General features: G+C 39.1%; 2 protein-coding genes across 4 annotated transcripts in view; both read left to right on the top strand.

The window, feature by feature from the left end:
* The window catches only part of LOC114655950 (epidermal differentiation-specific protein-like), a 324,209-nt gene extending 312,091 nt beyond the window's left edge, over positions 1-12,118 (top strand). For 2 of the 3 annotated variants that reach the window (XM_028807288.2, XM_051931064.1), the window contains exon 2: positions 11,862-12,118. In XM_028807288.2, the coding sequence (XP_028663121.2) occupies positions 11,862-11,947 (86 nt within the window). In that variant the 3' untranslated portion in view covers positions 11,948-12,118. Of the gene's footprint in view, positions 1-11,093 lie in introns of all 3 variants that reach the window. The other variant, XM_028807279.2, reaches the window with a different exon arrangement.
* A 7,979-nt stretch (positions 12,119-20,097) lies between these two features.
* Positions 20,098-71,598, top strand: retreg2 (reticulophagy regulator family member 2). The gene is made up of 9 exons (XM_028807278.2): positions 20,098-20,412; positions 46,479-46,585; positions 47,396-47,426; positions 48,405-48,534; positions 51,115-51,199; positions 63,406-63,543; positions 64,387-64,475; positions 68,064-68,199; positions 70,878-71,598. The coding sequence occupies exons 1-9, from the start codon at positions 20,150-20,152 to the stop codon at positions 71,558-71,560; spliced, it is 1,662 nt and encodes a 553-aa protein (XP_028663111.1). The 5' UTR covers positions 20,098-20,149; the 3' UTR covers positions 71,561-71,598.
* Positions 71,599-72,089: the final 491 nt, after the last annotated feature.

The following is a 72,089-nucleotide window of genomic DNA, read 5'->3' as shown; positions in this document are numbered from 1 at the left end:
AATAAAGCCAGGAAGGAAACCCTGGCCAAAGCATAAATAATCTGTGAATGTTTCCATAAAAGTTTTTTTTTTAAATAAATAAAGATAACACAGAATTCAAATATTTTACAAACTGTATTGGTGTGCATGTCATAATGTTTAAGGCTGCTTCCTCAAATGGATTATTGTCCATTCTTCCATTATCTAAGTAGAATTCCCTCCTAAAACCCTACTGTTGTGATTTTCATGAATATTGTTAGTTGTAAGTTTGGCTTGTGTAAAGGCGATTGTGGGTGTGTTTGTAAGCTGGCCTTGTGATGCGCTTGCACCCTGTCCAAGGCTGTTTCCTGCTTCACTTCCAAAGTTATTGGGATAGGAATTAGGTCCATGCAAACCTTAATTGGAGTATGTATGTTTGGAAATGTATGTGTTTTATTAATTGTACACAGGTAAGCTACAGAGTTTTGAAGGTGAGCCTCTTTACCCACATACTAACAGGTTACACATTACACAATTTCAATTGGAATGCTTTTTGAATGTTACACTCACTCCATCCATTAGGATCAGTGATAGCTTCAAAAGCAGCTACATGATCTCAGACATATCTTTCAAGCACAGGAATTTTAAGATAATTAAATCTTACTAAGGATTAGTAATTTCTCCCACACTAATATAGAAGAAATCTTGTATACTAGACTGAGGGACAAATGTGTATGCATATGGTGCAGACTAGTGTTGATCAGCAAAATACCCCAAGGCATTTTTTGCAGCAAATATGCTGTTCGCCAGTGATGTTATTTGCTTAATCTGCTGTGTAACCAGTGTAGATGATTTTTTTTTCCAGCACCCCACGATGCTGTTTGAGGCCAGCATGACATTACAGAGCTGTAGCAGCCATGCATAGAACTTTCATTCATGCTTACATTAAGTTGTCACACATGTGCGAATGGGAGGCAGCTAATGGGCCTGAATAGTGATAGTTCCACGTCAGACCAGGGGGTGGCGAGGTGCACTGACTTTTTCTCTCAATCCTCTGCAGACCATTCATGGGAAATCCCACTAGATTTTTTCCGGCGGGGCCATGATGGTGTCACTTCCGGTGCCCATAATGATGTCACTTCCGGTCCTGCCACCTGTGAAGATGTCACTTCCAGTTCCAACCTTTAAAGCCGCCATCTTTATGAGTCAGTTCTATTTTGGACTCTGAGCTGAAAACAACTCAACAAATTTACCCATTTGAAGCCAGGGCATAATATATGGGTGGCTGCCCCAAACCTTTGATGTCTTCTGTTCATTCTTGTGACAAAGTATATTCCACCTCACATTTTATGTCACTGCCCAATCTGCTTGTGCAGCATGTCCAGCTGGATTTGCACTTCTCATGTCTTCAAAAAAGAAAAAAGAAACTGCCATATTTTCATTTGAGGAGTACACTAGCTGACCATAATGACAATATCGTACGCATGTTATATTCCTCGCTATGTAGCACACATTGGGTAGTGACAGGCACAGCCTTCCCTCAAGTATGTAATGTTATGCCCATTTGCACTGTTACACATACATTATCTGCTGATACTCCGAAGATCAAACAGGGAGGTGCCAGTACGGAGTAGAGCAAGCTGATCTCTGAGCCCTTGCAGCTGGAGCCCCAGCCCACTTGCTAGTCACAAACCGAGTCTACATAACAGAAGGGGGCGCAAGCAGGATGCATGCGCAGTTAGTCATGTGGCATGGCACTGAGTCATAACAAACCTTTAAGGACCTCTCCACCCCACCTCCCAGAGGTAGAAAACACATTAGATCCTGCAAAATAATAACGATAATGTGACAAGGTGGGCTCAGAATTAACAAATCATTCTGCCCAGAGCAGGCTCCTTTCAAATGAATGAAAGAGCAAAAGGATCAATGGTGTATAAAATACATTTATTTATTCTAGCTGTTTATACCCCCAATGATGATGATTGCAATGGGAAATCTTACAACAAGCAATAGTTCCTGAACAAAAAAAGCCCACACCAATCAAATTATACACTAGAGAGCATATTAAATATAAGTGATATAAAAAATAAACAATATACTGTATATATATATATATATATACAGTGTATATATACAGTATATACAGTGTATATATACAGTATATACAGTGTATATATACAGTGTATATATATATATATATATATATATATATATATATATATATATATAGATATATATATATATATCCATCCATCCATCCATCCATCCTCTTCCGCTTATCCGAGGTCGGGTTGCGGGGGCAGCAGCTTGAGCAGAGATGCCCAGACTTCCCTCTACCCGGCCACTTCTTCTAGCTCTTCTGGGGAAATCCCAAGGCGTTCCCAGGCCAGCCGAGAGACATAGTCCCTCCAGCGTGTCCTGGGTCTTCCCCGGGGCCTCCTCCCGGTTAGATGTGCCCGGAACACCTCACCAGGGAGGCGTCCAGGAGGCATCCTCAACAGATGCCCGAGCCACCTCATCTGACTCCTCTCGATGCGGAGGAGCAGCGGCTCTACTCTGAGCCCCTCCCGGATGACTGAGCTTCTCACCCTATCTTTAAAGGAAATTCCAGACACCCTGCGGAGGAAACTCATTTCAGCCGCATGTATTTGCAATCTCGTTCTTTCGGTCACTACCCATAGCTCATGACCATAGGTGAGGGTAGGAACATAGATTGACTGGTAAATTGAGAACTTTGCCTTGCCGGCTCAGCTCCTTTTTCACCACGACAGACCGATGCAGCGCCCGCATTACTGCGGATGCCGCACCGATCCGCCTGTCGATCTCACGCTCCATTCTTCCCTCACTCGTGAACAAGATTCCGAGGTACTTGAACTCTTCCACTTGGGGCAGGATCTCGCTACCAACCCTGAGAGGGCACTCCACCCTTTTACGGCTGAGGACCATAGTCTCAGATTTGGAGGTGCTGATTCCCATCCCAGCTGCTTCACACTCGGCTGCGAACCGACCCAGAGAGAGCTGAAGATCACGGCCTAATGAAGCAAACAGGACAACATCATCTGCAAAAAGCAGTGACCCAATCCTGAGTCCACCAAACCGGACCCCCTCAACGCCCTGGCTGCGCCTAGAAATTCTGTCCATAAAAGTTATGAACAGAATCGGTGACAAAGGGCAGACCTGGCAGAGTCCAACTCTCACTGGAAACGGGTTCGACTTACTGACGGCAATGCAGACCAAGCTCTGGCACCGATCGTACAGGGACCGAACAGCCCTTATCAGGGGGTCCGATACCCCATACTCTCGGAGTACCCCCCACAGGATTCCCCGAGGAACACGGTCGAATGCCTTTTCCAAGTCCACAAAACACATGTAGACTGGTTGGGCAAACTCCCATGCACCCTCCAGGACTCTGCTAAGGGTGTAGAGCTGGTCCACTGTTCCACGACCAGGACGAAAACCACACTGTTCCTCCTGAATCCGAGTCTCGATTATCCGACGGACCCTCCTCTCCAGGACCCCCGAATAGACTTTTCCAGGGAGGCTGAGGAGTGTGATCCCTCTGTAGTTGGAACACACCCTCTGGTCCCCTTTCTTAAAGAGGGGGACCACCACCCCGGTCTGCCAATCCAGAGGCACTGTCCCTGATGTCCATGTGATGTTGCAGAGGCGTGTCAACCAAGACAGTCCTACAACATCCAGAGCCTTGAGGAACTCCAGGCGTATCTCATCCACCCCTGGGGCCCTGCCACCAAGGAGTTTTTTGACCACCTTGGTGACCTCAGTCCCAGAGATGGGGAGCCCACCTCTGACTCCCCAGGCTCTGCTTCTTCATTGGAAGGCATGTTAGTGGGATTGAGGAGGTCTTTGAAGTATCCCCCCACCAACCCACAACGTCCCGAGTCTAAGTCAGCAGCGCACCATCCCCACCATATACAGTGTTGACACTGCACTGCTTCCCCTTCCTGAGACGCGGGATGGTGGACCAGAATCTCCTAGAAGCCATCTGAAAGTCATTCTCCATGGCCTCCCCAAACTCCTCCCATGCCCGAGTTTTTGCCTCAGCAACCACCAAAGCCGCATTCCGCTTGGTCTGCCGGTACCTATCAGCTGCCTCCAGAGTCCCACAGGACAAAAGGGTCCTGTAGGACTCCTTCTTCAGATTGACGGCATCCCTCACCACCGGTGTCCACCAACGAGTTCAGGGATTGCTGCCACGACAGGCACCGACCACCTTACGGCCACAGCTCTGGTCAGCTGCCTCAACAATAGAGGCACGCAACATGGCCCATTCGGATTCAATGTCCAACACCTACCTCGGGATGTGGTCGAAGTTCTGCCGGAGGTGGGAGTTGAAGCTACTTCTGACAGGGGGATCTGCCAGACTTTACCAACAGACCCTCACAACACGTTTGGGCCTACCAGGACTGACCAGAATCCTCCCCCACCATCAAAGCCAACACACCACCAGGTGGTGATCAGTTGACAGCTCTGCCCCTTTCTTTACCCGAGTGTCCAAGACATGTGGCCTCAAGTCTGATGACATGACCACAAAGTCGATCATCGAACTGAGGCCTAGGGTGTCCTGGTGCCAAGTGCACATATGAACACCCCTATGCTTGAACATGGTGTTCATTATGGACAATCCATGACGAGCACAGAAGTCCAATGACAAAACACCGCTCGGGTTCAGATCGGGGGGGCCATTCCTCCCAATCACGCCCTTCCAGGTCTCACTGTCATTGCCCATGTGAGCATTGAAGTCTCCCAGCAGAATGAGGGAGTCCCCAGAAGGTATGCCCTCTAGCACCCCCTCCAGGGACTCCAAAAAGGGTGGGTATTCCAAACTGCTGTTCGGCACATACGCGCAAACAACAGTTAGGACCCGTCCCCCCATCCGAAGGTGGAGGGAGGCTACCCTCTCGTCCACCGGGGTAATCCCCAATGAACAGGCTCCAAGTCGGGGGGCAATAAGTATACCCACACCCGCTCAGCGCCTCTCACCGGGGGAAACTCCAGAGTGGTAGAGAGTCCAGCCCTTCTCAAGGAGATTGGTTCCAGAGTCCAAGCTGTGTGTCGAGGTGAGTCCGACTATATCTAGCCGGAACCTCTCGACCTCGCGCACTAGCTCAGGCTCCCTCCCCTTCATAGACGTGACATTCCATGTCCCAAGAGCCAGCTTCTGTAGCCGAGGATCAGACCGCCAAGGTCCCCTCCTTCGGCCACCACCCAACTCACACTGCACCCGACCTCCTTGGCCCCTCCCATAGGTGGTGAGCCCATGGGAAGGGGGACCCACGTTACCTCTTCGGGCTGTGCCTGGCCAAGCCCCATGGGTACAGGCCCGGCCAACAGGCGCTCGCCATCGAGCCCCACCTCCAGGCCTGGCTGCAGAAGGGGGCCCTGGTGACCCACGTCCGGGCAAGGGAAAACGCCGTCCAAAATTTTCATTCATCATAGAAGGTTTGTTTAACTGCTCTTTGTCTCATCCCTCACCTAATTATATTTATATATAATGTTATAATTATATATTATATATAATTTATTATATATATAATGTGTGTGTGAAAAATAAAAGAACAAACCAAACAACCAGTTTCCCTAAGCACAATCTTACATTGAGTACACATACAAGGCTGAAATATAACATTACCGTCAGTAAAAATAAATAAGAAAAATAAACTTTAAAAAACTAAGACAAGCAATGGTATAAAAGCAAAACAATACAGCAGCAGTAAAGCAGCAGCTGACAAACTAAAAGAAAACAACACACAAATAGTTACAACATTTATTTATATAGCACATTTTCATACAAAAAGTAGCTCAAAGTGCTTTACATAATGAAGAAAAGAAAAATAAAAGACAAAATAAGAAATTAAAATAAGGCAACATTAGTTAACATGCCAACTGCTTGAAGAAAAATAAAAGACCCTTTTGTAAAACATCTTACCAAACAACCAAGCAACAGACTATCTCACCTCTGCCACCTGCTGGTCTTATACTAGTCCTTAATGCAAGTTAGGTGAAGCTAATTGCTAACAATACATCCAACCTGTTACGGTAATAATAACAATAACAAAAGACTATTTGTACCTATCACAGATGGACTGTACCAAGTTGTCTGACAGATTACAAAAAGGGATAGTAATCATTCCTATTTCTGTTAATTAGTGATTAACAAAATGATTTTCAAGAAATTAGAAATTTGTTCCATTAGCACATACATTTTCATCTGATTTTCAACCCTTTTCTCAATGTGAAAAGCAAACATTGGGAAATTTTATTCTGGCGCAGTGTGTGAAAAGGGGGACTTGGCGAGAGGACACCTACCTGCAAACACTTCACAGGCATTTCTCCACTGCTAAAACCTATTAGTCTAAGAGAATACTTACCTGAATGTACTTTGCAGGCATTTCCCCACTGCTACAATCCATTGGTTTGGGTGCATGGCTGCTGGAAAATCTCCAGAATGAATCCTTGCTTGGATGGGATTACGAAGTTAAAGAATGTTGAGTGCCAATGGTATTACCTTAGATCACACGTGAATTCTGTGAGGCAGTGGAGTGGAGTAAATAGAGTAAAAGTGAAAGATTGGACTGGCACTGAAGGAAGGAGACAACAGTTTTGGCTGCAGAAAAACCTTTAGTGAGTGATATTCCTTGATTTCTAACCTAAACCTAACTTTTAAAAGGCTAATTCTGGTCATTTTTGTGTTTTGCAATTGCAAAATCACATAAACATTAATCTTAAGTGCAATTTCTTGAAACTGTACGAAAAAGTGAACTTGTCTTTTGTTTTCATCACTATTAGAAAATAACTTTGTTCAATCTTAATGGACAGATTAATGAAAGATTTAGGCTTGGGGTCCCATGGTAATGATCAATGTTTCCACATGATGGTTTGAAGAACATTATGTTGTACGTAGAACAAGACCCTCAGATTCCTCTGTCCTGGCAAAGCATAACTTTGAATGCTAAAAAGTGAGACTTGTTGCTGCATTGCTACAGTTTTCTATCAGACTTTCTCAGTAAAATCACTTGTTCAGTGTCCTTTGGTTTCATACCTTCAAAATGTCAGTTAAAGAGGTAGGAGCAAAAGAGTTTAACATAGGCATTCTGTTTTATCTCTAATTAGAAAGACAGAAAGAAACAACATATATTAAGAAAGAAACAACATACAGTATGTGCTTAGTAAGTGACAATACAAGCTAAGTAATGCAAAACCAGTTTATTTGGACTTGCGCAAAACCTCTAGAACAACTGTCGCTGAAAGCAACCTGCTGGGCTGAGGAAGAAAGTTATCACAATCTACATTTAGCAGACATTGGCAGAAGGTGTTATTTACACCAAAAATAGAAAACCTGAATTATAAATTGGGAAAAAGTATAAATATGAAATTGTTCAGTTCCCGAATAAAGTGTTGTAAGTACACAGCAAAAGATAAGGTGATGGTAAAGTGAACATGTGGATAAAGGAATGAATGGCATACAATATAAGAAAAGTTTCCTATTTAGAATAATCTGGACGAGATCAAGCCATTCACCCCAACAAAGCTCACCAGTCTTATCCACTCAATTCTTCTTCAAGTCGAGTTTTGAAAGTCCCTAAAATCCTACTGTCTACCTCACTACTTGGTAGCTTATTCCAAGTGTGTATGGTACTCTGTGTGAAGAAAATCTTCCTAATGTTTGTGTGAAATTTGCCCTTAACAAGTTTCCAACTGTGTCCCCATGTTCTTGCTGAACTCATTTTAAAGTAAAAGTCTTTATCCAAAGTGTTATTTCCCACCATAATTTTAAACACTGCAATCATGTTTCTTCTTAATTTCCTTTTGCTTAAATGCTGGAAATAGGTTGTGTATTGTTGGCACACACTTAATGTATTATTACAGATAATAATTGAAGCAGCAGAATAACTTCTTGTCTACTGTAGATGCCACATGGGCTGGATGGGCATCCCAGCCAGAAGAGGGGATTGTTCCTTAACCGGACAGGAGGCTCCTAACAAACAGATAGGCATTCCGGCTGGGTAGGAGAAAGGGATCAGACCCAGAACGAAGGACCAAAAGGGATGGATGGACAGCCCACTGAAAAGAGAAGATGTTGCTGGGGTTTTTTTACTTCCCCAAAACGCTAGATGGCAGTGGCCCTGGATATCAGTGCCCAGTGGGAAGCCAGCAGGGCATGCCAGGAGATGTAATCTGGTAGAGCAGCCCTGCTGGGGTCACTGGGTGCTGCAAGAGGATGCTGCAGGGAGACAAGCTCCCTGTTATAACTAGGGGGCTCCAACCTTGCTCGCTTCGCTCGCCAACCCCTGGTCTTAAGTAACCTGAAATAGATTTGAAAGAGATTATTGTCGGCGTAACCCGAAATACATTGATGAATGTATGCGATATGTGCCTGCATTGCTTGCGGCATTTCAGACGCGCGCTGTAGGTGCCTGCGTTCATTGATTATATCCAGGCGGGCTTGTGTTTGTATCTCCGTCAGTTGTGGTCTTTCATTTTGAACCCGTGCCTGCTTTGCTTCCGCAGTTTCTGACGCGCATTGTAGGCGTCTGTGTACATTGTATTTGTTCATGCGGAGCTGTTTGGTTTTGGAGCCGAGACAGTTTTGCTTCCGCGGTTTCAGACGCGCGTTGTAGGCGCCTACGTCTATTGTTTTTATCCATGTGGGCTCGCTTTTGTAGCTCCGTTAGTTGAGCTGGATCGTTTTGGAGCTGTGACCATGCCTCCATTAGTTATCCGTTGTCTACCATTAGTAATATGGATAATTGCACTTACTGTTAATACGGAGCATTTTCTGTGGTTGTACCGTTAATAATGCATCACTGTACTGTGATTCACATATGCTATACGGTTTGGATGTGTGAGGATGCCGTACGTTTAATACGGAGAGTTTGTGGCGCGTTGTTGCTTCATGTCCTGTTCAGAAGCACGTTTTGGACGCCTGCGCCTTTCGTACTTTCCCTCGCCTTCCGTACTATCTTTGTGGACCTGTGGGGCCTCCGTAGCCTCTTCTGTTTGACTCTGGGGTGCAGCGCAGAATCCTCTTTTTTGTGTGGCTGTGTCGTTAGTCGTTAGCTATGGGCGCGTTGTTGCTTCATTTCTCATTCACGTTAGTTGAGCTCTTTCGTTTTTGGGCCGTGACTCCTTCGTTCGCAGTGGATAAGACTTCGCTTGCGGTTTATGAGACGCGCGCTGTAGACGCCTGCGCAGTACGTCTGATGGTCCCATCGCCGTGTACCTGCGTCCATATCCGGATTATTCTCGGTTAGTAATATGGATGGACTTTCACATGACCTGGAATCACCCTGGCACCAGAAGTACTCTGGGGTTCATAATAAAAGGGACCACACTCCCTTTTCCAGGCGAGTCGGAGCTGGGAGGATGTAGAGTAACACTTGGTTGGAGGAGGACAGTGTGGTAGTGGTGGTGAGAGAAAGGTAGTGTGGAGTGAGAAAACTTGTGTCTTTGTGCTTTTTGCAACCTTGTGGAAGAAGTGGTTTAATAAACCTTTCATTATTTGAACCCAGGACTCACTATGTGTGTTCGTGTTTGGGGGCTTGGGTCTCGCTGATGCCCCTGGTTCCATCACACTACCCACATACAAAAAAGTGTATCCAGATTTAATAAATCATTCTTCTTCATGTAGTTACACAATAAATCAAAATACATTGCCATCATTTTCCAACAGATGATTTTAATTTTAATTTAAGGTAGAGAAGCTAGAAACGAGAGAAAACAAACAACAACAGAAAATAGTTATTTGGTAAAACATCTCAAAAATAGCATGTGGAAAGTCTACTAATGCCAGTTTATCATCGTCTTGATGTTGTTATTGCTTGCAAAGACGTTTATCCCATTGCTAAAATACTCCTAAAATAAGGAGATGAAAAAGAATATTGTACTAAAAAAGCATAAACACAGAAATACCCAAAAATGAAAGTCCTCACTTTTCTCTCATCTCAAATCCAAATTTTCTGAGAACATATGAAAATGGCACATTGTTCTAGAACTTATGAAGGGCACTGTAAAGACAATAAAGAATGTATTTAGAGGCCTTATGTGTAAACAAAATGTAATGCACAGCAGATGTGCTTCACAGGTGAGCTGCAGCCCACGTAATAGTAGGCAGAAAAGAAAAAAATCAGTATGCAAACTGGACTGTTGGGTGACTTTCCCCTTGAACAGATGACACAGTATAACGTGTAATAAAGCTAGGTAGAAATATGCAAGAAAAACATCATCCTAAACATCAATTAACTTTACTGTAGTAAGATTTCATACGACTTGCTTCTAATTACTTAAATATGCAGTGGAGGTGATATCTGATCAAATTAACATACACAGTATAGCATAGTATAGTGTCACGATTGACACATATACAAATGAAACATCTCTATAAACATACAATATAAGGACAACAGCAATCATCATTTTGCAGCAGACCAGAATAAATCATGTCAACACTTTTTAAACAATACTTGTAAGATCAAGATAGCAAGTTCATGCATCTCACAGCTTGTCAATATGAACTACAGTATTATAAAATCGGGTTGTCCTAGTATCAACTGACCTCAAGATCAAAGGGACAGAATGATGTCTTTGTAACTGTTATTCTTTTTACTTGTACTGAATAAAAAAGCTAAGACCTATCATTATAAAATAATAATCAACACTGTAGAACTTTACAGATAATCAGGAAAACGTGCTTTTATAGAGTCAAAGCAAAAAAAAAAAAATCCAAAATAGAAAACACTTGAAAAACCAGGTGTTTTTCCTGCACATATTAAAATCAAACTCTAAAATTACTGGGTTTGTTACACATTCCCGAGGGGAAAAGATTCTTATCTAGAGGGAGTGTCTTTTTACTTTTGTCTATATAACCAGTGGTTCACAGATGTCAGAGCACACCTGGCAGCACTAGCCATCCAGACAGCACCGACTTCAATAAAACAAAACAGAAATTGTCATCATGAACAAAATCATCGTCTATGAACACGGCGACTTCAGAGGACTCAGCAAAGAGTTCACCAGAGATGTTCCTACTCTGGTCAGTGAAAACTTCAACGACTGCATTTCATCCTTGAAGGTAATTGGCATGTCTTGGGTAGCTTATGAGCATACTGACTACCAAGGTCGTCAGATACTGTATGAGGAAGGCCAGTATCCCAGCGTTGCTATGAACGATACTTTTTCTTCATTGAAAATCATCACTGACAACCTCGATGATCCTTTAATCTCCCTTTATGAAGATATTAATTATGGTGGAAGAAGGAAAGACATCACTACTGAAACGAACCTCTGCTTTGCTGACTTCAATGACAAAGCTTCTTCCCATATTGTGCAGAGAGGAGCCTGGGTTCTGTATGAGGACACAAACCGTGGAGGTCGGCAGATTGTTGCCCGTGCTGGGGAAAGAATGCCAGACTACCGGGCTCTTAACTTCAATGACAAGCTCTCCTCTCTTCGTCCGCTGCAGTTCGGCTCCCCTTCAGTACAAGCCAAGATCCTCTGGGACAAAATGATCAAGGAATCAGAGAAGAATGTGAAGATTGATGAGTTGGTTGGAATAAACCACTCAGACAGTGAGCAGGCATTTTCATCAACTGCCACTAAAGAATATGAAACCTACAGCAGTGAGAGCGTCACCTTCAGCAACTCCACCACGATTACAGTCGGAACTACATTTTCCCTTGCTATTGTGCCCGGTGTAGGGATAGAGACCAGCATGTCAGTTTCTAACACCTTCAATGTGGAAAAAGGAAAAACCGAGTCTAAGACTACAAGAGAGAAGACAGAACTCACCCTACCTGTCAAAATCCCACCACATACAAAACTGACTGTTAATGTCATGAGAAAAGAAATGTCTGTGAGGGTGCCGGTAGAGTTTACTGTTACTCGAGGTAATAACACTAAAATAGAATATGGGGAATACCGGTGCAGCTGTGGGAGCTCAGTGCATGCTGAATATTCATCAGAACGTATATAGTGAAATTGAGAAAGAAACTAATGATGAAATAAGGATAACATAATATTATGCATGTGTTAAATTCTTAAAGCTCTATTAAAATATCAATGTAATGAGCACTCTTTCTATGTTACTCCTGTTAATGAGAAAACTTAAAACATATATGAATAAAATCTGAAGTTAAGGTTTTAATTATTGTGGTGTGTGTTCATTTGAGCTTGTATCCACAGCAACTTTGCAATGCATTCTTAAAAATGTTTCAATAAACTATTACACCTGAAAAGTGATATTGTAAATATTACTATTGTTAAAAACTGCTGAGTTATTTTACCAGCACTCAGTTTCCAACCATCCATTATCCAACCTGTTATATCCTAACTACGGGGTCACGGGGGTCTACTGGAGCCAATCCCAGCCAACACAGGGTGCAAGGCAGGAAACAAACCCCGGGCAGGGCGCCAGCCCACTGCAGAGCACTCAGTTTTCAACGAACAAATCAAACAACATAATAAAATGAGAAGCATGAATACGGTGTGTTTCTAAAAGCACATATGTGGTTTATGGGAGATTTATTGAATTATAAAAGGTTCACAATAAAACAGTATGAAAAGCCATATAATTCAATACAGTACCACAAGAGACTTAAGCCTATTCTGGCAGCATTGGGCACAAAGCAAAAAACAGCCCTCACTGAAAAAAGTATAACATTGATGTTGTTCATTCAATGTAAATTTTCTCTTTCAAGCAACTTATTAGTCATTTAGTGTTGTAGCTTTAAATATTTGGTTTCAGATCTCAATCAAAGTAAAAAAAAAATGTTTGTACCAAAGTAAGTTACGGTGGAAGGAATAAACGTAAAAATCCTATTTAAGTTAACCTAATATTTGAGATTGTCTGTGTGCTGTGTTCGAGGGGCCGTTTGTATATTCTTCCGGTCGAACTTTCCAGCGTGATGGCTTTCCAACTGCCAAAAAAGAAGAACTACTTAAAAAATTGATTTACTTTAGTATAAAACAAGTGAATTGCACCCAATCACTCTTAATGTTTTGCCTCAACTTAAAAATTGTGGGATCGATAAGCTAAAAAGAATTATATTGGTTCAGATTGAAAATATTAAGTGTGAATCATTACCTTAATTATTTTAAGTTGAATGGAGGTTATACTTTTTCATTGCTGCACAGAGTACCAGTGCATTGAATCTACTCACATTGACACCCATACATCCACTGGGTCAGTTAAAGATACCACCTAATCTAAAATGCATGTCTAAAAGCACCTGGAAGGGAATCCACGACAATTGACATTGACAGGGTGAACATGCAAACTCGTCACAGAAGATAACTGTGTGCAGGATTCAAACTCAGAAAGCTGGATCTGTGAAAAAGCAGCTATAACCACTGCACTGCCACGCCATTCAGGTCACACCTGAGTGGGGGATGATTTGACACAGTCGTAAAATACAATTCTATGCATTTTATCACCATAAATGGAATGTGTTTGTGATAGTAAATTGGGCCATTTTCAGATATGTTCTAACATGTACAATTTTCAAAAACAAAGTACAGTACTATGCAAGTGTGTGCTGAGCAACTAACAAAGTTATTCATTCATAAATATGATAAATAGTTCAAAGAAGTTTCTGATTTCTTGAAGTTGTTCCAATAATTGAACTATTAGTTATACATTTTGTGATCATAGTATATTCACATGCTTTGTTTATCTCTTAGTCTTCTATAAATTATCTTCTTAGCTATCATAAACTCAGATTTCCACATCTTATTCACCAAAGGGTGAAATAACAGACTATTATCTATTCATTCATTTTGTGTATCTGCTTATTCCACCTTAGTGTTGCACATTGCATGGTCCTCCCTGTGTGGTAGCGCTTTGAGTAGTAAGAAAAGCACTATATAAATGTAATGAATTATTATTATTATTATTAACAATAAAATATGAAAACCTCCAAAGTGGTAAATACTTTTTAAACGCACTGCACCTTTTCCTACCAAAGTTATTTTTATTTCTTCATTTTCATTTCACATTCTATTTTTATATTGTAACCCCATGGCTGTTGTAAAAAAAGGCACTATATTGCACCTGACCTGACACAGATTGACACGGAGGCACGTGTAAAACAAATAAACTGTTTATTTTTCTTCAGCTGGACGGAACTTCTTCCCCGTAATCCCTCCAGCAACAACACAGTCCCAAGCACAGTATTCAAGCAAATCACCACAAGTCAACACACTTTCTCTTCCTCCACCACTCCTCCCTGGCAACCTTGTCCTCTTCCTCCTGATTCTGGCCACTGAGTGGTGGTCACTGGCTCCTTTTATTGGGTACCCGAAAGTGCTCCAGGTGCTTGATTGCCGACATCCAGTGTGGCGAAACCAACGCCCAAAAGGAGCCAGCAGCTCCTGCTGCAGCACCCCCTGGCGGCGCCTGAGGAACCCAAAAGGACTGCACAGAACTCCAACCCCCATGAAGCCGTGGGGGAGTCCAAGGCACCGCTGCAACACAGGGAGGCTGTCATCTAGTGTCCAGGAGGAGATACTGGGTTTCCCACCCTTTTTCCCCTGGTATATATGGTGCAGGGGTGTCCCGGCCAGGCATGGGCCCCAGCCATCTTTCACACTGTTAATTGCTTATTAAAATGTTCCATGCCTAAATCACTTACATGGAATTCCTGCTTGAAGGCTTTATGTTGTTTGGCAACTTGCAATTCAACTAATTGCCAGTAGATTTTGCTACATTTTAAGACTGGTGATAATGATGCTAGAATTAATTGTGTAGAGTGTAGCTGACTGAGATAACACTGAGTTTGCCTGAATTTGGTAAGAAATGGAATTCAAAGACTTCTCCCATACTCCCAGACTACTGCAGTATTTAATGTTTAAAATAAAGTAGATTTCCCATTTTGCATTGTGTAATTGGGGTGCCCAGCTCCGAACCTGTATGTCTATAGTGACTGCAGGTTTTCATTCTAACCATTTTATTAATTAGTGGCCAGTTATTGCTGCTAAATAATTTTGTCTTATTTTTAATTGACTTGTTATTAAAAATAAAGATATTAATTATTTATGTTTCCTTAATTAGAAGCCAAACAATGAGATACAAAGTGAGCCAACACATTATCAGCTGGGTAGAGTTTTAGACCTCAACATAGCTAACCATCTGTTGGCTCACATTCCATCTCATTTTTCCTTGACTGTCATTTATGGAAAAAAAAGATGCAATTCAGAGGACTGAACGTTAAAAAACAAGGCAATTAAAACAAAGTGAAGTCAATTAACAGCAGAAATTTGTCACTGATTAGGAAAAACAAAGTGGTAGCAAGGAAAACATGTGGCCATTATATCCCTCCAGGATCAGAGTTGGACACCCCTGGGTACATGTTGCTTCTGCACTGCACATACCCCTCTTTCTTTTTGTTGTTGAATTCCTACATAGAGTTCAAGTGACAAATATATGACAGGCACAAGGTGAAATTTATTTAACCTTAAACTTAACCATCCATCCATCCATTTTCCAATCCGCTGAATCCGAACACAGGGTCACGCGGGTCTGCTGGAGCCAATCCCAGCCAACACAGGGCACAAGGCAGGAACCAATCCTGGGCAGGGTGCCAACCCACCGCAGGACGCACACAAACACACCAAGCACACAGTAGGGCCAATTTAGAATCGCCAATCCACCTAACCAGCATGTCTTTGGACTGTGGGAGGAAACTGGAGCGCCCGGAGGAAACCCACGCAGACACGGGGAGAACATGCAAACTCCACGCAGGGAGGACCCGGGAAGCGACCCCAGGTCTCCTTACTGCGAAGCAGCAGCGCTACCCACTGCGCCACCGTGCCGCCCTTAAACATAACATTTCACCAATATATGGATATGCTTGGTGTGTAGTTATGAATTAAAGTAATTTCATGTTTATTTTCCTATTATGCATCTCTTTCAGTTCTATAGTATCAGACTCAGCAGAAGAATGCAAAATTTGTTTTAATATGAACAGGCTCTCAGGATGTAACAGCCTGTCACTTCCTACTCAGTTAATATGTTTCAAAATGAAATTCACTTAATATTTGAAGGTCATCAAGGTTTTCTTTCAAGTGATTTGAAATTACTTGGTGATTGATTACTTATACCCACAATTCTCTGTTTAAAGATATGCTTGAATAATATATGTGTGAAATTTACCTTTACCCATCTGTTAGTTATGCTGACATGTTCTTACTGAATACTTTATTTTAAAATACAGTAATAGATCTTCCAGCTGACTGAGTCTCACCATGTTTCCTTCTGGATTTTATTTTAACATTGCCTTTCTCTTTGCCACTCTCCCACAAAGTAGCAACTGGTGAAGCACCCAAGCAATAGTTGTTGTATGAAAAGTCTTTCCAGTCGTAATCACTGTAACTTGTAACTCAGATTTATTACCGGTCTTTTGGTGGCCTCTCTTACACGTCTTCTCGTTGCAAGATCATTCAATTTTTGTGGAGAGCCTACTCTAGGTAGATTTACAGCTGTGCCATACTCCTTCTGTGTCTTAATGACTGATTTAAATGACCTCCTAGGGATATTCAGTGACTTAGATATTTTCTTATATCCATCCCCTAACTTGTGCTGTTCAATCATCTTTGCACAGAGTTGCTTGGATTGTCCTTGTCTTCATTGTGCTAGATAGGCCACAATACTGACTTACCACAAGTTGAACCTTCCCAATCAGGTGAATTTATACTACAATCAATTGATACCCCTTGATTATAGACTTATAGATTATAGATCTCCATTTGACTGTGTCACTTATTCAACCAATTGGCTGCACCAGTGATCATACTTATGCAATGAAAGTATTTTGTGTTTTATGTTTGTAATTCATTTAAAACACTCTGCAGAGACCTCTTTTCACTTTGACGTTAAAGAGTCTTTTTCTGTTGATCAATGTCAAAAAACCTAACTAAGTGTTTGAATATAGTTGAGAGGAGGGGACTTGAAAAAATTTCTTGAAAAATATCTTGTCTCGTTCCAGGATTTTTTATATAATAGTGAGATATCTCGATGTATATTATGGGATATGGTAGAGAAGTATGGAATTTAAGAAGCCTGTTGTTGTGAAGCAAGACCCATGGTTGAGAGTTAAATCTCGTTTGGATGGGCACCATAGACATCCAAGACTAAGTCTTGTCCCCCTCCTGCATGTGATTTACATGTACAAAATATACAGTCAAAACTGCAAAACTAGAAAAGTATCCAATTTTTAGCTGATCTGGAGGTTAAACCTCTCTGACGTTTGATGGTTCATCAAACAAGGGTGCATTGTACAGTTTCACATCAAATTGTGAAGTGTTAGGTGTGAGAATCAGAACTTCCTTATATGCAATCATGATTCTTGTCAATAAAAAATGGTTTAAAAATAAAGGAGTTTAAAAGCCTTGCTACCACATTCTGAAGTAAAGACACTGATAATTGGGAGACTGACAAACAGCTGGCAATCCTGCATGCATTATACCCAACAGAAATGGAAAACCAAGAGCTATGTCCTCAGGCAAAGCAGACAACTTGCCAATTAATTAATGTCCAACTTCATCAACTGTAAAACTTAACAGCATTGAGTAGAAACTGAAAGAATATGATCATAGGTATCAGCAGCTAAAATTAGTTTTAGCCATAGTATTGTGAAGCTAACCTTCCTGAACAAGGTTAGGTTTCATAAGAGCCACAGAGCAGCAATACTCACATACTGCATCAAGAGAAGCTAGTTGTTAGATTCATCTTTTGATTTTGGTTTTGACTTTTCTGTTTGTTTCCTGATTATGAGTTTAAATTACTCTTGTGTCTGTGTTGTTTGCCCGTTTAGTGTAAACACCTCCTGACTACACTTCTCATTTGCCCTTTAAAAATATCCACCTCTTAAATTTATTTTCATACATCGTTTGCTCTTGTATTTTTAAGAGAAAACAGTCATTACAGCTTCTCAAGAAAAGTTTAATTCTCAATAAAACTCATTGTGCTTAACTATATAATCCTTTACACTAACACTAACACTACAATGTATATAATGAAATTCTGTTATCAACATCACATACTTGTAATGTCAGTCAGTCATTTTCCAACCCGCTATATCCTAATACAGGGTCACGGGAGTCTGCTGGAGCCAATCCCGGCCAACACAGGGTGCAAGGCAGGAACAAACCCCGGGCAGGGCGCCAGCCCACCACAGACTTGTAATGTCACTGTTGAACGAGGGTTGTTCAGTGAGAGGATTTTTATGCTTCTAACTATATACTCATGCTTTGTTAGAAGTAATGTTTCAGTTTATTTTTAAGTCCTAAAAGACTTTTTAGACTTACAGTAATGATTTATATCAGCTTTGTTATTCTGAGTGGTTACAAAAATGTCTTGATGGTCAACTTAGAGTTATTATTAGACTTAGACAAACATGTGTAAGGGTCAGTAAGCAGTAACAAGCATATACAGACAAAGAAATAAATAAAGTCAAATAAGTAAAGCAATAAAAGTACAGGACATGAAATGCAGAGGTTAGAGGAAACACCAGGATATCAGTTTAAAACACAACTAAAAGAAAAAGCATAATGAAAACAATTGGTCTTGTGTATAAATAAGTACTTCAAAAGTACTAATGATCAGTAGAGAGAAGTGGTTTAGGTCAACAATACATTGCAACAGAAACTAATAGCATGTATTGATTATGGAATGCAAATCGATAGCTACTTTGCATAATGCTACCTTATAATGGGCATTGAAGATACTGAAACAAATAGGCAGCAACTGACCACTGACATGGAAGGGCCTCAAGACTGAGCTCAAAACAAGGGTGTGTGCTGATGGACTTGATACCAAAACCAAGTAAACAGATTACACCCTGTGGAGCTTCATCAATGCCAAATTATTGATAAAAGGTAAAATGGGCCACTAAAGGACATTACATTTAAAAAAGAATAGATGTACATTTACATATAAACTAACCAATCAGGTTATTGATTAATATGTTGACATACAGTACTTATAAAAATAATGAATGTCATGCAAACTGGTACATTTTAACATGACTGAGTAAATTTTATGAGATATGGGATGACGCCCATTTACAGAGATATGCTGCAGCTACACAGACAAAGGCAGCTTTGAAAAGATAACAGCCATCAGCCTCCCAACAAGCTAACTTAGGAAGCAGAGGAAAGTGAGAAAGGGTTCAATGCATGTAAATGTCTATTTAACCCTTGAACTTTAAAAAGCTGTGAATATATTTAAGTGATCTTCTTGAGAAGTGTAATATTTTGTTAATGTTTATGAGAATGTCATGGCTACAATAGAGAATCTAAATAAGAAACTTTCTTAGTTTGTAATCTTTTTAGTTAGCCAATAAAAGGTGTCATTTTGCTTGGCTTTTCTCTACATTCATAATGGCTAACACGGTACAACACCCTAGTACTAGTTTGGATAGATAGATAGATAGATAGATAGATAGATAGATAGATAGATAGATAGATAGAACTTTATTTGTCACTGGGATAATCTGCCATTTTACAGTAGCTCCATAAATAAATAATTATTTTATAACAATATAATATATACGTCATATTTTTATAACACGTGACATAAATTACATAGAACGTCTGAATAACAAAAACTCTTATGTTGAGGAGTTTTTACACTAAATGCCAGTGTTGGATGGCGAATTATTAAAACAGCATTAAAAATGGTCCAACTCTTGCACGGACCTCTAAAACAGCTGTCGCAGATGCAAATGTTTTCCGTTTGCTCCTGCTGTAAGTATTTTTATGACAGTTGTATAACTTAATATTTCTCGAACTGACTTGCTTGCGTTATGTTTTTGTATTTTTTGGTCAGACGATTGTCAATACTACGAATATATGAAGATAATTTTTCCAGACCTACGCCTGTTGTAGCCTCAAGTACAAAACTTTATACCGTGCGACTATTTACTGCAAATATATGTTCGTGTTTTTTTTTTTGTTTTTTTTATTATTTCTTTCAGTGTTTTCCCTACCTATCCAAGTCCGAAAGTCCTCTTCCTCGTCAACGTTGCTGTGGCACTGAATGGCAGAACGCACGGCTCGGCTCCTTTAAGCCCAGCACAAGCATATCACATGCCAGGGGTGGCCGGTCACACGGTGGGGGTGCCGCATCTTCCTTCCTGGCAGCGGAGCTCTCGCACAATAACAAGCGTGCCGTGGCAAGATGGCGAGTGAGGAGGAAGCTGGAGCTCCAGCCGAGGTCATCCCGCTTTCTTTCTCCTCCTCCGCTTCTCCCGGTGGTGTCAGTGGCTTGGATGCCTTGTTCCCAGCCGGTGAAGAGAGCCCGGAGTTGCGGCGTCTGCGCGAGAGTCTGCAGGCGCTGCTGGGCCGCTATGAGCCGCTGGTGCTATGGTTGCAGCGACTGCTGGTGTGGGAGAGGCCGCTGCACAGCATCCTCCTGGCTTGCGCTCTCAACGGCGTCTTCTGGTAAAGAACCGTCGATGTCTGATTTGAGTGCCGGGGCCGCAGCCTGGCACGAGTGTGAGTTTTGAAATGAGAGCGTATGACAGCTGTTTCGTGGCACTGCAATAATAGCAAGCAATCGTACCTCGAAGGACGGAAAACAAAAGCTTTGCGGGTGTGGTGATAAGATATAAATGCTGCGAAATGCTCATTGTGGTTATGCCCATCTTAGGCACATGTTGCTTTGGCTTGATCCCCCATGGAGCGCGAGCCCGCGCCCGCTGATCACAGAAATAGCCCGAATTAAGTGTTCGGGCTTGGGGGTCCACCTGAAATGGACTAGAAAGGTGATTTTTCAGGTTGTGCTTCTAGCACTTCTCACACATAGGGCCCAGGATGGCCAGATCCCCATCTACCTGAGGTTTAAAGTGTCCTTGTGGAAAGACAAGCAGATGACAGTTTTTCTGAAGTCACATAGTGTAGTGGTAGTAAATGGTTTCAACAGTAATTCAGTTAGCAGTGAGGCCCATAAGCATGTTTGCCAAACTCATATACTTTTCACTTTCCATTGTTAAAAGAATTGATGTGACATGTTAAAATATTATGGTCTAGGTTTATACCTGGTTTGTATTATCAATCCATCTATCAGTGTACAGTATCTCCTTGATACCCAGGCTGCTGTTCCAAAGTAATAACACACCTTCTGTGATCTCCTTCCTTGATCACAAAACCTGAGCAAGAATTTCTTCATATTCTCCATTTACATTTTGTGTTACTGTATTGCACACCATTAGGAAAACCACTGAAGCAAGTTGCTTCATTTTATTTTTCAAAGCGGATTTGAAACACAATCATTGGGCAGATGCATGAAATAGTAGAAAAGTATAGGCAGCTATCTATTTTGGTTCAGATGTAAAAGATGCAATTCTTAATTTAAAAAAAAGAAGCCACTATTTGCATGTGTCTTCTTTGAATATGTCAACAATTGTGAATATCCATTCCGTAATAAATATTTAATTCAGGGTTGCAAGAACTGTGATCTATTACAACAAGAGCCAATTCTAGAAAGTGTGCCAGTATTTTGCAGGGCATATTAATACACACACATACATACGCCATCAGGTCATTTAAGAGTCAAGAGGCTCCAGCAGCGAGAACATCACTGGGTTTATAAGTACACCACGGAGGCTGATTTGTGTTTTCTGTTAAATAACTTGGAGTTATTTATTTTTAATATCTGTGTAGTATGTTACTGTTACATATTGATTGGACATACTTGAAATAATCAATGTAACAATGTAATGTGAGGAAAATTAAATGTGGACATAGGCAGAGCTTGCACATTCTACACAAGAAATCAGCATTCTAATTTAGGCTCCTGGTGCTGTAAGGTCATAGCACTAACCACTGTACAAGTATGCCTACTAATGCATTTCTCTTGGCTATGCCGCTGTTACACCTTAAAATGAATTAGTTAAAGTTATTTCACAAAATGCTTTTTACTTCTTTATTAAATAATTATAAGAGTAAACTATAAAGTAGCAAGCAGCTTTGATGGAGGACTAGACTTAATGTATACAAAATGATTGGGGAGCTTGTAAACAATTAATATAAAAACAATAATGCACAGAAGCAATTGTTTTAGAGTATATTTTTATAACTTTATACATGAAAACTTACATTGCCAAAAATCTACTGCCATTAATAGTAATGATTCTGTGCCCATTACTGAAATATCTGGCCTTTTCTGTTCAAATTGTGCAGTAATATGTGTTCATCTGAATTACAGTAATCCTTGACAATCCTCAAATATTTATTTGGGTTAAAAACCAAGTAGGTTACAACCAGAGGGTCACAGAAATGACAAGTGATATTTTCAGTCTCCTTGTTCACTTTATGGCAGTGTTACAGTGGTTAGTTAATTATTTTGCAGATCCAGCTTTATGTCTTTCTGACTATGTGGAGGGTGTACGTTTACTGAGTGTCTGTGTTGGATCTTCCTTGTGTACTTTGAATTTCCTCTCACTACCAAAAGACATATAGTGCATGTTACATTAACTGTCAATTCTAAATTGGCTCCATATGCATTAATGACTGAATTGGACAAGTGAGTGTTGGTTTGGTCTTGTGCCCATTGCTGCTGGGACAGGCTCCAACTCTTTGTGAGACAGAATTGGATTAGGTGGGTTTGAAAATGTAATTTTATTTTTAATGTCTAGTTAAATAATCGTAACTAAATAAGTTATTTGAAAGATCACTATAATTTCCACTTATAGTATATTTTTTAAGTTTAAAGTTTTTTTTAAATTTAAAGGAAGCTGTTGCCTGCACCTCTCTGTTTTGAAATCAGTTCTTCAGTTTACAGATAATCATAACAGTAGCTTGTAGCTCTTGAATCATCCATCCATTATCCAACCCGCTATATCCGAACTACAGGGTCACGGGAGCCAATCCCAGCCAACACAGGGCGCAAGGCAGGAAACAAACCCTGGGCAGGGTGCATGCACACACACACCAAGCACACACTAGGGACAATTTAGAATCACCAATGCACCTAACCTGCATGTCTTTGGACTGTGGGAGGAAACCCACGCAGACACGGGGAGAACATGTAAACTCCACGCAGGGTGGACCCGGGAAGCGAACCCTGGTCTCCTAACTTCGAGGCAGCAGCGCTACCACTGCGCCACCGTGCCGCCACTTTTGAATCATCTGACCCTTAATCCATTTAATCTAGTTAAGGAGTATGGTGTCTAATTCTTGATGACTTTCCATGAACCAAGGTAATGTGAACATTTTTATTATTAAAATTTTATAAACGTTAAAGTAATACATTTTGTGAAATGCATTTAACATGCATTCAGAACTTCAAGTAAAGATTTCAATGTCCGCATGCATCTCTTACATCACAGGACAATCGTTAGGACAGAATTAAAATTAAATGAGTAATATACATGACAATGATTATAATTTCTTGCGCATATGTGATTGATATTTGCTGAAAGGAGTTGGTCATGTTGTGTTGCACTTCAGAAAAGCATGAATAGGCCTAACAGGACAAGTACGTTGAAGATGTTGAGATGAGAGTATATGTGCGCAAACAGGATCTTTGTATTAAATATAATGCACTCAGTTTTTTTAACTCCTCTATACCAAGGAACTGTGGTGATCTGTCAAACTACCACTTAAACAACATTTAGTTATATAGTACATTTTCATACAAATAATGTAGCTCAAAGTGCTTTACATGATGAAGAAAAGGAAAAAAATGACAAATTAAGAATTAAAATAAGACAACACTAATTAACATAGAATAAGAGTAAGGTCCGATGGCCAGGGAGGACAGAAAAAACAAAAAAAAAAAAAAACTGCAGACAGCTGGAGAAGAAAAAAAAAATCTGCAGGGGTTCCAGACCATGAGACTGCCCAGCCCCCTCTGGGCATTCTACCTAACATAAATGATCAGTCCTCTTTGTATTTACGGTTCTCATGGAAGGACTTGATGATGATGGTTATGTAGACTTCTGGCTTTTAATCCATTAATGTAGGAACATCATGGTGCTTTGATTAGGTGGTGGTGACACAGGTCGCCACCACAGAAAACCAGGGACAATAAAAAAAACAAGAGACAGGATTAAACTAAAATGAAGTTATGAGAAAGCCATGTTAAAGTAATGTGTTTTTAGCAGTTTGTTAAAGTGCTCCAATGTACAGGTGCTGGTCATAAAATTAGAATATCATGACAAAGTTGATTTATTTCAGTAATTCCATTCAAAAAGTGAAACTTGTATATTAGATTCATTCATTACACTCAGACTGATGTATTTCAAATGTTTATTTCTTTTAATATTGATGATTATAACTGACAACTAATGAAAATCTCAAATTCAGTATCTCGGAAAATTAGAATATCAATTAAGACCAATGCAAAAAAAGAATTTTTACAAATGTTGGCCAACTGAAAGGTATGAACATGAAAAGTATGAGCATGTACAGCACTCAATATTTAGTTGGGGCTCCTTTGGCCTGGAATACTGCAGCAATGCGGCGTGGCATGGAGTCGATCAGTCTGTGGCACTGCTCAGGTGTTATGAGAGCCCATGTTGCTCTGATAGTGGCCTTCAGCTCTTCTGAATTGTTGGGTCTGGCGTATTTCATCTTCCTCTTCACAATACCCCATAGATTTTCTATGGGGTTAAGGTCAGGCGAGTTTGCTGGCCAATCAAGAACAGGGATACCATGGTCCTTAAACCAGGTACTGGTAGCTTTGGCACTGTGTACAGGTGCTAGGTCCTGTTGGAAAATGAAATCTGCATCTCCATAAAGTTCATCAGCAGCAAGAAGCATGAAGTGCTCTAAAACTTCCTGGTAGACGGCTGCGTTGACCTTGGACCTCAGAAAACACAATGGATCAACACCAGCAGATGACATGGCACCCCAAACCATCACTGACTATGGAAACTTTACACTGGACCTCAAGCAATGTGGATTCTGTGCCTCTCCTCTCTTCCTCCAGACTCTGGGACCTTGATTTCCAAAGGAAATGCAAAATTTACTTTCATCAGAGAACATAACTTTGGACCACTCTGCAGCAGTCCAAAGGCGAGACGCTTCTGACGCTGTCTCTTGTTCAAGAGTGGCTTGACACAAGGAATGCGACAGCTGAAACCCATGTCTTGCATACGTCTGTGCGTGGTGGTTCTTGAAGCACTGACTCCAGCTGCAGTCCACTCTTTGTGAATCTCCCCCAGATTTTTGAATGGGTTTTGTTTCACAATCCTCTCCAGGGTGCGGTTATCCCTATTGCTTGTACACTTTTTTCTACCACATCTTGTTCTTCCCTTCGCCTCTCTATTAATGTGCTTGGACACAGAGCTCTGTGAACAGCCAGCCTCTTTAGCAATGACCTTTTGTGTTTTGCCCTCCTTGTGCAAGGTGTCAATGGTCGTCTTTTGGACAACTGTCAAGTCAGCAGTCTTCCCTATGATTGTGTATCCTACAGAACTAGACTGAGAGACCATTTAAAGGCTTTTGCAGGTGTTTTGAGTTAATTAGCTGATTAGAGTGTGGCACCAGGTGTCTACAATATTGAACCTTTTCACAATATTCTAATTTTCCGAGATGCTGAATTTGGGACTTTCATTAGTTGTCAGTTATAATCATCAACATTAAAAGATATAAACATTTGAAATACATCAGTCTGTGTGTAATGAATGAATCTAATATACAAGTTTCACTTTTTGAATGGAATTACTGAAATAAATCAACTTTGTCATGATATTTTAATTTTATGACCAGCACCTGTATTAGCCTGGCGAATTCCTATTGGCAGGCTATTCCAGATTTTAGGTGCATAACAGCAGAAGGCCGCCTCACCACTTCTTTTACGTTTAGCTCTTGGAATTCTAAGCAGACACTCATTTAAAGATCTAAGGCAGTGTTTCTCAGTCTCGGTCCTGGGGACCCCCTGTGGCTGCAGGTTTTTGTTCCAACCAGATTCCTAATCAGTGACAACACCTGATAACACTGAGCTCATTTAATTAGCTGCTTTTTTTTTCGACATTCAGAAAAACATAACAGCATGATTTTTACATTTATAAGACATTTATAAAATTTCTGCTTTTGCTATAGATTTAAATGCTTAACTTTCTTTTGTTGATTTCATTATACTTTGCCCTTTCTCTGTGCAGTTTTTCCCCCTTCGTTGTATCTTAATAATGACAACTTAAAACGAGCAGATCAGACACGCTGGCAAACAACACACTGAATAATCAAAGGCTGTAGCTACTTTAGAGTCAGACCCACTAATTAGTAAATAATGGATTAATTAAACAATTGGAACACCTTGAAAAGCAGAATGAAAATCAAGATGAAAATACTGTTAAAAAGAGAAAAAAATACATTATTCCTACATAACTGCTTGGTACATTTTAATATATATACCAGTAAGCCCACGATTCTTGAAAGAATCGCAAATCCACGAATGGCAATCACTGTCTGTAGTATCTTTTATAGCTGTTCTCTCTGCTGCTTGGACTTCATTCCCTGCTCGAAAACAGACATTTTGCTCGTCTTCCAAATGAACCGGCAACCAACAAATGGTGTGGCTCTGAGCGTGCATTGGAAAGCAAAATATTCTCCACATGGCTTCTGGAGCACTGACGCACCGTGAATCCACATACATCTCACGTCTCATCGTGATTATTTGTTTCAGACACTGAAACATTAGCACAATCATGGCCCTTGTAAACGTATTTGAATAAATACTTAACGCTTTTCACTGTAGCGCGGATTCCAACATTTATATGGCAGTTGTATCGTAAACATAAATAGGGATTGTATGGTACTACCCAGGTATTGTCAATTGTACGACCCGGTACAACTTGCAATTCATTTGTCTTCTCATATACTTAGGATATCCGTTCACGTTTTGGATTTGTATCGCCGCACGGTGTATGGATCATATTTCTGATAACAATTTGAAAGAGACGTGGAGAATTGTGACGGTCTGGAATTTCAGCTTTTACTATTTTATTGATGTCATCATCTGTGCGAATTTTGGAATAATCATCAAGGATTATCAAAATATGGGCGTGCGGCAAACCTCTCTTCTGAAACTCTATAACGTGGATAATTGCTGTAACAGTCCCAAATAGACATTTTTTGTTGATATCCTCCAGCAGGTTATTTAGTTTCAGTCTAAAGACTCTTGCAACTAAATCAGGACGATGTTCCACGTTTTGCCATGGCATAAGATTATTTGTAATTTCTTTCCATTTAGGATTGCAAGTCATAGTGATAAATAGATCAGGTTTGCCAAACTTTCTAACAATAGCCATTGCATCTTGGTAATGCTGCTGCATATTACGTGGGCTGCCTTGAAAGCTAGATGGTAAAATAACCGCTTTTCCAGCAGGGTGATCTACCACGTCTGCATCACGATTTATGTACTCTATCAGTGACTTTTAGTTATCGGCCCTCAGTGCAGGTTGGTTGTTTTTAATCCATTGGAAATCATTTCATTCTGCTCGAACATAAACATCAACTATGTATTGTTGAGATAGCTTTCCTGCATTGATTAATGGATTAAACTCGTTTTTTACTGAGAGTCTGTAGGAAAAATATTCTTTCATTGATACCCGTGATCTTTTCTGTGCTTGATTTTTTTTATATCTGCAAATTCCAGCACTCCATCCTTCCTGGCCAGTTGGAAACAAAATGGGGTATGTCAAAGTATCAAGTTTAGGAAAACAAATGTCCACGCGTTGGAATTTAGGTTGGTTGGTTCCATCAGGACGTAAATGCATGACAATATCGCGGTGAAACGGAGGCTGACCGTCTTTACTTTGAAACACAATTGCCACTTCATTAACGATGGGAACATTGTATCGTCTCAGATCGTGTTCTTTGTCCTTTATTAGCACTAAGGCAATTTTAGTTGGTGCCACACCGTCCGCCTCCGCTTTTGTATTGGCTTCTTTTTGAACCTCATGTAGCATTTATATAGAGTTTGCTAATGGGTGATTGTTTATGACTTCAGCTATGTTTCTGATTATCAGCTCTGTGCATTGCAGGAAGGTTCATTTGTTGATAAACTGCGTCATCTAGATCTAACACGTACATTTGGGCAAATTTGCGGTGGTGATTTGGCTCAGGGTGCACTGTTCCAATCCGATGCAATATTTGTCCACACACGCGAAAGCAGTATGGGCCATTCCCAGGTGGTGGCTTGATATTTACCCGGGTAGATGCAAAAGCAAATGAACTATTATAGGATCTAATGCATTCCATAAAGCTTTTACTTTCGGGTACATTGTTAGTCAAAAGCTTCCGTAAATATTCTGGATATTCATCCAAAGGAGGCAGCTTAACCTGACCTTTTTGACAACAACGTGTAAAGTCATTAGTTGTAATGCCAGTTTTTTCTTCAAGGAAGTTAAGTGAATGACAATGACTGCAAACGCTGCGTTTGACTCTGGGTTGTGGTGTTTGGGCGCCACCCACTGACTCTGGGAGGCCGCTGCATTTGACTCTGGGGCGCCGCGGCGCAGTGCGCATGCGTTTCGGTGCATCCGTGCATAAATTAAACTGTGGTTTAGTAATATAGATATATATTTTTTAGCAAACTTAGTTTTCTAATTAATATATTGTTCCCAAAACACAGAACTTGGGAAATATCAGTTCACTTAATTAGCCCAGGAGTTCAATTAAAAACAGAAGCTGGTTGGAACAAAAACCTGCAGCAACAGGGGTTCACCAGGACCGATGTTGAGAACCCCTGATCTAAGGTTACGATTTGGAATATAAGGTGTCAGACATTCCGATATATAAGATGGAGCGAGATTATTTAAGGCTTTGTAAACCATAAGCAGTATTTTAAAGTCAATTCTGAATGACACAGGTAACCAGTGTAGTGACATCAAAACTGGAGAAATGTGCTCGGATTTTCTTTTCTTAGTTAGGATTCTAGCAGCTGCATTCTGCACTAGTTGCAAACGATTTATGTCTGTTTTGAGTAGTCCTGAGAGGAGTGCATTACAGTAATCTAGTCGACTGAAAACAAAAGCATGAACTAATTTCTCAGCATTTTTCAATGATATAAGAGGTCTAACTTTTGATATATTTCTTAAGTGAAAAAATGCTGGCCTAGTGATCTGATTAATATGCAATTTAAAATTCAGGTCACTGTCAACAGTTGCCCCTAAATTCTTTACCTCCGTCTTGACTTTTAATCCTAATGCATCAAGTTTATTTCTGATAACCTCATTATATCCATTACTGCCAATCACAAAATTTCTGTTTTCTCTTTATTTAGCTTGAGAAAATTACTATTCATCCACTTAAAAACACAAGTAAGACATTGTGTTAGTGAAACAACAGAGTCGGGGTCATCAGGTGCTATTGATAAATACAGCTGCGTGTCGTCAGCATAGCTGTGGTAACTCACGTTATGCCCCGAGATAATCTGACCTAATGGAAGCATGTAGATCGAAAAGAGCAGCGGACCAGCAGACACTACATGTCCTAAAAATAATTATTACTATACTGTTGGCTTTGAACTGTTACATAATTCAATAAAGTTTATCTTCTGTTGCCATGGTTCATAGCCCTGTAATTAAACTATAAGTTAGTGAATCTCAAAAATAATTACAGGGTCATTCTCTTAAAGAGCCATGCACTCTAAAAGCCTTTCTTTTATTTTTATTTATTATTTTTATTGTTGTCCTCCACTTTTAGATGTCATTTATATTTTTAAGATAAGTGGATTTCAAATTGTAAAAGTTTGGGGTACAGTCCTGTTTATACCTATGGACTGATTTTTTTTTTTTTTTTTTTTTTAGTATTTAGTTGTTTGGTATTTTATGTTTTTACTGTCTTATCTTTGTTATACCCACCTGTGTAAACTTGTTAATTCATTTTCAAAATACCCTAGCAGGTACATTTATCTGAATTGGTAGCAAAGGATTCTGACTGAATGGGAAAGAGTGGTTGTTTTAGACTGTTATATTACTGATTATATATTACCAGTAATGGCACACTGCACTATAACGTGTAGTGAAGACACTTGATTTGAGCATTCATAGTTTTCATACTCTTTCTCTGTACGTTTAGCATTCGTCTGCTCAGAGGTTGATGAGCTAGCTGCTTCCTGAGCAGCTCTTCTTTTCTCCACCCTAGCGGCCCGCTTCTTCTCTACATTCGTCGGCATCTTTTTACGTTAAAACTTACTAAGTCGGTGTTTGTGTTGCAATTACTTAGTACATTTTCATTAATCTTTCACTTAAAATGGCATTTAAGTCTTCAATCTGCCTCAAGAATAATTTAAGATATGAAGAGGTAGGGGAAGTGATGGCGAAGGTGGAAGGGATGAGAACGGCGCCCGTACACATGCGCCACGCAGCCGCCCTGCTAGCTGCTTCCGAGAGTTGAGTCTACAATAAAATAAAATAAAAATAAAAAGAGGAATAACCTTGGAGGTCAATCATCACCCCGAAAGCAGATAGTAGACACCACGTAGTATATGAGTACAAAATTTCAGGTCAATAGGTCAAAAGGTTTGCGAGCAACAGGTGATTTAAAAGCCTGGACAGACAAATGAACAGCCACGGTAGCGCATTATATAAGAAGATACTGATTGGAATTTCTCTGGCTTTATATAACTAGGAATAATAATTAGTTTAAAAATAAAGTAATCAATAAACACCCACACTTTTAGCCAACTTGCTGTTTGTTTCAGGACTAGAAAATATGAAATAATAAAACAAAGCTGTGACCAGTCTCTGTATTTCTAGTATTTAATCTGCTGCCCTGTGAGCACTAAATAGAGTTTATTAGAATTATTTTATTATTATTTCCAGAGAACTTAAAAGGAATTTTAGCACTTACTGGTAGGGTAGTATTTCAGCAAGAGCTTTTCTGCTGGAATGAAATGCTAGTTAATCTTCATCCATCTGCTTTTTACCTTAATTTTGTGCTGGGGAAAAATACTGCTTCTATGTAATTTTCACAATTCCATGAATGTCTGTCAGATTTATTAGTCAGTACTGCCCAAATCATACCCACTTAAAGTGATATGATTTTTTTCAGAATTCGAGTGTCTGACATCTCTAGTCCAAGTGGCTCCTTTTAATCTATTATATTATCCGATGCACGCTGTTGATGTTCAAGCCTGATTAAGCTGATGGCTAAACTTTTCTTTCATTCAGACAAAAATTCACATCAAAGCTGCTTGAGGAAGTAGCTTGTTACATTTTTGTATATTTTTCATTTACACACCACATTTATTTTACAGGTTTAAATTGCTTCTATATTTTTAAATGGCATCACCCTTGAACACAGTTTCTTATCTTTCTAGCCTCTTCTGTAAATACTAGCTCTAAGTGGTCCCTCTAAGTGGCCCATTACTGTCTAGTTTCTGTATTGTGTTTCAGAACATTTCTGAGCATCATCTGCTTGTTTTCCTACAGGTATGATTTTTTTGTGAAAATATTAATTATAAAACTCGTGTTAATAATATAAAAAGACACCTGATCATGTATTTGATTCTGAGCTTGCAATATATAGAAACTCATGAATTGTTATGATTATTATTCACATGTATGTTTATGAAACCATCTTTAATGTCACATTTTAAATTCATAACCTGTACAGTAAAATGCTATGGCAATGCATAACCCTTTATATCTGGGTGGCAGTACATGCAAAGCATGAATCAACCTTGGATGGGGCACTTGGATATTGCAGAATGCACACAATCACAACAGGCCAGCTTATAGCTATGCAGTGTCCTTACCTGTATGATTTTGTTATATGGGAGGAAATCAGATCTTGCAGAAACCCACAAAGACATTAATTGAATATGCAAATACTATTCACCCACACCAGAACCCTTAATATAGGGTTAAATTGTAGTTTATATATCAGATTTATTCCTGTATGATGGGTGATAAAAAGTGTTCAGTCTGAACCTAAAAGGAGTATTCTACAGTGCTAATTTTGAAACCGCTCAAGGATTAGCTTGTTTCAGAACCAAATCAACAAAAATTTTGAAACCCACAAAAAATTGATTTTATAACATTAGAAAATATGTAGTCTATCTGAAGCCAAAAGTATAACATATACATGATTTAGCTTAAAACTGGGTGGGAATAATTAGACAAATCACAGAGTGTCACATTTCTAAACTAATCCAACCCTTCATGAAGTCAGTGCTCAAAGTAGAGGCAGAGATTTTAAACTGCAAACAACAATGATGCCTACATTAACCTGGTTTGACAGAAAGCAAGCTTCTGATTATAATGAATTGCCTACAGTTGAAAAGACTTCTAAAAAAAAAAAGAACTATTAAACAAATAAATGTGTGTCACATGTACAGAGAGCACATTGCACATTTTAAAAATAAACAAAACCTGTTGCAAGTGAAAAATCTTTCTGTAACATCATATTATCCATTGACATTTGACATATACTGTGCGTGTTCTCTTATTCAGCATTATAGCAAGGAGTTGATATAAGCTTGAAAGAATTAGCAGCTATGATCATAAAAGTATGAACTGCAAAATATGCATTTGAAATAAATAGTGTGTCACACCCCATCAAAAGGACTACTGTTAAGACAGCAGACAACAAAGAGCCATGGGAGATGCAGATTTCAGTACTCAATAAAGCTGAATCAACAAATCTGCCTAACGACAATAGTTGAAGCATGACAAGGCTACACAGCATTCCCCTTCTGACTGCATGTCTAAATGCGGAACTAAAGGAAGTTAACATTACATTACATTACTGCTTAATTGGAAATGCAGATGTGTCCTGTTAGAATATAGCCTAAGCATTTGTATTATCATGGAAATTTGGCTTAATATATTTGCTTTATATAGCCTCATGTGTACAGTCTTAGCTGCACGTGGACAGCTGCTTTAAGCAAAGAGACTTACTAGCTTAGCATAACCAGACCAAGCGGCTAAGCTACACCTGTGCCAATCACCAAAGCAGGTGCCCATTCACTCTGCTGCTACTATTGCAAAACGTCTTTTCCTCAGCTGCTAACCCTTGTAGGAATATGGCAATCACATATACCAGATGCTTCTATCACTATACCTTGACTATATTATTATAAAGATTCCTGTACTCGTTACTTTGGTTTGTCTACGCTACAGTTACTGTTAACTATATTCTTTATATGAGTGTTAGGTATCTGCTTTATAGTGCCCCATGTGTACTGCCTCACCTGCACGTGGACAGCTGCCTCAAGCAAAGTGACTCACTAGCTCCGTGCAAGCAGACCAAACGGTTGTCTTCAGATCAGAGTTACACCTGTGCCAATCACCAGGTGCCCACGCACCAGACAGCTTTTTATTGAAGACATCTCTTCTCAGCTGCTAACCCAAGTGAGATAATGGCAATCACCCACAGCAGGTGCTCTTACCAATATACCTCGACCCAGTCAAACAGTATTAAATTAATATTATAAAGCAACATTAATTAAACACAGTAAAGCCGATGGTAGCAAAAGTAGCACATATATTCGAAAAGAGTCAAAGGTTAAGCAATATATTTGAAAAGTCTTATTAAAAATATACAGAAAGTTAAGGTGATGGAAGATGAGTCTTTTAAAGACAAGATGCAGAGTTGCTTCGGATTGGTGTTCAGTCCACAGAGGTCCTTGCCAGTTTCTTTGGGCTGTTCTCCTTCTCGGCTGTCCTTGCTTTTATGTCCCCTACTCTGCCTGCCTTCCTTTCCTTCCTGCGCAGCATGCACCCAAACTTAAAGATATAACTTCACATCAAATTAACATTGATTAAAAGAATAATCATTCAGTGTTTGCCTTTCTCAGACTGTTTGTCCATTCCAATCCTAATTAGTACAGGTCTGATAAATTAAATATCTGTTTAAGGTTCTAAAAGAATGATCTAAAAGATACATAGTTCAGGTGAGTACAGATACATAATTTAAGACCAATCTATAGAAGTTGTTTAAAAATATAAACACAGTGTGTTTAACATGGGATAAAAGAGTCCAGAGTTGAAAAGTCCCAGGGGACTCCCCCTGCCAGCCTTCAAATAAGGTGCCGGATTTCTAATTGCTGGCCGTTTACTCAGACTTATTATTATTATTATAATAAGGCTTGTTATTTCCCACAGTTCACATTCTGAGTTCTTTTTTTCAGTCCATTTTTCAGTATTGTGAGTTTTGAAAATTAAAATGGCTTATTTGTATACCAATACAGCATTTTAACACATAGTATATCCATAGACCATAGTGCTTATCTAAACTCTTATTTGTTATGATGAAGTAGTGATGAAGTAATCACAATGACTAAAACATGCATTTGTTTGCTCTTATTTTTCTGAGGCATGGACCCAAGTAACTTTGGTGGTTCTCATGTGTGTGTGTGTGTGCGTGTATGTATGTGTGTGTCTGTTCTTCTCCTCTGTCGCTTCGCTCATTGCAGCGTACAAGTTAATTACTAAACTTCAGTTACCTTGTGCAACTGAGCTCCTGAATAGGTAACAGTAGTTTTAGCTTTTTATTTTCATTTTTTTTGCTGTCACCTTGAAACTCTAGCAGTTTAAAATGCATGTAGGACAGGAGTGTTTGGGGCATGTTTGTAGGAAGTAGCCCCATGGATATAGCCTTTGCAGCAGCAGATTTCGCCTCTGTTTACTATCAGCTTTTTAACGGGTTGTCCCCAGACATGTATTCTCGCTTGAGAGTCACGTCTGGCCCCGCAAGACTAGAGAATATCATGCCCTTGGAGATTCATTTTCACCCAATCAACATATACTAGGATCAGTCCCCTTCACATGCAAAACTCAAGCAATGGTCTGCAGAATTCCATTGTGGCAGGATGTTTCTCAAGAATGATTGAAGGTCTGGTCAAAAACATTAGCACTGCATAAAGCATCTTAATGGAGAATTGAATAGTGACTACACCTGAGATAGTAGGCACTTTAAGAATTAGTTATGGGTTAGTTAAACACGTTTTTCATGAACAGCTGAAAATTGATAGTCTGTGCAAATTGGGTGCCCAGAATGTTGACTTCTGACAGCAAGTACCTACATTCAGTGTTTCTAGGAGAATGCCTAGCTTATTAATTTGGATTGGTGAAAAATTGTATAAACATTCCATAATCAGGGATGGATCTTTGATACACCACTATGACCCACAGTCTAAACAGCAGTCAGAACAATGAAAATATTATAATTTTCTCACACCATAGAAGTTTCAGGTCGAAGCCAGTGCTGCCAAGATCATGTGCAAAATGTTTAATGATATTCTGGGTGTTGTCTTAAAAGTCCTACGTAACCAGTTAGTACACTGCCGATTTCTGTTGTTATTTGTGGTAGTTAGGGTAAAACATCAAAGAAACGGTCAGTTCTCTCCCTTCTGAGTTTAGATATTGCACCTGTTCACTTTGCAGGTGGCAAAAGGTGTTCTCAGACACTGTGGGTTCAAAGAGATGCCCCACCACCCTATTTTCCAGATCAGGCTCCATATGATTATAATTTATTCCTAAAACTAAAGTACTACCTCCATGAGACATGGTGTGCCAAAAGATGCCAATTCAACTACAGAGGAGAGGTTGTATAAGCACAGCAAAACATTTATTTTGAGTGACATATAAAATCTTTGTGAATCTTATACCAAGTTTGGTAGTTTTCATTAGGAAGAATACAATTTGAAGGTTTTTACCCATATTTCATTTGGTAGGTCATGTTCACAACTTTTTGATCACCCCCCCCCCCTTCTGTATATATATATATATATATATATAGTACTTCACATTAAGCAGACTCAGAGAGCTGCACAAATTTGCAGATTTATATTTACAATGCAGTAAGAGCAATATGCAAACTGTTATGAAGTATATACAGTGGTACCTTGAGATACAAGTGCCCCAACGTACGAGTTTTTTGAGATATGAGCTGTCACTAGGTCGATTTTTTTTTTCTTGAGTTACGAGCCAAAATTCGAAACACGAGCCATCAAAGAGCTTGTTCCCGCACATTCCAAGGAATTGACAACAGAGGAGTTGACGGAACTACAGACGCAGCAACATACGGAGGTTCTGCAGGAGATCGGTATTGCGGAGGAGGTTATCTCTTAAAGTGAGATAAAGGAAGTGTTTGCAATGTGGGAAAAAGTTTCAAACTTTAAAGAAAAGAAACACCCTGAAAAAATTACAGCTGATCATACAGCGGCGCTATTTAATGACACTTGCCTAACGCCTGACTTTATTGAAAAGAAACTGAAGTTGCAGCGGCGCTATTTAATGTCACTTGCCTAATGCCTGACTTCATTGAAAAGAAACTGAACGTGCAGCCGCGCTATTTAGTGACACTTGCCTAACTGGTTTCAGAAACATTCTAAAGGGGAGGACTAAACAAAGCTCCTTGGACAGGTTTCTATTGAAACTCCCTGTGAATGAAAGTGATGAAAGTGTGGCAAAAAAGAAAAAAACTAGTGAAGAAGAAAATTAAGTTAAGAAAAAGTGAAGTGAAAGAAAAAAACATTACAATACGCTAATCAGCTTCGCCAATGTCTGTTTATTTCTTTAGATTCTCTTTTATGTATTAGGTTTTATTTTGTTTGTATACAATATTTGTTCATTATAAATACATTTTTCTTATGTTGAAAACATTTAACAAAAAATTGGGGTGGTTTTTTGGGGGCTGGCATGAATTAATCTCATTTCAGTTAATTTCAGTGGTGAAAATTGATTTGAGATACGAGCATTCTGACTTACGAGCTCGGTCACGGAACAAATTAAACTTGTATCTCAAGGTATCACTGTATAGTAATTGTAGCTGTACATCTTTACATATCTAGAAACATTTTAAGCTACTGCTGTTTCTGTTTCTTTACAATTTTAATGTATTAATTATCATTTAGATTCCATTTTTATTCATTTATACCATAACATTTTTTCACTCTTCATTTCAAACCTCTCTCTCTCTCTCTCTCTCTCTCTCTATATATATATATATATATATATATATATATATATCTGCTGTATATCTATCTATATATATATATATATACTGTATGTATATGTGTGTATATATATATATATATATATATATACTATATATTGAAAGAGCTTTTCTTTTTCTAAACTATGGTGTTTTATCTTTTTTCAGTTTCTGTTTGGATGTATTTACTTACATTTGAAGTTAATTTATATTTTAAATTGGGATGTTTATGTTTGTTTGCCCCAAGATGGACTGCCATCATGCCCAAGTTGTTTCCTAGCTTGAACCAGTTTGGAAGATGGGTGTGTTTTAAACTTGCTTTAAACCAACCATGAAAATGGAAGATTGTTGAATTTTTTAAATTTAGCATAAAAATGCATTAAGGAGTGTATGGTATGTGCAGTTTTTCATATCTCAACTGCTTTATACTAGATGTTATATTTGCCTCAATGTAATTTCACCATACGCCGTTAGCAGTTCAAATACTTGTTTGCAGAGATTAATCTTACTAATTTAATGTATTTAACACTTGTGCCAAAAAATAAGAGAATGCCATGCAGCGTGTTTATTGTCAAGCCTATAAGAAAAGTGAGGTTGTGCATGTAATTGGATCCAGCTGGTATTCTTTGAGCTATTATGTTTTAGATTTAAATGTTGCTTTATTAGACATTGTTGTCCAATCTGTTCTGTTAGACAGGTTTGAAAACTGTGTCAGGCTTTCCAACTCTGTCCTTGGGTTGTTTACATAATTATGCTCCTATTGCTGTTAGTTGTGCAGTGTGTATTATAAAAAAGTGTTTCTCAACCTTTTTGATGTCACAACCCACTTTTTCCCATTTAAGTGTGTTTGTGACCCACTCTTTGTTGTGAATCATTAGAGTGGGAAGGGGACCAAGCGCAGTAGTCCGAGATGCAACACACTACCAATATAAACAGTAGCAACTACCACCAGCCATCAGTGGCCTAGTGGTTGAGAAACACTGTGTAAAACACAATACCAGTATTTAACTAATAGAATTTTGACATGTGCTGGTATTTTTAAATAGGCTGAAAGTACAATGGTGAGATGTTTAGCTATGCCACATGAAAATAAGTTTTTTAGTCTGTGGTAATGTGCACAGTATAATTTTTATGTAAAAAACAGAATGAAAAGATTTGCATTTCAATGATTTCTACTTTATATGGGTTCTTTACTTAATCATTTTTATGATACACAAGCCTTGCTAGAAGGCAACATTGTTGTGAAGTGGTTAGTGATAGCTTTAAGAGACTGTGTTAAAATGATGATGCTTGGTTTTTTTGTCTATGTTCCTTCCCATACCCTTAAACCATACATTCTAGGTAGTTTGTTTACCCTAAATTGACCTTGTGGGAATATTACAGACCCAGGATTAATGCTTGTTTGATGTTTCTAGGATATATTCAAACCCTCTGAATTTTAAAATGGAATGGGTGAAGAAATGGAAAGATCTATATATAATTCTTTTTATGGTATATTTTGTCATACAAGGGCAATATGCATTTGAAATATAGAAATGAAATGATTTTTTCATTTGCAATCTGTATATATAATTCACTAAGCCGCCAGCAAGTAAGACACCCATGGCGCATGCAGGACGGAGCCATGCCCACCAACTCTAAGACCATTGGATACAACGACAACTTGCAGAGCCGCGACGACTCACAAAACACAGCGTCATTCATGTTCGTCTGTGCTACAGTCCACATGCACCTCTGAGCCACGTTGACTTTTCATTATTCTTTTCGGTTACGATAACACGACCGCGTCCACCATCGAAAACCATGGGAAAGGAACAACGAAGCCCCGCCCACAAACTCTAACCCTCCTCCCACGTGATAAGGAACGCACTTCAGAGCACCGCCCGCCAACTCGAAAAACGTCCTCCCACGTCCACCCTCGCTCTCGAGGCACGGCTTACTCATGTGCCCGCCCCCAACAGCTCACCAAACACATACTCACTCGCTTTGGTCTGAGCTACAGTCCACATCCAGCTGTGAGCCACGTTGACTGTACATTTGCCCTCCATGGCTACCGCTTCAAATGTATTTCATGGAAACAACACTTCTTTCAATGTTATACAAATTCCTGCATCAGGTAACTGTTTGTTTCTATCAGTCGGGTTTTTCTGGAAAAATGTCATTGATGAAACTGTTGCTCTCAAACTTTGTAACATGGCTGTTGGCTTTGTTTGCCAGCATTGGGATAACTTCGGCGACGTGGTGTCCGTTGTTGTTAGTCACAGAAGCATTGTTATACAGTCTGCTCAACAATAAGCTGACTACATGAATACGTCTGGAGTCTATGGTGGCGAGGCAGAAATTGTGGCAATGTCCCAAATGCTTCCAGCTACTATCACCATTTACTTCCAAGAACGTCCTCATGCCTCTCCTTGAGTTTACAATCCGGCCCAACGTCTCTCCATATCCCTGCTCTTTAGTGGTCCTTTGGATCATGGGCATTACGAGGTTCTCATGCCTCTCAAATACACACGTGATAACCTTCTGGTGACATCTTTTGACACTGTCGGTATGTGCACACAGGGTGCACACCCACTTGCTCGCCACACTAATGTGACGTCACCTGCCCACTCTCCTCTTCCTGAAAAACATTTAAAGACACACTCCCCTGAACAAATGCATTCCACACAGGACTTTCAATGCTCCTTTTGTTCCAAAAGCTTCAGAGTGCAGAGATATCTGAACGCACATTTAAAAAAACACAACACTAACCGAATGATGCAATGTGAACATTGCCAGCAATGCTTCAAAACAACTCGCGCTCTCAAGAAACACTTACAAACTCATTCCACTCTCACCTTCAATTGCACATTTTGTAACGAGGACTTCACAGGTGAGATGGATCTCCACAGCCATATGCAGATCAATTCAACACAAACATTTGTATGCAAAATTTGCGACAAACACTTTCACGTACGCAGATACCTTACTAACCATCTCAAAACACATTCCCTGATGAATTCTTTTCAGTGTCAACACTGCTCCAAAACCTTCGCGCGCCAGAAATATCTCAAAGCACATTTAAACACACACTCCACTGAATAAACGCATTCCAAACAGATCTTTCAATGCACCATTTGTTCAAAAACGTTCTGAGTGCAAAGATATCTCAACATTCATTTAAAAACACACTCCACTGAACGAATTATGCAATGTGAACATTGCCAGCAGTGCTTTGAAACAACTCATTCCAATTCCCTTCAGTGTCAACACAGCACTAAATCGTTCATGCACAAACATCGCATTCAGTTTTCTGCAGCTTTTCAAGAAGATACCACCATTCACATCCAAGAACATAACATTGGCCTACCTACCGCACTATGTGCTTCTTGCAATGCTCTTCATTGGCCAGCAGAGGTCAACACATCCGGACATTACACTAAGTGTTGTCATGCCGGCAAGGTGTCTTTGCCACCACTATCCAAACCTCCTTTTTTTTTTTAGATGACCTCTTGACTGGCAAGAACCCGCTGTCCCAAAGTTACTGTGATCATATCAGGGAATACAACTCTGCTTTAGCTTTCACATCAATGGGCACACACATCGCTCAACCATCTGGACAAGGACCATATGCTTTCAGAATCCACGGTCAAATTTATCACCAGGTCTCTCCTTTATATACCAATCCTGACACGTCACCACGATACAGTCAGCTATATATCTTCGATTCTGCTGAGGCTACCAGTCAACGTTTGCAAAAGGAATGTAATAGCGCTTGCAGTGACATTTTGTTGCTGCAACTAGACAACATGATACAACAGGTTAATCCCTTCGCAAAGTCTTACTTGCAAATGCTTGACATTATCACTCACAGTAACCCTGTTACAGCTGTACGAATGGTGTTCTTTGAAAATCCAAGTCTGGATATGAGAAGGTATAACGCCCCGTCCTGTCAAACTGATGTTGCTGCTATCTTTGTAGGTGAAGATGGGGAACCTCCTGCACAATGCAACATTTGCATATATCCAAGGGGAGATGCTTGCAAGCGTATCTCTGTTCTCAATATGAACTGTGACCCCATGGTTTATCCACTGCTCTTCCCTCCAGGTTGGCACATACAATTGATCCATGTTGAGGAAAAGCGAACCGCGAAAAGAACGCGAGTCACACAGCTCCAATTTTATGCTTTCAGGCTTGCCATGAGATCTTCATTTAGCGTCTTGCATTCCAGTGGCAAACTCTTCCAGCAATACATCGTCGCCGCATATGTCAGAACAGAAGGCACGTGTTTACATTACCTATGGTCCCATCAACAAGATTTGCATGTAGAGCAATACAGGGGACTTATGGCTGTTGTCACTGCAAAAGCACATCACCATGATCTCCGCCCTGGACAATTGATCATTCTTCCCTCTACCTTTCAAGGCAGTCCAAGGTACATGCAACAGAACTACCAAGACGCGATGGCAATTGTCCGCAAATGTGGAAAGTCTGACTTATTCTTAACCTTCACCTGCAATCCTGCTTGGCCGGAAATCTGAAACGCCATTTCCCATCATGAGCAAATAGAACACAGACCTGACATCGTTGCTCGCGTCTTTCATATAAAACTGCGACATTTTCTAACAGATATTCTGGAAAAGAATATTTTCGGCAATGTTTTCGCTTACATCTTCGTCATTGAATTCCAAAAACGAGGATTGCCTCATTGCCATATGTTACTTACACTTGACTCACAATCCAAAATAAGGACCAAGGATGATATAGACAAATATGTCTGCGCTGAGCTTCCAAATCCTGAAATACACCCTCGACTTTTCCAAATTGTCACTAAATGCATGGTGCATGGTCCGTGTGGCACGCTCAACGCCAAATCACCTTGCATGAAAGATGGCACGTGTACCAAAAATTTCCCGAAAGACTTCAACGCGGAGACTCAAGAAAACACACAAGGATACCCCATATACCGCCAAAGACAAGGGAGAACTGTTGTTGTCAAATACGATATTGACAACCGTTGGATAGTCCCTTACAATTTCTCAGAAATTCAATGCTCATATTAAGGTTGAAGTTTGCGTGTCCATTCAATGTATCAAGTATCTTTATAAGTATGTGTACAAAGGACACGGCGCTGCATCCAATGCACTTCACAGGGAGCCAGCCGATGATATTTTTCAACATGACGAAATACAGATTTTCCTTGACGGTAGGTATGTTAGTGCTCCTGAGGCTATGTGGCGTTTGAACGAGTACAGCCTTTCAGAAAAATCTCACGTGATTACACGATTACCAGTTCATTTGCTGGAACAACAAATCATCATCTTTCATGAGGGTCACGAGGAACAAGCACTCCAAAGACACGCCCACAAAAACACTATGCTGTTAGCACGGTTTGATCTCAACAAAACAGATCCTGAAGCTGTAGAGTTACATTACACTGATGTTCCCCAACATTACACATTTCAAAAATCCTCTGGAAAATGGAAAGAGAGAATCAGAGGAGGCACAAAAGTGATCGATAGAATGCCTGTTGTTGCCATTAACGACACAGAACGTTATTACCTCAGACTTCTCCTTACCCATTCCGTGGGTGTCACAAGTTTTCACCATCTACGAACAGTCAACGGCGTTGAATGTGACACTTTCAAAGAAGCTTGCCAACAATTAGGTCTTCTTAAAGACGACAAGATGTGGCATGATACTCTTTCAGAGGCATCCCAGATACGAATGCCACGATTCTTGCGAAAAATATTCGTTTTCATCTGTGTCTTACGGCGAACCACACAACGTTCCACACCTTTGGGACACGCATAAACTCTCCCTTTCTGATGACTTTCTCACAAAATATTCCACAACCACCACTTGCATGTATGCTCTCGCTGACATTAATGACATGCTGCAACCACATGGCCTCAACCTGCACAAATTACACCTACCCCCCACTGACATTCCTCCACTGTGTCATTCATCTCCCACCTTCGACGCTCTGGCTGAACATCTCACACGCTATAGAACACTACGACAAACTCAACACAGAACAGAAACACGCTGTTGATACCGTTTTACACGCTGCATATAGTAATTCCCATCCCCGATGCTTCTTCTTAGATGGTTCTGCAGGAACAGGGAAAACCTTTGTGTACAAAACCCAGATTCATACCATCACAGCTAAGGGAGACATTCCTACAACCGTAGCATCTACAGGAATAGCTGCAACATTATTACCGGGTGGACGAACTGCCCATTCTGTTTTTAAAATACCATTGATTCTGAATAGTACTTCCACATGTAACATTAAACCTACCTCGCCACATGCTCAACATCTTCTACAATCCAAAGTTATTATATGGGACGAGGCGCCAATGACACATGCATACGCATTCCAGGCAGTTGACAGGTTATTACGTGACCTCACAGGTGACACGCAGCCTTTTGGAGGCAAAACAATACTATTGGGTGGAGATTTCCGACAAATACTCCCTGTCATTATGCGTGGCTCCCGCGCGCTTACTGTTGCCAATTGCATTAACAAGCACCCTTTGTGGCGTCACATGCATGTTCTTACACTGACAACAAATATGAGAGCTCTTCCTGAACAACAACATTTCACACAATGGCTCCTCGATGTTGGAGACGGGATAAACGGAACACCTGTGACATTGCCTTCGCATTGTTTTCCTTTAATTTCTGATCCTGTTCAACAACTGTATGGCGACATCGACTTCTCAACTGTCACTCTGTAACAATTCAGCACGTGAGCTATATTAAGCTTCACCAACGAAGACTCGCTATACCTTAATGAACAAGTGCTGAAACTTATCCCTACCGACGAGGTAACTTTCATGAACGTGGACTTTATCGTCACAGATGATCCTGCCGATCAACTTTCATTCCCCGAGGAATTTCTTAATAGTCTTACTCCCACTGACATGCCTCCTCATAAACTCAAAATTAAAATTGGATCTGTCATCATGCTTCTCAGAAACCTCCTGCCTGCAAAAGGTCTTTGTAATGGCACTAGACTGTCTGTTACCAGCATTCACCGCAATGTACTGGAGTGTAAAACTATCACAGCTGCTACCTCGCAAACTGTCCTTATTTCCCGGATATGCCTGACCCCGTCAGATTCATATTTGCCTTTTACTTTTACACGAAGACAATTTCCTGTTAGATTGGCATTTGCGATGACAATTAATAAGGCACAGGGCCAAACTTTCAAAAAGATATGCCTGTATTTGCCAAAACCAGTCTTCAGTTACAGACAATTGTATGTTGCTCTCTCCAGAGTTCCATCATTTCATTCACTTACTGTTGTATCCTCAAACCCACCCCTTTTAGACAACTGTGACTTTCCAGAAGTGTTCAGCCATCAATAAATAATTATGCGGCGTATGTTACGCCGCGGGTTCGCTATTGTGTTGTATGTTGCTCTCTCCAGAGTTCCATCTTTTCATTCACTTACTGTTGTATCCTCAAACCCACCCCTTTTAGACAACTGTGTCTTTCTGGAAGTGTTTAGCCATCAATAAATAATTATGCGTGAGTTTGAGCATTAACAAGTCTGTGATGCCCTTGGATGTCCCGTACTGCACGCGAACTACACTGAATGGATCAACGTGTGTCTACTCGGCGCCGAAAGACGTGGGTTGGCCGTTGAACCCCATTCGTGCTGGAGACTGGGGCATGCAATTGTTCCCCACGAACAAGGAATACCCAGTAAGTGCGGTTCCTACGCTCGCACTGATTACGTCCCTGCCCTTTGTACACACACTCCCCCCCCCCACTACTACCATGGTCGGGTGACTTGGTGGATTATATATAGAAAAGTTCATAAAAAGTTCATTTTTTTTCCCTGTGCTTAAAAATCATTAAAGAAGCAGCGTAAATATTGCGGCGTATGCTATGCCGTGGGTTGGCTAGTACATCAGAAATCAGAAATTTCAGACAAACACCCACTTGCTAAACAAGAACTGTAACATGAGTAATAACTATGAAAATTTGACTTGATGTGGTTTAGAGTGGTAATATAGAGGGTCAGAGTTGCTTTAAAGCATGAAGGATTTTATTTTTTATCAGCAAGCCATAATTTGGAAAATATGCAACTGTGAACCAACAATTTTAGAAGTTAAAAACATCTAATACTAAAGAACAATCCATGAAAATTTCATGCACCTAGAATTAACATCTTAAAATTGTGATTAATGGAATATTGCCTTTTTTAAGTAGCACTCGTTTTTTAGTAAAAGTAGGTGGCTCCGGGTTTGGCTATCCGGATATACAATTTAAAGACATTGTTATTTTCATGGGAATTGTTACATACTCTTTCAGTTCTATGTTGCATCGCTTCTCCGTGATCATAAATATACACCTGAATGAATTGTGGTTTCTTCAAAATTAAACTTGTCGTAGATTTAATTGTTGCAGGACCACAGATTCTCATAGCGTATGGTCCATTATTGTGTAAATCTAAGTTTTGAGCACTGAATGATGCTATCGCGAAAAGTTTATTGTAGACTCGGATATTTTGCCTGTAGTGTTTGTGGATTTCACTTTCACCAAACAACAAATCTTTTAATTCTCATGGATACGCCTCTTCATTGGGAGGCAACACTACTTTTCCCTGATGGCAACACGAATTAGACGATCTACAAGTCTCTGACTTAAACTTTAAAGCTGTACAATATCTACATACTTCTGACATACCACCTATGTCCATATATTCCATCTCTTTGTGCTGTTCTGTTATTTCACCGAGTAATAATTTCTGTTTGTTTGTGCTAATGCGATCTTTACTTTCTTTTTTTTTTTTTTCGAAACTTTCAAATTTTAGTACTTTCATATTCTTTAACTTGCTCTGCATGTGTATTGCGCCAACAACTCCACTTGGTCCAGGCTGATTATTACTTTCCTTATTTTCTGAATTTGCACATAGATTATTATTGTTCTTTTGTGCATTCTTTTTTGCCTTGTTTTCTCTCCAATGCTTTTGTGTCTCTTTTCGACACGCTGCTCTTTCTTCTTTGCTTAGTCGTTGACGTGCCATCTGGAACGTATAAAATTTTTAAGAGCTGGGAGCACATGAAGTGTGTCTGCCAAAAACATTCCAACAACTGAGAGGTTAGATGTCCATGATCTTGTTTTAAATTGTTTGTAAGTAGGGCGTGACGGGCAAAAGTTACCATCTCATGGGTCTTTCTTCCTAAGGTTGTAAAGTCTAGTCTCGCAGGACATCAAAGTGTCTTTCCGAGAAGATCACGTCTCGACCCAAGATTTTTTTATTATAATAGAAAAATTAGACCCACACCCCCTTTTAAAGCTTCCATTTCTCAAGAGACTACTGCAGATACAAGTCTGAAATTACATACTAGTTATTAGATACAATAACATTATTTTCAGCAAGTATGAAGGAAATCAGAGATAGTCAGATGAAAACATTTTGTAAAATCTGTTGATTTGACATCGATAGATTCCTGTCTTAAACAGATAATGAGCACAGGCCTCAAATACATGTTGTTTTTATAGTTCCTGCTTCTATAAATATTTTTTTTCAATAAGATGATAAATATTTTGTTTATATGCCTCTGTCATTTTATTTCAGACAGATCTAATTTGATCCTACTATTTTTTGATCATAGGCTCCTCTCTTCCACTCCTCTCAGGCCTTTCTTCTTACTGAGTTTGTCCATGTTGGGAATAGTATTAATGGAGAGGTGGAAACACAATCTGCTCCCCATCATCATAGGTAAATAGAAATTAAAATGTTATATGAATTAGATATACATTAAAGGATGTCTAGTGGTATTATTTTTTATTTTATTTTTTGTACCTTGACCATAGCATTCTAAGCCTTACAATAAAGCTGGAGCAAGCCTTATAAGACCACATGTCCAAATTTTACCATGGGGAAAATAAACTCTGGTGAGGTCACCTACATAAATATTGGAAAAAATGTATCAGATTATAATTTTATTTTTGAAGCTGTGTCCTCTGTTCACAGTATGGTAATCACAGTATTGTTTTAAATTTCATCTACTTTTACAGAATGGATGAGCTTGTTGGGCTGAATGGCCTGTTCTTGTCACAAATGTTTTAATGTTATAATATGGACACACCTGAATAGGAAATAAATTCTTGATTTTTAAAATATTATTGTCACTGTATTTTTAACAGTAGAAATTTAAGGTTTACCAAACCAGGTAGATATTTTCTTGTTAATGTGCTAATTTCAATCCAAGATGTTGTTAGTTTTGATAATTGTTCATCAATTTTCATTGTCCACAATTAAGATTCAAAATCCCGTAATGTTTCCCATACTGTCATCTCTAAAAGTATTTTATTTCTACAAAAAATATTTGGTTTATTTAAATAGTTAGTTTATGGGCCATAATGTGTTTATTTTAAAAGTGTCATGGGTAAGGCATGGTAGTTTTTGCATAATTAAAATAATTGGTTCTTCTGTTAAACTAGTAAAGCACATGAAGCAGCAGTGATACCATATAAATAATTAATATATCGTGTGTTTCTTCTTATTTGTTTATTTATTTCCCTTTAGCTCAACCTCAAGAAGATTCTGCTCAAGAAAGGTACATAGTTTATTTAAGAAGGGATTATAATTTTTGAGGCAATTAATATTCGTAAAGACCCTTTGTTATCTAAAATAGGTTTTGATCCTTTTCATTTTCATTGAAAACCTCTAATTTCTATTAATGGAAGGTTGTTTTTAACCTGTGGAAATGAAGCTCCAGATTTATATAGAAGTTTTATTGCTTTATTATGTGGCTTGTTAATGGTTTTGTAGGCATTGAAAAAGGTTTCTAATTATATAACAGGGATACATAGGATTCCCTTTTTATTGTTTACATTAGGATTTGTGTGTTTTAGCACATTCTGTTGTTTGTTATTATGTTACATTATGTTTTTATTTCTTTAGTGTCTAAAGGTTAATAATCAAAAGTGTGACAGAATATCAGAGATAGATTTAAAAATATATTAGGAACTACTGATTACAGTATTAAATGTCTAAGGCTTCCACATAAACATTTATATTATAATTTACTAATGTAACAATAATTAACAGTTGTTTATTGCACTAGAGGACTGGATTCCATGCATCTTAGTGTCAGATTGTTTTGATCAGCTTTGAAGTTGAAGCTGAAACATTACATTTAAATGGAAGTAAAGTATTTTTGTAAACACTTCTAACAATTGTCTCTATGCAAGTGCATAAAGAGACTGTAATGTTCCAATTTGTTCTGATATACTTAACTATATTTAGGCTACTGTGATGTTAATTGCACTGCTATATTATGTTTGATGCAGATACTCATTAAAAGAGTACAGTTAGTATTTGTAATATTTCTTTACATTGAGCACTTTTGACTTTGATGCACCTAATAATTAATTTTAATACTAGGCGCTACAGGATAATTTAATTTTGTTCTGGCTAATTTGCAGATTTTCCCATGGATAAAAGTGTTTTGTGCTGTACCTGTATATGCTAAACTGTTTCTTTAAGAATACACATTTAAATTACTGTTTCCAACACTTTTACATGTTTTTAGGGAAAGTGTGGTTGACCATCCTCAGCTCCTTAGTGTACCTGAATTGTGCCACCATCTGGCTGAGAGTTATTTGACTTTTAATCTTTATGCTCAAGAGATGATCCAGTACAAGAGGCAGAACCCTGGCAAGGTAAGTGTTGTTATTCAAGCTTTATTGCATGTGAAAACCTCTTGCTTAAAGAGTGTAGAGGGTATATTTGAATAAAACTTGGTGTGGAGCAGTGGCACAGAGCTGTGTGGATAGGTTGCATCTCAATGAGACCCTTCATTAGAAATAACAGATCTGGCAGTACCATTGCTCACGTACTGAAGTGTCAGCATGGCACTGCCAGATCTAAATACTAGCGTGGACAGTTGCTCACATGCTAAAGTGTCTATGGCTGCAGGTGGAAGCTGCCATCGCACTTTTGTAGCTAAATAAGGAGTAGCATTACACATGTACTTGGTCAGTATGCCTATGTCAATCAAACACAGGAAGCTCTGCAGTCCACTTGTGTCTTTACACTGTGGGAAGGTAAGGTAATAAATGTAGGTAAAAAAACATTCAATCTGGCTTTTATATAAGTAACATATTAATGTTTTTTTATATAAAAACCATCACAAAACATAATCACAAGCAGAACTTTGCATGACACATTGACTAGCTCGGTATGCTCTGCTGTTTCGTTGAAGAACATGCGTGTGTTTTGCTGCATCCAAACAATGCCATCTTTCACCTTTATGCCTGGTGCAGCTGTATTGTTCCTATGTGTGAGTGAGCGTTTCTGGCAGGGAGGGCTTCTGTTCTCTTTCTCTGATGCAGAGCCCTCATTCTCATCTCAGTTTGCTTCTGTTATAGTACATCTTTATTTGAAAACAGCAGTGTCAGATTGGGGGGAGCGTGAATGTGACCGAGAGAATAAAACTGAAAGGAAAAACAAAACGCTAACCTTTACAAGTAACATAAATTTACACCAGCTGTTACAGACTCAAATCAAATGTATGTTTTTATTCTATAATAGTAACAATAACTACTCAAACAATCACTACTCAAAACGGTAAATCTAGGAAGTGCCCGGATTCGAACTAGCAACTTCCTGATTATGAGCCAGCATTTCTTACCGCTGTACCACCGAAGCGGTATTGTCAGTGTCATACCCTAACCCAATTTTTTTCTTTGGTTATATTCTTGAATACAAGCGAACTTGTTTTGTAATACTTGTGCCTTTTGTGAAAGCATTTATTTAATATTTGGACTTCAGTCTTCACACATTATACACTTCATGTCAAATTTTTCTCATTAGTACTATAACATGAAGAAAGTTTCTGTTTTGGCTATGTGTTCAACATTTCTTGCCTCGGATTTCCTGTCATCCTACATTTACACAGATCGTTGTAGACATGGAACACACATGAAATGCATGTATTCTAAATAACAATATATTACTTACCCTATACAGCTCTAGGCACCTCACACCCAGATAAACAAACTTGAGCTGGGAGAACTTTTTGACCAACTAGAGCAGCGGCGGTGGGGGGATGGGTTAGCAGGCAGCTTGCTGTTTATGCTGATCAACACATTTGCAAAACAAAAGATGCTAACGGAGAGTTGCGAAGGAATTTAAGGTGGCCAGGGATTCTAGTGTTAAGAGATGGGAGGCAGCTGCATCTTTTACTATTATTTTTAAGACAAAAGTATAACACAAAAGATTTATTAGCCTCAGATACTATGGTCAAATTGGTAGTCATGCACTAATATTTTATTATTTAATATGGTTCAAAATGTATGCAAAAATGTGACTTAAAATTGACACTGTTGAAATGATTAATGGAATTAAACTGTTATGTTATCTGATTTACACAGGCTTATTTAATGGGTTTTGACTACACTAAATGAGTTTCTTTAGGGAAAAAGGGTGAACTTTAAGGATTTACTCCACCCAAGTATATTGTATCCTAAGCTTTTTGATCTTCAATCTCCATGAAAACATGGAGATTAGAAATGTTTTTAAACATTAAACAATTTAAACAAACACAGGGCAAGTAATAGATGAAAATGTCTTATTTTTGGTTGGTATCCCTTTAAGTTTATTAAAGTATATTGTTTTGTACAAGAAATGGAAATAAAATCAGCTTGGGATGTCAACAGTAGACTTGTTAAGATCTATAATGAATGAGCCCATATATTCAAGTTCCCTTTTAGTGTGATGCTCTGAATAACGAGAACACATATATTTTTAGTTTACTTTTTTATTTTTCTTCATGATTGCAACACTGTATAATATGTATTTTCTAATTCCTGATAATGACGTTTCTCACTCTCTCAAGCTTTTATTTAGTTGCATGTCTGTGAGTGTGCTTACTTCATAAGATTCCTGAGAATTTTCATGTTTGTCTTAAGGTTTGTTCAGCTCCACAATAGCTAGGACCGATTCTTACCTGTGATAATGGAAACACAGGTTAAAGTAGAGCTATGCTCATCTGATGTCTAGCATAATTACAAAACAACATTTAATAATTTCTTATTTTTTGTTAAATGGACAAACCAACCAAGAAGTGTGACTGCTGTTTAAGTGTACACTGCACATTGCATTTTTGAGTCTCTTTTTTTCTGATTTCAACCTTTATGCAAGGTGATGTTTCTGGACTAGTTTAACTTTTTTTTAAATTTTCACTCCATGAAACAACTTATTTGTATCTGTGTTTTGCTTTATCAATGTGTCTTTTGCAGTTCTGTGCCTTTGTCTGTGCTGGATGTTCTTTATTTGCTGTAACTGGTCACTACATACCAGGAATCATGATCTCATACATAATATGTGAGTATACACCTTTTGGATATATTTAATATAAAAAGCTATTTTTTTCTGTTACGTTTTGCAAAACAAACAAAAATCATACTTGACTATGAAGATTTAAAATTGGCCTGTTATTAGAGCAGAATATAGGCTTATGCTATTTGTTTTCGTCTTGCTTCCCACAAAACTGTACTGTAAAAAGTTTATTTATAAAATGGAGGAGTGGATGTTTTTCTGTTTTCAGGGGTAACTACAGGTTGTGAAAGCTATCTTGGATTTCTGTGTCTGATAAGAAATTATAACTTTAAAATGTGTTTGTGTATAATGTGTACACATTTTAAGAAACTAATTATTTTGCTTGTGCAAATTGTATTTAGAATGAAATATACATTATTTAAAAAAAAAAGATTATTACTCAAAAGAAGATTCTCAGGTGTCATGTTACAGTGGATGGCATGCTGTATTACAGTACTGATTGCAAAGACTGTTTAAAACAGCGGTTAATTTAGAATGGTCGCAGGGAGTTAAATCAATACTTCACATTTAATAAAACACACAAATCTCCAGTGAGCCAACCTGTCATATCTTCACACAGGAACTTGTTTCTAACTTGAGAACCATACACTGGATTGTGCTTAGAAATAATCAGAATTGCACTGGCAGAGCACTTTGGCAAAGAGTGGTGAATCTGTATTTTTTAATCTGTAATGTTAACTTGTTTGTTTTAATTACCAGAGTACTTGTAAGAGTTTAAACTTAAAAGCCTGAAGAATGTCACCCTGTGTAAATGTACACTTTAGTAACAACTTGTTTTTTTGCTAAATCTGTGTCTGTTTTACTGTGTACTTTATTGCATTGCATTATATCTTTGTGACGATGCGGGTTCGGCTCCATGCTCCCATCTTCTGTTCGGGAGCCCTTGAACCCAATACCGTCGATAGTTATAACCGAGATGAGCTAAGCAGTGAGGCATTAACATTGGAGCAAGGGATGGTACAAAGTGCAAAAGTGCTTTTATTAAAATCAGCAAAATCAAAAGTGTTCAAATAAATAGTGCAGTCAATCAGATAAATAATCCATTAAAAGACAATGAGGTTAAAACGTTGCTGGAAGCAGTCCTTTAAAACAATGAAAAGCCCAGTGCTTCTTTTACACTAGCGTCTCACCTGCTTCTCCCGTTTGGGCCCTGCAGCAGGCTAGACGCTCTCTCTACAGCTACCTTCTTTCCTTTCCAAACACAGGTCTGGAGGCCTCCCGATCCTGGCTTCGGTCACGCTCTCATCCCAGGCCTGAGACTTGGAGTCCTTGATGACCAGGACCCTGCCACCAAGCCTCCCAACTCCCGCTGCCGTCCCAGCCTAACGCAGCCAGTCGCTCTTCTTCACTGGTCACTCCTGCTACTCGATCACTCAGGGGGAGCGACCACTACTACGACTCCCAGTTGTTGGCCTAACACCCAGGCTTCCGTTCATCTGCCTGCAAGCATTCTCTCACTCGCTCACCCGCACCAGCTCTCTCTCTCTCTTCTCTCCTGCTCCTCGCTCTCCAGCAACCTCCGTCTTCTTTCCTTTCTTGTTCTTTTTTCATTCATCTTATTTTTCTTCCCCCTTAACTGTCTCGGGCTTCTCTTTATAATGGACGTGGCAGCTGTGGCAATCAACAGCTCCCGGGAACAATTACAGAGCGGACCGTCTCTCACTTAGGTGAGAAACGTCCACAGCACGAATCCACCCGGGAACCGCTTCAGCCACACTACCACGCCCCCTCGCTACGCCGCGAGCGCGGTGATTATTTATCTAAACCTGGCCTTTGCTGAGAGCTGTGGACCCGCTATACCACAATCTTCTTTATAACAAAAAACAGATTTTAGATATAGAACTTTAAATTGTATACCCTGTTACCAGCCCTACCAAACACATGCAGGATGTTACAAAAATTAACAAGAGAGTTTCTAAATTTAGAGCATTTGTGAGTCATAGGTGTGTGATGATATAGAAAAACATTACAGACAATAAATTTAATGATACCCTTCTTCAAAGTGTTTTACATTATTTTGCTTCATGAATAGAGCAGCAGAAAACTTTTTAAATATGCCCTTAATCCCAGCAAAATAGCAAAAAAGCCACAAAGTTCTGTGCACAGTAAATTTAATACTGCACAAGAAGGAAACATGAAACCTGTTGCTTAAGTTTTGTGAAGCAATCTCTTATAAATGGTTTGACCACAAAGCTAGCTGGTCAGTGCAACAGTCTTGCCAAGTGTCTTGTCAAAGTTAATTGTGATTAACCCATTCTAGTATCACTTTAATTTTAAGCTGTTTTGTTCTTTGTACTTTACTCAGTATTATGCCATAGGGCTATACCATTGTGACAGTGTAAATTGTGGCCATCGGGGGCGCACCAGCTCCCCAGACATCAGACACACACAGGCTCGGACATATGTCACAGCAAACAAGAGGATTTTATTACTTGGGAGGCCCTTCCAATAGGTGTTTCCCATCATAGCCACTGTTACAATAAAACACAGCAAATAGCACACAGCACTCTGCACCACTGACATCTTGGCCTTCTTCTCTCAGTCTCTCTTCGTTACTGCCTCCTCCACTCCCTCAGCAAGCTTTGTCCTCCTCCTTCCAACTCTGACTCCTGGAGTTGTGCCATGCAGCTCCTTCCTATGTTCAGAAGCTGTACCTCGGAAGCAATTCTGGGTGAGGTGAGAGCCTGACAAAGTAGGACTCCCCAGTCCCTGCAGCACCCCCTGGAGGCACCCACAGAACCCAACAGGGATGAGTCAAAGTAATCCATTTCCCATGATGCTGTCGGAATCTGTGCCACTGCAGCAACCTAGAGGGGCTTCCATCTACCCACTGTATATATATATATATATATATATATATATATATATATACGAGCTGTATATACCCGGCGTTGCCCGGGGCAGAAGTAACCTAATCGGTCAAACACTTACATATATACCAAAGAAAACCTAATCGGTCAAACAGTTACATATATAAAAAAACCGAACCTAATCGGACAAACAGCTTCATATATACAGAATCGAACCTAATCGGACAAACAGCTAATCTATATACATAAGCAAACCTAATTGGTCAAACAGTTACATAAATACAAAAGCAAACCTAATCGATCAAACAGCTTCATATATACAGAAGCGAACCTAATTGGTCAAAACAGTTATGCATGTGCAGAATGATTTTACAAACATTATGCGTGTTAACAATCATTAAAAAAGAAAAGATTGAGGAACTGTTCTTCTATATGTGATGAAGCCACTAATAAGACAGATTTTTTTCAGGACCCAGCTGTTTCATAACTAAACTACTGCCACCCCAAAGTAATGCCTAATAGTGGTTTTTGGGGTAGCTGTGGAATAAAAAGGGTGTTTTTTAGTCAGTAAGAATCTGACACTACCCTTCAGTACGGGCTGAAGGGTGCCTATGTTAAGGTTTTACATCCTTCCCGTATGGAAAAAAAAAACATAGTAAACTTTTTTTTCATCATTACAGATAATCTCAGTCAAATCGAGTACGCATTCTCAATTTATTTTATGTAATTTTTACTTTTTCACAAAGCCATCCCATGCCAATTTGTATGAATAAACTTTTGCTAGAGAGTTAGCAATAGTTTATTCATGCACATATTTTAATACGGATAATCTATCTCTAATCAAGGTTCTCATTTTCATTGTAATTAAAATAATAATAGATACTCATTTTTTTCTTCTGTTTTAGAAAAACCAATCTATGCCACCTACGTCTTCGTCAAGTCAGCTTCATCCAGCTTCATCACATATAGAAGAAGAGTTCCTCAATCTTTTCTTTTTAATGATTGTTAACACGCATAATCTTTGTAAAATTATTCTGCACATGCATAACTGTTTGACCAATTAGGTTCGCTTCTGTATATATGAAGCTGTTTCATCGATTAGGTTTGCTTTTGTATTTATGTAACTGTTTGACCAATTAGGTTTGCTTATGTATATAGATTAGCTGTTTGTCCGATTAGGTTCGCTTCTGTATATATGAGCTGTTTATCCGATTAGGTTCGCTTTTTTTATATATGTAACTGTTTGACCGATTAGGTTTACTTTGGTATATATGTAAGTGTTTGACCGATTAGGTTACTTCTGCCTCCGGGCAACGCCGGGTATATACAGCTCGTATATATATATATATATATAATGATATATATATATATATTATCAAAATACCCGCGCTTCGCAGCGGAGAAGTAGTGTGTTAAAGAGGTTATGAAAAAAAAAGGAAACATTTTAAAAATAACGTAACATGATTGTCAATGTAATTGTGTTGTCATTGTATACACACACACACATAAACATTTATATACATATACATATATATACATATCTACATATACACATGTACATATATATACACACACATACATAAACACACACATAAGAGTTACTGAGTGAAACGGGCTTTCATTGACAATCATGTTACGTTATTTTTAAAATGTTTCCTTTTTTTTTCATAACCTCTTTAACACACTACTTCTCCGCTGCGAAGCGCGGGTATTTTGCTAGTATATATATATATATATATATACATATACACACATACATGCAGTTTTAATAACACAGAAATCAATATAAACATTAACATCATTATCATATGAGAATATGAAGTAATATATAAGAAGCACATTTCATATAAATATAAATTATTAAACAGTAAAATCTTCTTCTGTAATTTGCTACCGTGGCAATTTGTGTGTCTGTCCAGGATTTTAAATGACCTGTAGCTCGCAAACCGTTGCACCTATACACTTGAAATGTGGTACACATATAGTACGTCACGTCTACTGTCCGCTTTATGGGTGATGATTGTTTTAGTCTTTTTATTGTCTTTATTTTATTTTATTGTACAATCAAGTCCTATCTGCGCACAGCAGGGCAGCCGTGGGCGGATGCGTATGGTGTATTCACTCGATGTTATCGTGCATTGCGCTGTCAGTGGTATTTTGAAAAAAGAATTTGAACAACATATAAGAAGCGTATAAATTATTAAACAGTAAAACATTAACATTTAAGAAGTAAAGTTAAATTAAGTACTACTGCTGTGCCTTTGGGTATACCTCATTTTTTGTTTGCCCATTACATGCTTAAATGTATACATTTTTTGGTGCACCTACCCGAGAACACGCGACATATAACCGAGCGTGGGAGAAGCATGGATTTTAAACACGCGTTGAGTTGATGTGCTGGTCTCCCTCGTGAAATAACTGGTAATGTTTGACTAAAATCTACAGCGAGTAAAACGACATTAGCTCCTATTTTTTTTTTTACGATCTCTGAGATGTTGCTTTTTTCGTTCAAGGCTTCATAAGCTCTTTTATGTTGTATGGTGTACTTATCCCAAACCATCATCTTTGAATGTTGCAAGACTTTCGCCTTGTATGTAGATCGGGGTAATTACATTCATTGCATTCCTAGTCTGAATCACAATGTGATTGTATGGGTGGTTACCTGGCACTGTAGGGTTGCCACCCGTCCTTTAAAATACGGAATCGTGCCGCGTTTGAGAATGAAATTGTGCGTCCCGTTTTGAATCAATACTGGACGGGATTTATCCCGTATTTTTTTTTATCATTTTTTTTTTAAAGCAGCGTCTCATGCAAATCATCCCACACGCATTTTATGAGATGCCTCCTTTCCTACTTTTGATTGGGTAATACTTGATGTCATCGTTAGTTTGATTGGTGTTTTTAACTGTCCAGTGAGTAGGGCGTGTCTTTCAACCGTAAGCAGATTTTTTGCACTGGTATCACTGACCTCGACGACGGCGACGTTATACGTCAAAAATAAATTACGATAAATGACGATTTAGCGATACTTTATTACGACGGCGGCTACATAGACACGATCAAATAAAAACAAAAAAATCAAATAATCATTCTACATTTTCAAAACGTCGAAAAAACGACGGAATGAAAAAAAGGCCCACCCGACGACCCACCCATTCCATTTTTATATATATAATATATATATATATATATATATATATATATATATATATATATATATATGTATATGTATATATTTATATATGTATATGTATATGTGTGTATATCTATGTATATGTGCAGCTGGAGATCCACTAAGGGAGAAAATGAATTACGTATCATAAAGTAGTTTTTATTCCTGAGCTTTTAGCCTCTGCCAGGAGCCGTCATCAGAGGGTAATGCTTAGACATACAAGAAGCAAAGGCAATATATAGCAAACTTAAGTGGTGTGGGGGGGGGGTGCTCTTAGGTCAGTGTGTGAGGGGGGTAATGAGGTGGGGGTTGGGAGGAGTATTGGTGTAAATTTTATTTATTATGAACATGTTCTTCTTAAGTTCGTATATGCTGGGTTTATGTCCAAATGTCTGTTAATGGCATTTTCGTTTGATAGCCAAGATTCAGCCAGCTCTCTGGCACTTTTAGTACTGGCCTTAAATCTTACTTGTGCATTGTCCCAGTTGAATATATGTCCGGTTGATTTTGTATGCGTATAGATCAGTGATCGTGAGCCCTTCCTTCTGATGGTGTTGCAATGTTCCTGTATACGTGTTGCGATTCTTTTTGATGTTTGTCCTATGTATACCGCTGGGCAAAAACTGCATGGAATGCTATAAACTGCATTTCGTGTTTCTGTTGTCGATTTCTTGTTTTTGACATTGAAAAGGGCTGTGCGCAGATTTTGTGAAGGCTTATGTGCTATACTGATACCTGATTTGGACAGGATGCGTGCCGCGGCTTCTGACACTCCGTGATGATAAGGAAGTGTGTGCCAGGTGAGATGGGGGGTCTGATTCGAGTCGATTGTTTGCTGAGTTCTCTGGCGTCTCCTGTGTAGGTATTGTTTAATAAATGTCTTTGAGTTTCCGTTGGAAGTGAAAAGACAGAAAAGATAGCGTCTCTCGTTCATTTTTGTCTCCTTCGTATTACAATGGGTGTGGACTCTTCTGAATAAAGTTTTAATGCAGCTTTGTTTATGAGATGCCGGGTGATTGCTGGAGAAGTGTAATATTTTGTCTGCATAGCATTCCTTACGGTAAACACTTGTGATCAGCGTGGCGTCATTACTCCTTTCAATGGAGATGTCCAGGAAGCTGATGCGTCAGTTTATTTGTTTTTCCATGGTGAATTGTATATATATATGTATGTATATATATGTGTGTGTGTATGTATGTATGTATATATATATATGTGTGTGTGTGTATATATATATATATATATATATATATATATATATATATATATATATATGTATGTGTATATATATATATATGTATGTATGTATGTATATATGTGTATATACAGTGCATCCGGAAAGTATTCACAGCGCATCACTTTTTCCACATTTTGTTATGATACAGCCTTATTCCAAAATGGATTAAATTCATTTTTTTCCTCTGAATTCTACACACAACACCCCATAATGTCAACATGAAAAAAGTTTACTTGAGGTTTTTGCAAATTTATTAAAAATAAAAAAACTGAGAAATCACATGTACATAAGTATTCACAGCCTTTGCTCAATACTATATCAATGCACCTTTAGCAGCAATTACAGCCTCAAGTCTTTTTGAATATGATGCCACAAGCTTGGCACACCTGTCCTTGACCAGTTTCGCCCATTCCTCTTTGCAGCACCTCTCAAGCTCCATCAGGTTGGATGGGAAGCGTCGGTGCACAGCCATTTTAAGATCTCTCCAGAAATGTTCAATTGGATTCAATTCTGGGCTCTGGCTGGTCCACTCAAGGACAGTCACAGAGTTGTCCTGAAGCCACTCCTTTGATATCTTGGCTGTGTGCTTAGGGTCGTTGTCCTGCTGAAAGATGAAACGTTGCACCAGTCTGAGGTCAAGAGCGCTCTGGAGCAGGTTTTCATCCAGGATGTCTCTGTACATTGCTGCAGTCATCTTTCCCTTTATCCTGACTAGTGTCCCAGTTCCTGCCGCTGAAAAACATCCCCACAGCATGATGCTGCCACCACCATGTTTCACTGTAGGGATGGTGCCAGGGTTCCTCCAAACGTGACGCCTGGCATTCACACCAAAGAGTTCAATCTTTGTCTCATCAGACCGGAGAATTTTCTTTCTCATGGTCTGAGAGTCCTTCAGGTGCCTTTTGGCAAACTCCAGGTGGGCTGCCATGTGCCTTTTACTAAGGAGTGGCTTCCGTCTGGCCACTCTACCATACCGGCCTGATTGGTGGATTGCTGCAGAGATGGTTGTCCTTCTGGAAGGTTCTCCTCTCTCCACAGAGAACCTCTGGAGCTCTGACAGAGTGACCATCGGGTTCTTGGTCACCTCCCTGACTAAGGCCCTTCTCCCCCGATCGCTCAGTTTAGATGGCCGGCCAGCTCTTGGAAGAGTCTTGGTGGTTTCGAACTTCTTCCACTTATGGATGATGGAGCCCACTGTGCTCATTGGGACCTTCAAAGCAGCAGAAATTTTTCTGTAACCACTTCCCCAGATTTGTGCCTTGAGACAATCCTGTCTTGGAGTTCTACAGACAGTTCCTTTGACTTCATGTTTGGTTTGTGCTCTGACATGAACTGTCAACTGTGGGACCTTATATAGACAGGTGTGTGCCTTTCCAAATCATGTCCAACCAACTGAATTTACCACAGGTGGACTCAAATTAAGCTGCATAAACATCTCAAGGATGATCAGAGGAAACAGGATGCACCTGACCTCAGCTTCATGGCAAAGGCTGTGAATACTTATGTACATGTGCTTTCTCAATTTTTTTATTTTTAATAAATTTGCAAAAATCTTAAGTAAACTTTTTTCACGTTGTCATTATGGGGTGTGGGGTGGCACAGTGGCGCAGTGGTAGTGCTGCTGCCTCGCAGTTAGGAGACCCGGGTTCGCTTCCCGGGTCCTCCCTGCATGGAGTTTGCATGTTCTCCCCGTGTTTGCGTGGGTTTCCTCCCACAGTCCAGAGACATGCAGGTTAGGTGGATTAGTGATTCTAAGTTGGCCCTAGTGTGTGCTTGGTGTGTGGGTGTGTTTGTGTGTGTGTCCTGCGGTGCGTTGGCACCCTGCCCGGGATTGGTTCCTGCCTTGTTCCCTGTGTTGGCTGGGATTGGCTCCAGCAGACCCCCGTGACCCTGTGTTTGGATTCAGCGGGTTGGAAAATGGATGGATGGATGGATTATGGGGTGTTGTGTATAGAATTCTGAGGAAAAAAAATGAATTTAATCCATTTTGGAATAAGGCTGTAACATAACAAAATGTGGAAAAAGTGATGCGCTGTGAATACTTTCCGGATGCACTGAATGAATGTATATGTATATGTTGTGAGATATAGCCGGCTATTCATCCCGGCCAGCACCCCCAGGCTGCCAGATGGAGCCCTCCTTGCAGCATGGAGATGCCCCGAATGCCAGCAGGGAATTATGGACAGTGGACTTTTAATGCACAGCCCTGCTGGATACCATGGGGGCCTCCAGGAGTTCCTGCAGGGAGGCCCAGGGACTACAGTAATCCCTTGCTATATTGCGCTTCGACTTTCGCGGCTTTACTCTATCGCGGATTTTATATGTAAGCATATCTAAATATATAACGCGGATTTTTCGCTGCTTCGCGGGTTTCTGCGGACAATGGGTCTTTTTACTTCTGGTACATGCTTCCTCAGTTGGTTTGCCCAGTTGATTTCATACAAGGGATGCTATTGGCAGATGACTGAGAAGCTACCTAATCAGAGCACACAGTTAAGTTCCTGTGTGCTGATTGGCTCAGCGACGGAGTGCTGCATTAACCAGGTAGTCTCATCTCACTCATTCAGCATTAACGTGCTCCTGCTACTGCTTCAGGGGCCGTGTCCAAGCGCCAACAGAAGATGCAAATGATTGCAGAAAAGGTAAAAGTTTTGGATATGTTGAAGGAAGGGAACAGCTACACCGCTGCAGGACACCATTACGGCATCAATGAGTCCATGATTCTTTTTATTTAAAAATGAGGAAAAGCATATAAGATCTACGGCCGCAGTGTCCTTTAACCAGGGCGCAAAACGAGTTACAGGTGGACGTGTTAAGGCAGTAGTCTGGATGGAATCTGCTTTAGGGATTTGGATTGAAGAGTGCTGGAAGAAGAACAACGGCGGTGCTACACAGTTGCCTGAAGAGGCTCCTTTAGAAGAGCTGTAACGCTCTCCTTTGTTGTGCAGTAAAGTTAAACTCATCGTTATCGGACAAGTCGTCGTGTCATTGTTGGTGAGTAACCATAATTAATTATCTACGTACAGTACTTATTACATGTACATAGTTTAGTGTCACTGTACACACATTTTACTGTATACAATTTTTCTTGCATTGTACGTATTTATCGCTGGTGGCCTGTCTGTCGTAATGGCTGTAACATATGTGATATCGGAGACGCTAGATATCTTTAAAATAGTATTTAGGTTTTACTGTATATAAACTGTGTTTACATACATAATTTCAACGAATCTTACCTAATATCTAAGAGAATACAAAGGGTTTATGCTGTATAATTGTGCGGGAAATGTTTATAATAGTGTGGGAGAGTTTATAAGGGCTTAAAATATATAAAAAGAACCATATGAACATATGGTTTCTACTTCGCGGATTTTCACCTTTCGCGGGGGGTTCTGGAACGCAACCCCCGCGATGGAGGAGGGATTACTGTATTATGTGCCCTATAACCCGGAAGTGCATCTTAGTCACAGCGACAGAGGGAATGACATACTTCCGGGATGAAAAGAAGAGCTTTTGATCTGACCCGGAAGTGCTAGGGTTCAGCAGCACTTCCGGGTCACGGACTATAAAAAGACTGTGGGAGATCCCAGACATTGAGCTGAGCTGGGTGGAAGAGTGGGAATGCGTTTGGGAGAGTGGAGGATTGATTATTGTAGTGATTATTGGTTATTTTTGAGTATTGTGGAGAGGAGGGTGCTTTGTGCATGTTATTGTTCAAATAAATGTTATATTTGGACATTTACCTGGTGTCTGGCATATAGTCTAAGGGTTCAAGGGAGCGAGAGCGCCCCCTATCTGTCACAATGTATATGTGTGTGTGTGTATATATATATATATATATATATATATATATATATATATATATATATATATATATATATATATATATATATATACACTAGACAAAGAGCCCGTTTTGACAACGTAAGATGAAACGGGCGCGAGTGGAATAGTAAGTAATAAGTATAAGCACCACAAGCCTGATATAGGTGTATTGAATGAATGCGTAATTAGGCCTGGAGCTGTAGTCGAAATCGCCTTTCAGGCCTCTAGAGCTTTAATCGAAGTCACCTTTCTCTTTGAATTTTTTGCGGCCGTAAATCCGCCGTCTGCCCCAATGTTGGTCGAAGTTGCCTTTCTCTTTGCATTTTTGCGGCCGTAAATCTGCCGCCTGCCGCGATGATGGTCGAAGTCGCCTTTCTCTTTGAATTTTTGAGGCCGTAAATCCGCCGCCTGCCGCGATGTTGGTCAAAGTTGCCTTTCTTTTTGAATTTTTGCGGCCGTAAATCCGCCGCCTGCCGCGATGTCGGTCTCGTAAGGTTTTTCGGGCAGCTGCGCAGAAGGTGACTGCGCATTCGGCTTCGGACATGCACAGAAGGCGACTGCGCATTCGGCTTCAGAGGGACCCTGCCGCGATGTTGGTCGAAGTCGCCTTTCTCTTTGAATTTTCGCGGCCGTAAATCCGCCGCCTGCCGCGATGTTGGTCGAAGTCGCCTTTCTCTTTGGATTTTCGCGGCCATAAATCCGCCGCCTGCCGCGATGTCGGTCTTGTAAGGTTTTTCGGCCAGCTGTGCAGAAGGCGACTGCGCATTCGGCTTCGGACGTGAGTGAGTGAGTGAGTGAGTGAGGAGAGTGGCAAATTAAATATAAGATATATATATATATATGTCAACATTTTCTATATAATGGCTGTATTCCAAAATTTCAAAAAATCCTCAGTATCTGTTTTCGTTGTAATGCCTGGAGAAAGAAAATTCAATTTTTGTATAGTTTGATTGAGTCACTTGTGCAACTATCTAAACTTTTATACTGTATATGATGGAATCTTAGATGCATACAGTAACCTATAGTAATCTGTAGGTGTTATTATTCTTTGTTTGTAAAGTTTTGATTTTTTTTTTTAGTACTGTATATTATAAGAAGTCAGTGATTTTGATTATGAGTCTAAATTAACTGTATTTTCTCCTGGTAGTGCTAAGCGTACTCCTGTGGCCTTTGGTTGTGTATCATGAGCTAATTCAGAAGATGTATACAGCTCTTGAGCCTGTGCTTATGAAGTTAGACTACAGTATGAAGGGTGGTGCACAGCATCGCAAACACGAGAAAAAAAGTAAGACTTTTCAGTATATAAAAATTCCACAAAGTAGCAAAGAGAGTACCTGTACCTATGTCAGTGCCGTGTGATTGCTTTTTTAGCCCTAGATTTGTTAATATTGTACAGAAAGGGCTTTTCCAAATGTTTGTAAATACCAAAAAGGTTTACAAAGTTATGCTTGTAATAAATTATGTAAATAATTATTAGATATACAGTACTATAAAATATTTTGCTTCATTGTATTTATTTTAACATAATTGTCTGTTGCTGTTTTTTTCCAAATTATACTAAACGTAGTGACAAATTAAAGATGTTTTATTATATTTTCATTCTAATAGTTGGTAACAATTGTTTCTCCAGTATTGTGTTTGTATTTAATATATTACATAAACTACTATACAAGCAATTCATGGAAAGAAAATTACTGTCCTAGTAAGTTTTAGTATTTGGCTGCACAGTAGTATGTCACAGCTGCACACTGTTGGTTCCCAAGTCAAAATCCAAGATGGAAATTTTTTATATGTTTTAATGGAGTTTGCAATTTCTCACAAAGATCTCAGGCATGGTTTCCCAATTCAGTCAAATTCACAGGTGAAGTTACTGTATATTATCTTGACATGTTTTTCAACTGTATGTGGATGCGTTAAAAGATATGCTAGAGGCTAAAGACCATTCACAGTCTTACTAGATATACCATAAATACAAAAATATTAATGGATAGTGGCAGCATATTTTCATTGCATTTACAGCAGTAGAACAAAAACAGTGTTTAAAGTACCATTTTTTGCCAAACTGTTTAATTTGCTTTCCCAAATTACATGCTTCTATTCTGGTCTTTTTTTTTTTTTTTACCTGCAGAAATAAAAAAAGAGCCTGAAGGAGAAGACGAACCAATGGCCGAAACAGAAAGTGACAGTGAAGAAGAGTTGTCCTGTTTCTCACCAACTGTTAGTTTTGTCATTTGAAATTATTATTTTCTTAATTTCCTGTATTTGAAAGATAAACAAATGTCACAATTTTGTAATATTTTCTAGGACACCTGCATTGGTAGCCATGACAAACCAAAAAAAAATCCCCTTTCTATAAATACTATATCTCCTTGTTTTTCTTACATATATAGTATGAAAGAAAGAAAGAAAGGAAGAAAGAACTTTTTTGTCCCTAGGTGCTCTTTACAGAATCTCTTTAAATGAATAAAAACATAAATATGTGGATAAGTAAGTAAGTAAGTAAGTAAATAAATATACACACACAACTTGGTCTGAACACACACCTGAATGACTATAAAGCAAGAATATTCAAACGAAAGAAAAATTCTGACTTGGCTGTGACAGTCATAATGAGGCATTATGCAGATGTATTGCTGTTGGGATAAAGGAACCCCAGTAGCATTTCTTGACACACTTCTACTGAATAATTTGTTAGCTAAAAGTCCTCAGTAGTAGTGTGTCAGAGAAAGGATGTGCAGTATTGTTTATAATGATACTCAGTTTTGTTTTAACCAGAGGTGGGTAGTAACGAGTTACACTTACTCTGTTACATTTACTTGAGTAACTTTTTTTAAAAACTTCTATGAGTAGTTTTACTGCACCATACCTTTTACTTTTACTTGAGTACATTTGTGAAGAAGAAACGCTACTCTTACTCCACTACATTGGGCAACACTCGACTCGTTACTTTTCTCCATTTACACATTTATATACGCTATATTTTAGTCGGAGAGAAGTCACCAGTGGATCTACTGAATGACTGTTTCACCAATCAGACGCAGCAACAATAATCACATGACTCCATTTCACCAAACAGACGTAGCAACAGTAATCACATGACTCCGTTTCACTAATCAGACGTAGCCATGCAGTCACATGACCACAGACAAACTTCCTGTGTCTGCAGCCTACGAGAGACTTTTTAGTTATACAGGGCTCCTGATCACTGCTAAACAGTCACAGGTTCACTGCAGGAACCTTGAGAGCCAACGTCTGCTGAGTGAAGCATCACTTCACTGAATGAAGAACAAGCACGTTTTAACCAAACATGCACAGACACAGACAGTCATGGTAAAGTGAGACTTCTTGTATGTGCACAAGTTGCCTTGTTCTAATGTTATTTCCTATCAGCTGTGCTATTTGGAGGGCAAGTGAATATGCAGTATTATACTGTCAGTGTACAGTATATCTTGTCACTGTAAGTATTTTGCACTGTTCAAACATACATGTTACCTACTGTAGGTGTTGGCTTCAAAAGCTTTGTTGTGAAAAACTGAGATTTGGAACTTTGTGTTATTTGTGCATCTTTATTTTGTAAAGATGTTATTTATTTTTACTCATTTTTTATTTTGTTATTTGGAAATAGCAGAATTTGCACATTTTTTATATTTTTGTCTGTCTTATTACATTTCTAAAAAAAATAAATAATTTATTATGATCAAACAGTTACTCAGTACTTGAATAGTCTTTTCACCAAAAACTTTTTTACTCTTGAGTAATTTTTTGGATTACTACTTTTTACTTCAACTTGAGTAAAATCATTTCACTTACTTGAGTACAATTTTTGGCTACTCTACCCACCTCTGGTTTTAACTCCTTCCTTTGCTACTACCTCAAGGAGTTCCAGAGTGCATCCAATAATCTACACTATATGTTGACAGCATCCATACATACAGTGGTGTGAAAAACTATTTGCCCCCTTCCTGATTTCTTATTCTTTTGCATGTTTGTCACACAAAATGTTTCTGATCATCAAACACATTTAACCATTAGTCAAATATAACACAAGTAAACACAAAATGCAGTTTGTAAATGGTGGTTTTTATTATTTAGGGAGAAAAAAAAATCCAAACCTACATGGCCCTGTGTGAAAAAGTAATTGCCCCCCTGAACCTAATAACTGGTTGGGCCACCCTTAGCAGCAATAACTGCAATCAAGCGTTTGCGATAACTTGCAATGAATCTTTTACAGCGCTCTGGAGGAATTTTGGCCCACTCATCTTTGCAAAATTGTTGTAATTCAGCTTTATTTAAGGGTTTTCTAGCATGAACCGCCTTTTTAAGGTCATGCCATAGCATCTCAATTGGATTCAGGTCAGGACTTTGACTAGGCCACTCCAAAGTCTTCATTTTGTTTTTCTTCAGCCATTCAGAGGTGGATTTGCTGGTGTGTTTTGGGTCATTGTCCTGTTGCAGCACCCAAGATCGCTTCAGCTTGAGTTGACGAACAGATGGCCGGACATTCTCCTTCAGGATTTTTTGGTAGACAGTAGAATTCATGGTTCCATCTATCACAGCAAGCCTTCCAGGTCCTGAAGCAGCAAAACAACCCCAGACCATCACACTACCACCACCATATTTTACTGTTGGTATGATGTTCTTTTTCTGAAATGCTGTGTTCCTTTTACGCCAGATGTAACGGGACATTTGCCTTCCAAAAAGTTCAACTTTTGACTCATCAGTCCACAAGGTATTTTCCCAAAAGTCTTGGCAATCATTGAGATGTTTCTTAGCAAAATTGAGACGAGCCCTAATGTTCTTTTTGCTTAACAGTGGTTTGCGTCTTGGAAATCTGCCATGCAGGCCGTTTTTGCCCAGTCTCTTTCTTATGGTGGAGTCGTGAACACTGACCTTAATTGAGGCAAGTGAGGCCTGCAGTTCTTTAGACGTTGTCCTGGGGTCTTTTGTGACCTCTCGGATGAGTCGTCTCTGCGCTCTTGGGGTAATTTTGGTCGGCCGGCCACTCCTGGGAAGGTTCACCACTGTTCCATGTTTTTGCCATTTGTGGATAATGGCTCTCACTGTGGTTCGCTGGAGTCCAAAGCTTTAGAAATGGCTTTATAACCTTTACCAGACTGATAGATCTCAATTACTTCTGTTCTCATTTGTTCCTGAATTTCTTTGGATCTTGGCATGATGTCTAGCTTTTGAGGTGCTTTTTGGTCTACTTCTCTGTGTCAGGCAGCTCCTATTTAAGTGATTTCTTGATTGAAACAGGTGTGGCAGTAATCAGGCCTGGGGGTGGCTACGGAAATTGAACTCAGGTGTGATACACCACAGTTAGGTTATTTTTTAACAAGGGGGGCAATTACTTTTTCACACAGGGCCATGTAGGTTTGGATTTTTTTTTCTCCCTAAATAATAAACACCATCATTTAAAAACTGCATTTTGTGTTTACTTGTGTTATATTTGACTAATGGTTAAATGTGTTTGATGATCAGAAACATTTTGTGTGACAAACATGCAAAAGAATAAGAAATCAGGAAGGGGGCAAATAGTTTTTCACACCACTGTATATGATATTTAAAATATAGGTATTTGATTCTTGTCGTGTATTATTTCTGTTTAGTGATGCAGCCTAACCAATTTGAAACCCTAGGGCATTCCCTATTGCTCATGAATTCCACAAGCACATTTCCTAATATTTTTTCATGGTTCTCATCAGGTTTGTCATGGATCCATTTTTATGTTCCATTTAGCAATTTACTACCAATAACACAGTCACAGCTCTTTATCAAATTTCAAATAGCTTTTGTTTTCTTTAGGTGGATGTGAAAACAACTGCTTTGGCCTTAGCCATTACTGATTCAGAATTATCTGATGAAGAAGCTTCTATTCTTGAAAGTGGAGGATTTTCAGTGTCTAGAGCAACTACTCCACAGCTTACTGATGTGTCTGAAGGTATTGAATTATTTTTTCTTTCTTACAGCTAACGAAAAACCTTGGGACTTGACATAAAAAAATGAAGAGATGATTTTTTATTTTTAGTTCTTGTGACATGATTTAGTTTATTGTATCTACATCTATAAATGTTATATATATATATTTCGCATTTATCTTCAGATGTAATTACTGGAGTTGCTTAATCATATTGCCTATGACTTTTCATCGTTGTTCCATATTTCATATTGTACTACGAAAGGACCACAGTATCAACTCATTCTGGTAGCACACAACCAAAATTAAACAGGCATCTGTGCTGGCTGCAGAGTTCAACAGCCCTTTCCTCCATGTGAACAGTCCAGAACACGTGCCTTAATTCTCTCCTTGCAGCTTCCAGTGTTTTTCAGTTTGTGGGCAATTTATGCTTGAAAACTCATTAGGGGTTAACTCTCTCAGGCATAAGAGCTCACCTCTGCAACCTGCTATAATTACAATACATCAGAGAAGTTTGATTTTGTCATAGAAAGTTGCAGGGAGTTGTATTGTGGGGTGTATGATCACTATGTTCATTTATTATCTGTTTAACCTTTGGCAATGTCATGTCCTTTTCTAACCCACTTAATCTAGACTAGGATCAAGTGGTTGTAGGCTGTCCCAGATACCATAGGATGCAAATAACAAACTTTGGACAGCGCAAACACACTCACAACCACACCCACACACTAAACCCACACTGCCGCCAGATTAGCATTGGAATTTCAGCTAACCTGCAATTTGGACAATGGGAGGAAACCAGAGAACCCAGTGGAAACCCACTCAGTCACAGGGAGAACATGCAGACTGGTCCCTTACTGTAAGGCAGCAGTGCTACCACTGCATCACCATGAAATGCTTATGATTAATTAAAATGAGCAACAAGATGCCCACCAAGGGACACCAAGGTAAAGGTAGCTTGAGTGAGGGATCTTTGTATAACCTGTCAGATACAGCTGGACCAATAACTCAGTACATTAGCTAACTTTGTTCTAATTATTAAGTTAGAATAATAGTTCCCTGAATAAAAGTGTGTGTACTTATGGTTCTGGTGTAAGTGATGCTTTGTTCCTTTCCAGGTGAGCTTTCTCAAGACATATGGGAAGGATCATTAGCATAGTTTCCTTGTTACGAGCTTGTGGTGCAGGTGGTGCTGCAGTTTCTTTTGAGGTTTAAACTCACTGTTTTGGTTCTATTGTTGCTAGCAATGCATATCTTCTGACAAACGGTTGATCAGTCACTTGCCGATTCCACCAACACAAATCTCTCTCTCTCCCTCTCTCTCTCTCTGTGTCTCTCTCCCCCTCTCCTTCCCTCTCTCTCCCTCTCTCTGACTAATGGCAAACGCAGACATGTCTTTTACCCTCTCAATCCAGCACAATTGCAATTTACAGTACAGGGATTGCTCCAACTTCTGTTATGGTCACAACCTGTAAGAACTGGGTCTTTACTGTACAGTAGAAGCTATGGAGAGGATGTTTGATATAAGCTTCATAAGAGAAGAGCCATGAGTTTGGAAGTGTTTGTTTTTAAAGGAAGAAACAGGGGCCATTAGTGCATAGCTCTGTTCCTCAAGGTTGTCGTTCCTTGAGTTATTGGTCTTTTTTCAAACTTGGGTGTTCAGCTTGTGACTCTGAGAGATATCCCTGCAATGTTTGACGCTATGGTATCGATCATTTTATCAGATAAGTCACAAATGCTGCACTGAAAATGAAGCAGATATTAAAATTGTTTGGGAGGGGCTTGCTAAGCCAGGACTTGTGTTCCAGCCTGGCAAAATGAATAATGTTGAGTCTGCTCTATAGAGTTTTAAAGGCTACAACTGAGTTGCTGGTAACATACATATACTGCAGTTGTCTGTTACTTACGTTGATTTTCTAAAACTTTTATAAATGAAGGCTGTGATTGAAAAATCATAGAAATAATTGTGTAGAGTGACACCTACCTTTAGGTGGATTCCTAATCTTTGTCTGTAGGTCTCCATTAACTCTTTTGAAAATGTTTTTTTTTTTTAGAACTTTTTTTTCAGATCAGCTTTTTGTGGAAAATCTCAACATACTTTTTTTATTACTTAAATTCTGGAAAACTCACAACCAACATTACATGAACACTTTATAACCATGATCATTTTGATGCATATGATACAGTTCATTGCAACCAATTGCATGCATTGCTGAGTTTAAGTCAGGTTTCAGTATGTGCTACACTGCTGGTGCTGTTTTAAATTAATGGTTGAGATGAAAATTGACACTGACTTGAAGATAAGCTATAAGGAAAATTAATGACATTTAAATTTATATTATGGTCTTTGCTGCCACCTAGAGGATAAAACTAAATAATACATTCTAGGTAAAGTTTCTTGACTTTTACTTCTTATACATTGATTGAGAACGTTCAGAAAATGGATGGATTGATATTCTGAATTTAAAGTGACCATAGAATTATTAGCTGCTTTTTGGTTACAGTGTAAAAGTAGGCATTCCTGCAACTCCTATACTGATTAGTGGTATATGCACATGGTCCCTCTTTGGATGTGTTTGTTGACATTCTATAACACAATGTTATTGCCGAGAATTTCTTCCATTAATTTTAGACTTTAAAGTTTTCCTTTATTCAGATATCTAGGTTAAAAAATAAATGTATTTTTTCCTTTTTATGCATAGATCTTGATCAGCAGAGCATAAATAGTGAACCTGAAGAAACATTTTCAAAAGACTTGCCAGAGTTCCCCTCAATGGATGAGTATGTGTCAAATGAGCAAGGCTGTGTCCAGACAGTTTGTGGAAAGGAGGAGGAGGAAGACAGAACAGATGGAGGAATTGGGGTTCCTCTGCATCCTCATATTGATGAACCAAGTGACTCAGAGTCAACTGTTGCTAGCTTTCTTGTTCAGAGACTGGCTTCCCCGCTTCATTTTGTTAATACACATTTCAATGGACATAGTAGGCCTGTTGAAGGTGAATATCAGCAAGTAGGATCAACAGGTCTTGGTCTAACTCTTGAAGCACTAAGCGAGGAAATTGTTAGTAATGCAATTTCTGCTGTGGTCCAGAACACATTGTCAGCTCTACTTCGTTCGTCTGAAGATAGTGAAGGACCCTCTATAGCAGAGTTTTTGCCCCAGGAGTCCCAGGAGAATCTCCTTTCTCATATGTCAGAGACTGAGTTAAAGAGGGAGAAAGAAGCAACATCCATTGAGGAAGAGGACTTTGAGCTTCTAGACCAGAAGGAGCTGGAGCAAATGGACACAGAGCTTGAATTGTATGTGCACAACAATCCAGCAGAACAGGAACTTTCCTTTGATAACAATGCACTTGACCAAGTGTCTAAAGGCAAAGAGTGTTAGCTAACTAGAAAACACTATAAACTGAAGCGCTTAGATTTTTATTTAAATAAATGTGTGTGTGTATGTTTGTATATATATATATATATATATGTATACATATATACTATATATATATATATATATATATATATATAATATATTGTGTGTGTGTGTATATATATATATTATATATTTACACACACACCATATATATATGCTGTATACATATGCTGTGTATATATATATATATATATATATATATATATATAAATAATAAAGGAGGGGGTAGTATGTCAGAAATGCATTTAAATTTAAAGTCACTCCTTGCTTTATCTTTTTAATTACTGGTTATGATTTTGTTTTTGTAATTGAAGGTACGTTTATAAGAATTCTGGATTCTTTTCACTGACTGAGCAGGGATTAGAGTGCAATTATTACCCCTTAAATTGTTAACGTGAATGTATTCATTCAAAAAATTAGGTCAGATTTTCACTGTATTTATTGCTACAATGTCTTATGTGCTTTACAGTTTAGAATTTCATTAATTTTA

Source organism: Erpetoichthys calabaricus, chromosome 8 (genome assembly GCF_900747795.2).
Source record: "Erpetoichthys calabaricus chromosome 8, fErpCal1.3, whole genome shotgun sequence".
NCBI classification, from domain to species: Eukaryota; Metazoa; Chordata; class Cladistia; order Polypteriformes; family Polypteridae; genus Erpetoichthys; species Erpetoichthys calabaricus.
Note: the sequence above shows the minus strand (reverse complement) of the source record. Positions and strands in the feature narration are given on the sequence as shown.

Coding starts and splice junctions, on each gene's coding strand:
- retreg2 (XM_028807278.2), top strand. CDS start 20,150: ATGGCGAGTGAGGAGGAAGCTGGAGCTCCAGCCGAGGTCATCCCGCTT. Junction 46,586..47,395: donor TCTGCTCCCCATCATCATAG/GTAAATAGAAAT, acceptor ATTTCCCTTTAG/CTCAACCTCAAGAAGATTCT. Junction 51,200..63,405: donor CATGATCTCATACATAATAT/GTGAGTATACAC, acceptor TTCTCCTGGTAG/TGCTAAGCGTACTCCTGTGG.